We start from the raw sequence: 72089 nt of genomic DNA, 5'->3' as shown, positions 1-72089 counted from the left end.
CCCCTTCTACTTCAAAATATTCATTTGTTGCATTTTTAGTGTAAAGATTTATGTCATACAATCATGAAAGTTTTTTTAGCACCTTATCTCCTCACCTTATAGGTAAGGAATTAATCCTTTCGGTGTGTGTGGTTGTTCCTGCTAATAAGTTTTGCTTATAGAAATTGAACTTTTGACCTTTTAGTCTTTCTAGGGATCTAGTGGAGTTTTACAATACTATTTTAGCTAGTGCTATGATGCTTCTGAATTAGTTTTTTAATTGAAAATATAATACTATAAAGTAATAGTTAGAGTGAATAAAAATATGCTAGCTTAGATTAATAGTTAAGGGAATAAAGATAGGTTAGTGTAAAGATTTATTTTTTACAATTATGGAAGTTTAAGGATGCAATTAATTGTTTTATACCATTCATTTGGATTATTTTTTTGAAAAATTAATAATAATTTAAAATAAATGGTGGATAATACAATAATAATGTAAAAAACTCTTACGCTATTAATGTATATTTCGTTTTCTCATTATTGTTATGATAAACAATGTCATGCATTCTAACCCACATTTGTTTACTTAACTAGCATAATATATGTGTTTGCATGCGTCCTTCATATATTTTTATTAAAGTCAAATTATTACAGTACATGGACATAAAATAATTCATATTGAACAATCTGAAATGAAAAATAGAATAACATGAATATTATTGAATCTCATTATTAAAATAAATATATTATTTATATTAATAGATAAAGGGAAATCATATTCCAACTACCTATGTAGTATAATTTTATGTTTCTCATTTTATCCTTTCTACTAACTTACTTCTATAATCAACTTAATCTCGATTTCCTCTCTTTACTCCATGATAGTTACTATTTCTTAATCTCAGTTTTTTCTATCTAGTCTATGACAATTGTTATTTCGAACTTCATTCTATTCTCTTCCTCTTTCATTACTCTGTAATTGCTTAATTCGATATGAAGATACCACCAATAATACAATATCTACTATTAAATTTGTGATAACAAATCTCACACATTCACTAATGAAGAGAATCTAAAAGATGAAACCAAAGAATAAATAGAAAACAAAAATAACTAGAGGTTCATATTTTATTCTCTCTATTCTTGCTTCAATATTCATGAAGTTAGGGTATTGTTTTATTATATCTAATTCCCTATTCTTAAATTTCTATTAAGTTCATATTAAGTTTTTCTAATATAACTATTTCACTTTCATTCTTTTTCATTAACAATATCACAAACCATGAATTTTAGATAAAACACATATTATCTCTAAAGCTCTATACTCAATATTAAAAAATAGGAATGTGAATTGACATATATGACACTAGTTAATAATAAAACTCATGTACCATTTTTAAGGATCTTACTCATGTTGTAGGCAATCGCAACCAACACTAATACAATGAAGAAAAACTAAACATACAAAAAGTTATTGGATGAAGAAAAAAATTACATGTGAAAAATTAAAATAGAGAAGTTGTAAAGAAGGTAGAAAAAATGTTAACATGAGTTTAGGGATGGAAAACATATTGGCACCCCTAAAATATCTACAAAAGATACATGTGAAGTAACTTATGGGTGAGAGCGGATATCGTGATACCCGTCCCACGGGTACTTGCATATTTTTAAATTTATTTTTTAATTAAATAATTTATATATATTATTATTATTATTATTATTATTATTATTATTTTATAGTTATATATTATCTATTTTTGTATTATTTATAATGAATTTAGTGATTGAAATATATGATAAATTTAACATATACATCAAATTTATTATTCATGTAATAATTATTTTATAGGTGTTAATTATTATAGAATATATAAATATATATTGAAACTTAAAAACTCGTGGTACCCACTACCCATACGGGTACCCATAAATAATGCAGGTATAGGTACGGGAAAACACTACTCTGTATGTTCTACCTGTTGCCATCCCCACAAATTTTTAAGTTTTAATATATATTTATGTAATAATTATTTTATATGTGTTGATTATTATAAAATATATAAATATATATTGAAACTTAAAAACATGTGGGTAACCGTTGGTACCCGTTATCGATGTTGGTACCCGTAAATAATGTAGGTATGGGTACAAGAAAATACTACCCGTGCTCTTTCCACCCCGTTGTCATCCCTAAGTCGTGACAAAAAGTAAAATGAGTGGCTTGATGGAGAAAAAATATTAAGAAAGTCTTTGGTGAAAAACTAAACATGAAGAAGTTGTGAAGAAGGTAGATAAAATATTAACTTGTGAAGGTAAATAAAATATTAAGAGTAAAATGAGTGACCAAAGGGAGAAGAAAATATTAGAAAAGTCTTACCCATGATTTCATGAAAATCCCAACAAATATTTTCAATTAGGAGATATATATAAAAATAAGAGTTCATAACAATAATATATAATTTCTGTAGATTATTGTCATTTTCAAATATTTCAATCTCATAAATGTGAATTGGTCTTTTTAGTATAACAAATATTAGTTACACATTTTAAAACTTAAAATAAAAGGTGTATTAGTTACACATTTGAAGTTTAAGTGCTAAATGCACGTAATAAATTATTTATTAAAATGTTATCAATTTAGATTACTGAGTGTTTTTTACAATTGATACTATAAAAAACAGCCCTTATAAATACATGTGTTACAATATGGAGATATCTATTTTAGTAAAATACTAATCCATTTTATTATAAGATAAGGTAGATTTTAATATCATAGATCAATTTTCTTCATAAATTACACTTTCAATCTCTCTAACCCCTCTTCAAATTTGTTGAGTGTATTATAAATAACGGATAATAGAATAATAATATATAAAATTCACATATTCATAATTAATTTCATATTGAAGTTAATTATGTAATTGTCACCTCTTCCAAATGGACCCCTTCCATGGTCAATTGTGTCAAAAATCATACACATTATAATAAATATAATAATAATCAAAATTTAAAAAATTCAACAAATAAAACACACGCATTGAATTTTATGTGACTGTTTGAAGGCTTCAAAGCCACAGTGTTGGATAATAATTTAAAAAATTCCACTAAAATATATACTTTTAATATACATTACAAACTAAATAAAAAATTGGAGAAATTGAGATAAATAAGTAATAGATAAGAGTATATAAGAAGGTAAAATATAAGAATATGACGAAATCTTAAAACATTAAAAGATTTTAAATAACATAAATATAAAAAAACATGAAACGAAAAGAGTACACCACAATTTTTATATATATATAGATTTATTATACTAGTCAAAAATAATTTTTTTAGAGATTATGCTACAGTGTGGACCAACATTTGCTAACCTAAGTAAACTATTTCAATATGGTTAGAGAATACTAAACTACTACTAAAATAATATTTTAGAGTAATATATATATATATATATACTATGTCATTGTCACTAAATATATTTACACATATTTATTATATCATTCATTTAAATTTTTAAAGAGTTAATAATGAATAAATATAAATGATGAATGTTATAGTAATATTTTATGATACATTTTTTCTGATAATATTTTACATTAATAAGTAATATTATTTTTAGAGTATAATATTTATATACTACAGTTAGTATAAAGATTTAAATAAAGTCAATATATCATTCCTAATTCATTTATTTATTTTTGAAGAATCAATCATAATAAATAATAAATTGACAATATATAAAATTCGTACACTCAATATATTATTTACCGTAATATTTTACTTTAGCAAATAATATTATTTTTATAAGCTATCATTCTTATTTCAATAATAATAAGATTTAAAGATAAATCCTGATTCCTTTAAAATCTTCAAATCCTTGATCCGCGTTTTGAAGTTTCATTTCAAAGTAGCGCTGTTTTCTTCTACTTTTCTTCACTCAGTCTTCTCTTTTCTCCGTTCAACTATTTCTATATCTTATCTTATCGAGTATGAATCTATAACAATTCAATTCACTAATATAATTGTTTCAACTCTTCGATTTCAATATTTCATTGTTCCATTTTCAGATTCAGATTTTCATTTTGCTTCATTTGTTGTTCTAGATCGGGAAAAAAATGGAGGAAGTTGACATTGAAGGTGGTGGAGAAAACGGTTTTCGTGTTCGCAAGTATCTTCCTGTGTTGGCTAACGATGGTGCGGTTCATGAAATTTCTCCAATCGATTCTGGATCTACTGCTTCTGCGTTTCCAGATCAACCTGCTAATCTCAGGTTTCACTAATTTCAGTTGCTATTGGAATTTCAGATCCTGGATTGTTTTTTTTGTTTCAATTGTGATAAACTCTTCAGTGTTTGGAGCAAGTGAAGTAGCATGAGTGTGGTTGTGTTTTTGTTCAGGAATAAGCTAATCACTTGTTAAAAGCTGTTTTAGTTTAAATTTGAGTTAATCTGCTTAATTAGAGTTTAATTTGATGAGCTGGGAGTGGAAATGTTTTTATACTATCAACCAATCATATATTACTAACCAACAAAATGTTGGTCTACCTGTGTAAGACCCTGCTAGATCCCTAGAAAGTCCAAAAAATCAAGTCTTCGATTCCTGAGAGCAATACTTGTTGAAAGGAGAGCCATATACCTCGAAAGAGATTAGTTCAGGGATACCCTTGGTAGTATAAAAGAACAATCATATATTATTGGGAGAGACAGTCTATTTGTGCTTACAAGGGTAAGGCTGTGTACATCCATACTTTGCACTCACATACCTCACTAGGTGGGAGCCTCGTATAGTTACCACCTTTTTTAACCAATCATGTATTATGTACACCGATGTGGTTTCAGAGACTAGTAAATCATAATATTGTGGCCTTAAATGCAGTTGCTACCGAATTCAAAACCCTATTACTATTTGTGAATGTGACTTTTGGGTTAGTTATTGTGAGAGTTAAATATTTTAAATGACGTAGCAGTGCAAAATACATTTGCACTGATAGTAAATCTAAATTAAATCCATTGAATGATGAAGAATGCTTTTATTGTCTCAGAAAAATAAATGTAGGTCCAGGTGTGAATGGGAGTTCTGATGCCAAAGAAGGGAATGCTCCTCATCAACAACAACCTAATGGAACCGAACAAGAATCCAAACTAGAATTATTTGGTTTTGATTCCCTCGTCAACATTCTTGGTCTCAAAAGGTATGAGACTTGTTACTTTGAACTGATGTTACTCCTAAGAAGTTGGGTGTTAGCAGCCTTTAACTTTACGAACCACCGTTGTTCAGTTTTGTGTTCAAACACTGCACCAGTAGTCTTTCACTTGTAATATTTTCTTACAGTGGACTGCTGCATTACATCAATAATAATTGCCAAATTTGATATTAGTTTGGGAAATTTTTCTTGGTTTCCTAATTTTAACAGTTTTTTATTGACATATCATGTCCTTCTCCAGCATGACTGGTGAGCAAGTTGCACCACCATCTAGTCCTAGAGATGGTGAGGATATTCCTATCATTGCTGGGCAGGTATGTTAATATCTTAAATATAAGTTCACTTCATTTCAGCTGCATCCTATTTGTGTCTGTTGACAACAATGACATATTCAAATGTAGTAATTGGTGAATACACTATATGTCTTCATGATTTGAATTTACCAAAATAAGAAATTGGAAAAAAACTCCAACCAGAACAGGTTCTGTTTTTTACGTATTTCTATATTTATTTTGAAAAAAATATTATAAATGATATCTCTGTGAAATAATGGAAAGAGATAAAAAGTGAAGGAAAATACATAAAAAAAAAATAGAGAGAGAAGAGGGAGAATCTGAACTAAAAAAAGTGTAACTGTCACGACTCATGAATAACTGAACCCTAATCAGCTTTTGGTAGATATACAAGAATCTAAAACATGTAGAAACCTGCCAAACTGTATGTTGGCATGCCAGCATCCCACAAGCTAATGTATTGCTACATAGTCTAACATGATGCAAAACTATTGTGAGTATTTAATGGCAGATAGCCAGATACACATAAACACATAATTAGTCATATCAACAAGGAGCAGTAGTTGATAAAAGCAAATCTTGACCATTGGATCATGCATGCATGGTCCAGATTAATATTAATTAAAATTCACATACTCACACACTCATACTACCTTTATAAATAAGTCAATGGTATTATATTTAGTCATAATCACACTAGTATGATTCGGTGCTCATGACTTGCTATGATAATTTTCCAAATTAAACTTATCTTCGTACCTTATATGTGCCCTTACAAACACAAATATATAAACTTGTACAATACGTTTTAGCTTTTATTTTCTATGGGGTTGATGTGTTGTTTGTATAAATGTAATGTATGCTATTATCCAATGATTAGTTGCAATTGATCTCACTCTTCTTTGATGGTTTAATATAAGACTGGTTCTATTTTGTTGTCATTGTGAATCCAAAAAGATCAATGTTGTAAGTTACTGTGATCTGATTTTGGACTTAGGTTTTTTGCCTTGACACAACAAGTTCATTTTATTTTGCAGCCTGATAAAATGGGGACAATGATGGGTGTATTCATTCCTTGTTTACAGAGCATTTTGGGCATCATCTACTACATTCGTTTCTCTTGGTAACTTTTTGATTTTATCTTACGTCAAATGGTAGTCCATTCCAGGATTTCCAGAAACAAATGTTTAAATGTTAGGTTTTCATAATTTGAACACAAGTCTTAACTCTTAAGTATTGAAATATCATAACAACATCTGAATACAACTGAACAACGATTCAGATTTAAGAGATTTCACAAGTCAAACTTCTTTATGTCATACCTATTATGAGCAAATGATCATTCATTGGAAAGCTGTAAGTAACTTTAGGAATAGTTTGAAATTGAGATTCAAATCTTGTGGGATATGATAAAAATAGTGACCAATGTCAGTTTTCAAAATACTTAAATGAATACTTTTTTCAGATATGTTTATTGGGCATTTCTTTATGTATAAGTTAATTGTGAATGTTTAATATCTTATTTGGTTCTGCTCTCTACCAAGGTGTTGTTCTTATTGGTTCGCAAGCTCAAGTTGTGAGCTGAAGTCTCATGGATGATTTTATAATTTATATTTAGTGAGCATATTCATATTATTGTTTCAATATTTTTTATAAACTTCAATTAAATAATATATTTTTATTATGTTCATGAATTTTGTGATTCAATACGATTTAGAAATTAAAAAAGTAGTGTACTGATTCATGCTTTGAATCACAAACCTTGGTTGGTTGTCAGTTGAGTTCATGAGACCAAGTTTCGCTTCTTTGTGGTGGTCTGCTCGCGGTTTTTAGGGTAGGTCTCTCTGAATAGATGCCCAGATTGATTGGCATGCTTTTTTGCATGATTCTTGTTCTTAGTTTTTGTTTCTCCTTGCATTTTTGGCTATTGTTTTTAAGTTCTTGAGGATTTCTTATCTTCAGATTTTTTATTTAATAATAATAATAATAATTCCCAAATAGGCTCAATATAGTAAATCAAATATAGTAGAATAATTATTATAATGATTGTTTTGGCTCCTTCAGTATTTTGCATTTGATTTAACTGGATTACTTTGTCATCATTAACTAATCATAATTTAGATGTTTTATTCTCCATGATTGTATTGTTGTAGGATTGTTGGTATGGCTGGCATAGGAGGGTCATTGTTGCTTGTTGCCTTATGTGGCATTTGTACTTTCCTTACTTCAATATCATTGAGTGCTATTGCAACCAATGGTGCCATGAAGGTACGCACTATATGAATAAGTTGAGCAACAGTTTCTTTGGTATGAATATATTTTTTTTAAAGTCTCATTGTTAAAATCAACTATACCTAAGATAACATGCTATCTTTAATTTTATTTTGGATAATTCCACAAGTTGTTCAAACAAATTAGTATATGTTGAGTGAAAGACATACATAATTAAAGGTAAATCATGAGTCATCCTTGTATGTTTATTGAGAGTTGTTATATTATTTTTATGTTTCTTCATCATTCTCTTTTACTTTATAGTCTGCATCGTTGATTCATAGATATAGTTGTTTTTTTGTGTAGGGTGGGGGGCCATACTATCTCATTGGTCGAGCCCTTGGTCCAGAAGTTGGAGTTAGCATTGGTTTATGCTTCTTCCTTGGCAATGCAGTTGCTGGAGCACTGTAAGTGCATGACATGATTTTCTTAAACAAATATATAAACAACTTTAAAAGGGAGATCAGACTGCAAGGATGATGGATCAAGTTTTGCCACATAGCTTAATGTATACCACACAATGAAGTCTGAGTTCTTTTTCTGTTTCTTTTTTATTCTAGTTACATATTGGGAGCCGTGGAAACATTTTTGAAAGCAGTCCCTGCCGCTGGGATTTTTAAAGGTAATGAGTCTAGTAACATTTTTTTTTGGGAACTGTGGTATTTTATCTTTTACCGTTTTCCCTTTAGGAAAAATTCAAGCATGTTATTTATCAGTTCCATAGGGTTGTTTTGTGCTTTCCATATATATCCTTCCAGAGTCATAAGTAATTAGTCGGCAATAAATTTCACCTCAAGCACCAGAAGTGGACTTGTAATATTATATAAATATATTAAACATACATTTCAAAAGAAAGAAGACAAATTTTCTTTACGTGGTTACTAATTTAGTTCAGTGTCTGTTGTTTTTGACATGTTAAAAAAAGGTTTTAGTAGTTATTGCAGAAGGAAAAAATGACAGGGCAAAGAGGTATCTACATTTTAAGTGAAAAAGATAAATGTGCACAAAGGCCATGAAACTGAGATGCCATTTGTCTTCAAAATTTTCCTTGGGTGGTCTGGTCTTTATTCTACTGAATTCCCATTGATCAAATGAAAAAGGGAGAAAGGAATAGTTATGCTCTACTCAATTCCTTTGACACTACTGTGTACATTTTTCTTATTGTTTTGTTTCTATAGCATCAATTGTTAGTATACTTATGTTTCACTGTTATTGACATTCTGAGTAATATTAAAGCATTATGTTTGACGTGAGCAACTGGTCTTTTGATTATTACTATGTTGCAAGTGCAGGGACGATGACAGCAGTTAATGGAACTGCAGTTGCGCAACCAATACAGAGTCCAAGCTCTCATGATCTGCAAATTTACGGGATTGTTGTGACTATTCTTTTATGCCTTATTGTATTTGGAGGAGTAAGGATGATAAATCGAGTTGCACCTGCTTTTCTAATACCTGTTTTATTCTCATTGGTCTGCATATTTCTGGGGGTTATTTTGGCTAGAAAGGATCATCCTGAAGGTTTGTTATTTGCTCTCTGTTCTCTTTACCCTAGTTATCGTTGTTGACCTGTCCTTCTTCAAACTCTTTGGTTGGTACTTGGTAGAGGATCCATTGCTTTAGCTTCATCCTATGTTTGGTAGAAGATCCATGCTTTAGCTTCATCCTATGCTCAAGCACATGTAGACTATTCTTCCGATACACTCAAAACTGCCAAAACTTGTTGATTGTTAATAACCAGATGCATAAGTTTTGGGCATTTTGCTTTTATAAATTTCTCATTGGGGTAAAAACACTCCAAAATATGATTTTTCTGCAAAAAACAAAAAAAAACTTGTAATTTAGTGTGGTGGATGTTCAAATATTTGGTCTTAATATCATATGCTGCTATATTAAAACAATCTTAGAAGGACATTTCACTTGAATGGTTGCACTCACTTGATTCAAAGTTAAGAGTATTGTATCCACAGAACAACATTGATGATAAATTGTATTTAGACGCCATTGCTTTGTTGTGACTGGTGGAGCTTGTAGGAAAAGGAATAGAAATGGTTAGCGCTCAGATTTGCGCTATTGTAGCTCATCAGAAATAATAATAATAATAATAATAATAATAATAATAATAAGAAAGAACAAATAACATAATAATGAAACTAAAGGCCCCTGCAGACAGGCAAGACATCCATGAGAGAAGGATCTTGAACTGCAACCTTAAATAGAATTAGTATTGTTCTCATACGTAATATAGAAATTGATTTCTTTGCTAAAAAAAGAAAAAAATAACAGAATTTGATAATAAATTTTTAATTTTGTTTTTTGTTGTCAATGATTTGGACTGTTCTGTTGGAATCTGGTACTGATTCTTCAACGAGTTTAAAACAGAACCATCTGAACCTTTTAGGGACACCTTTTAGATCAGAACCTTTTGCCCTGACTTGGCCTTTTAGGGACACTTTGCACTTGAAGCATCTGGTTATGCTGAATTTGTTGCCTCTTTGATACACTTGGCCAGTCATATTTTTGAAATTAGGGGATATAAATCAATCTTATATTGATGTATGTAACTTGTATTAAGAAAATAAATAATGAGGGTCTGGAGGGACTGACTCAAATGATAGCAAAAACTGGGGGTTTTCTTTGATTTGGTGTGGGTGATCAGATAAGAGACTATCATGTTGGTTGGGTGCAAGGCTTGTTGCTAGCCTAAGAATGTAAATAGCAGAAACTGAAGGAGATACAAAACAGAGAAGGAATCTGAAACTTGTGATTCTATATCTTAATTTAAAGGGATTATAAAGGGTTTATATACTAGCAGCTCACAACTGTCAGCTAAGATGCCAGCTCACTAAATAATAACAGGATTAGTTAGTAGAACTAATTCATTTTATAGTAGAACTACCTTATCGGTTTAGTTCTCTTCTCTAATAAATTAGGGGTTTTGGAATTTGATGTCCAGAAATATTGCTTGCGTGTAGGTTATAGTTCTGTGGTCCTTCCCTTTACTGACTTAAGCTTGGCTGCATTAAGTTATTCATTGTATAGTTTAGAACAGAGTAGAGGGTACCAATCGAATGATCAGTGCAACTCATTGTAGCGCTAGGAGGTTTAGTTCCCAAGGGATTCAACCTATTGGTTTCCTTTGTTTTGATGATGGTACTTGTATCAGGTTTCTGGAGAATGTTTATGTGGGAAAGCTTTCTTTCTAGCGACTTTTACTCTCCTCTTTCATGTCTTGACCTCGAGTAATTGCATATTATAGTAGCGGTTAGTTTTTACTCAATTTCAAGGCTCTCATTTTAGATGGAACTTTCATTTTGAAAGGAATTTGACTGTCAGGGATTCTAGTTAGAGCCCCTTTATTGTTTAATGGTGTTCGCTTTGTTTGGAAAACAGTTCCAAATAGGAATCCTTTTTCCTTTTCTGGGCCTGGGTGAAAGAACAAAATTCGATAGAGGATAGAATGAAAAAGTATAATAGATGAGACAGATAAAAAACTCTTCACAGAAATACAAAACTAAGCTGAAGATAAGGGAACTAGGGAAAGGTTAGTCAATAAGATTGGTAAAATTGACTGGTTCTAAATATATACAACTCACGCTGCTTTTACTCTTCATGTTGGGTATTGAAACTTTTTTCTTAAAAAAACAAATTTTCTGATACATGTACAATGGAATGACTTTAGTTTTTCATATATTTTTCTTGGTGTATTTGATTCAGAGGGAGTTACTGGGTTGAGTTTGGAGACAATTAAAGAAAATTGGAGTTCCAATTATCAAAAAACTAATAGTGCTGGAATTCCTGAAACTGATGGCTCTGTGACCTGGGATTTCAAGTAAGATTCTGTCAGATTTTCTCTTTTAGTTATATTTGCATCCCTTCTAATCTACCATTTTGCCTTTCAATGATTGTGCAAGAAGTCTAAATATCTGTTGGCTTTGGGTTTTACTCTGTCAATAAATAATTTGTGGGGGCGAAATCCTTTTACTTGAGACAATTGACCTAAATGCTTTATGAAATGAAAGCAAACATGACAATGACATGAGTTCATCAGGTTGAGTATGATGTTATGAATGAATTAACTAAAAGACCATGCTCTAGATAGTGGTCTGAGATTTTTTTGCCTCCAGGTTTTTCATTGGGAGCCTTTGAAAATGATTTCAATAATAACTTTTTATCCAACCATCTTTAATTCTAGTGTTAGGATTTCTTGAAGTATTGTTAGAGGTTGCTGTATTATGCTAATGTTGTTTAGAAAAGAATATTCCACTTTATAGAGTTAGAATATTTAAGGTTCTAGACCCTCCTATTGTATAAATACCCAACCCCCTGAGGCTACTGTGGTTCAGCTAATTCAGTTACAAATTTTCAGATTCACTTTCACTCGCTCTCTTTGTTTTCTCACATTTTATCTTAGATTCTTACTTTCTCAGATCCTTATAATCCTCAAATGGCATCACAAAACTTGTTTGTTCTAACGTCCGTACACCACATAGGACATAGCTTCTTCAATTTTTTTCTGTTCAATTCAAACATTAGAAAAAAGAGCTTCATCTTTTTCTCTGCTTGATACTATGGAAAATTCACTTGATCCATCTTTGCAATCTTCTCTTCCTTCCTTGAGTCAAATCCTGGAAACAAACTCTTCGTCTGCAAGGATAAAGCTACATACATCTACCATCTCCAGACCCCACTAGGTGGGAGTCTTGTGCACTGGACTGCCTTTTTATGTTTTTCCTTAGGAAGCCCTGCCATGTACTATTTATTTATGTACTTCTGTTATTTGGTTGAAAATTTACATCTTTGGGTTTCGTTGTTTGTGTCTTACGTTAAGTTTTTGTAGATTTTGTAACATATCTTGTTACTCGCCAATCACCATTGTAGTATTCTAGTGTTCTTCCTGGCAATGCCTGTTTTCTTGGACTGTTTAGAGTAGCCTGAGTTTCATAAGGGTTAACACTTCCAAATATGAAATACTAGGCAACGTTTTTGAAATGGACTGAAAATTGGTATTTGTTGTTTAAAATAGTGTAACAATGTTGGAAATGTTAATTTTTATATTTAATACATGTTGCCAAATCAGACTCTGGTTACTTGTCAACAGATTTTGTTAGTGTCTCACATTTCTAGATACTTGTGCACATAAATAATTATTGTTGAGAAAGAGTTGGGGAGAATTTTATCACCTTACACTGGCATCCATATAAATAAAACCATCTCATTCCCATTAGTTCAGGTGCCTAAGGGACCAACTTGTAGAAATTTTGCTTGTTCACAATATTGAAATGATTTTTCAAATTCTGACTAATTCTTTTTCGCCAGTTCATTGGTGGGCCTTTTTTTCCCTGCTGTGACAGGAATAATGGCCGGTTCTAATCGATCATCCTCCCTGAAAGATACTCAGCGATCAATTCCTGTTGGAACATTAGCTGCTACTCTTGTAACTTCAGTTATGTATCTTGTTTCTGTGATTTTGTTTGGTGCTGTTGCCAGCAGACAGAAGCTTTTAACAGACAGGTATTTTTCTTGTCAAAAAGTTCTTTCCTTGATAAAAAAAAAATCTTGAACATGCTGAGAAAACAGAATAGAAGGATCAGGAAGACTCCTAACAGGAAAGAAATAAAAAATTGTATAAGAGAATAGACAATGATGAGCTCAAAAAACCTGTCCCTCCGAATGTGCACTAAAAAACCCATTAAAACACATGGATGCATAATGCCCTTTTAGTCCTCTTTATTTTTTCCTTTGGAGTTTATTTGTTGTGCCACCAACTTCCAGGTTGTTGTCCATGGTATTTTAGTCATACATTCAGTGTTTTTTATTTCTTTTTTTTTGGAGGGGGGTCTGTCCATAGAATAGATAATATCTGAAATACTGATTGAATTTCCATTCACTGGTTTCATTTGGATACGGAGCTTTTATGCAGGCTACTTACAGCTACGATAGCCTGGCCTTTTCCTTCGTTAATTAAAATTGGGATTATTCTTTCAACTATGGGTGCTGCTCTTCAGAGCCTGACTGGTGCCCCAAGTCTGCTCGCTGCAATAGCCAATGATGATATTTTACCTATTCTGAACTACTTTAAAACTACAGATAGCAGTGAGCCCCATGCTGCTACCCTTTTTACCGCTTTTCTATGTGCTGGGTGTGTCGTTATTGGGAATATGGATCTTATCACTCCAACTGTAACTATGTTTTTCCTTCTATGTTATGCTGGTGTCAACTTATCCTGCTTCCTTCTCGATCTTCTCGATGCCCCTAGTTGGCGTCCTCGGTGGAAATTTCACCATTGGAGTCTGTCTCTTCTAGGAGCATTACTTTGCATAGGTATGTTGCCATCCTGTGATTTTTTTTCATCTGTTTACTTTAATGGTTTATTTATATCCCTGTTTATATATGATCTCATGACCTTTCATATTTACCTTTATTTTTCTCTGCTTTCTGCCGTCGGAGCCTGGGGTTAACTACTAGGATGAAAGAAAATCCTGTTATTTAAAAAGGATGGCCCAACGCACGAGACTCAACCTTGGTGGGGTTTGAGGAGGGTAAATATACACAGTCTTGCCTCGTAAACAAAGAGGTTGTTTAGAGTGATGTTTCTTTGATGTTCATAAGGATGCAAACTAATATTCCAATTGATTATCACGTGAAGACTATAGAATGACTGACTATGGTCACAGAATGAGATATTTGGTTGTCAAGTATATCAGCTTTACAAAAAGTCTGTGTGTTCACAGAGGTCAACTAGAGGCTCCTGTCTGGATCATAGGTGTATCAACAAGTCTACAGTATTTCCAGGAAATACTTTCTGTGAAATGACAATATCAGAATAGTATTTGTCCACCTCAGCCTAGAAAATATGAAAATTTTCCAAATCTTGAATCTTAAAATGATTGGAGTCATAGATATAGCATGTAACTTCCAAACTCCATCATGGATCTGAATTGTATCATCCGCATAGACAGCAATGTATTGGGAGCATATCAACATGATGGTATATTAGAATTTAGAAGTGGACCCTGTCCCAAGTATTGGATGGAGAGAGTGAGCTTGATCATCTTCATTAATGGGCTAAGTGAACAACAACATGCATAAGTGGACTTTACACCAGTACACCACATCTTGACGCAAAACCTTAAGGCATTATGCATACAGGTCTTCAACTTTCCCAATTCTATCCAATGCGAGGCTTCTTTATTTCCTAACATGATAAAACAGGAGGATCTGGCTTGCTACTGATAAACTTTCCAAGATTGTTTCAAGCTGTAAAGAGAATGTATAATCCCAATGCTGAACTTGACCCTCGTTGAGCAACAGAGTCTGGTTGTTGGTTCATTTAAAGTTGCTCCTAAAGCTTCACAAATTGCATTTGTAATATCTAGTTGATTTAGTGGTCAACATCGCATACCAGCCAAAAAGAAACGCAGGCATCCTTAGAATATTCTGTCTTCGCTAAAAAATGCCACAGTTTATCATTGGACTGTCTGTTTGGAAGAATTAAGTGTAGAGAATCCATAAAGGCATAAACATAGTTTGCTATTAATCGTTACTTATGCTGCTACAGCTGCTGTTTGTGTGTGTGTGGGTGTATTAGTTCAAATTTGTCATGATCAAAAACCTTGTTTCTGGTGCAGTGATAATGTTCCTGATTTCTTGGCCATTCACTGTCGTGTCTTTGGCCCTTGCAAGCCTTATATATAAGTACGTGAGCATCAAAGGAAAGGCTGGGGACTGGGGAGATGGTTTCAAAAGTGCTTATTTCCAACTAGCACTTCGTAGCCTTCGGTCACTGGGAGGTAAGTACTTTCCAGTTCAATTTTCAAATACAAAAGATAATAACATTTTTTATTTTGGCATCATTGCGTAGTTAATTCATGGGTCTGCTGATGTTCCGTTCTAGCTAGCTCACAGAAGCTTTTATTATAGTTGGTTGACATGATGTGATCTACTGTTTGGAGTCAGGGTTGGGAACTTAACCTGCAAAGATTAATTGAAAAGCTGTTTCTTTTAGAATATTGCAAGTTCATCTCATGTTCTATTTTATCATCTAGAATTCTATAATTCCATTACCATTCAAAATAAGATTCTGAGGATATGTATGATAAAATCGTAAAGCTGTAATTGCTTGGACGTTAGAAGTATCTAAATAAGAATCATGTTTTCAAATAAAGCATTTATTTCCTTATGAGTGTGTTCTTTTATCTGTTTTTGCAAATTTATATTTGCCATTATATTTGTAGCAAGCCAAGTGCACCCAAAGAATTGGTACCCAATTCCACTAATACTTTGCCGACCCTGGGGCAAACTGCCAGACAATGTTGCCTGCCATCCCAAACTTGCCGACTTCGCTAACTGTATGAAGAAGAAAGGTCGAGGAATGTCCATATTTGTCTCTATATTGGATGGGGACTATCATGAATGTGCTGAAGATGCCAAGGCTGCTTGTAAACAACTCAGTACTTACATTGATTACAAGAATTGTGAAGGTGTGGCTGAGATTGTTGTAGCCCCTAATATGTCTGTAGGCTTTCGAGGCATCATTCAGACAATGGGCCTTGGCAATCTCAAGCCAAACATTGTGGTGATGCGTTACCCAGAAATATGGCGTCGGGAGAACTTGACAGAAATTCCTTCCACCTTTGTTAGCATAATTAATGACTGCATTGTTGCAAGCAAGGCAGTAGTTATAGTGAAGGGTCTTGATGAATGGCCTAACGAATACCAGAAACAGTATGGTACAATTGATTTATATTGGATTGTTAGGGATGGTGGTCTAATGCTGCTTCTCTCTCAGCTGCTTCTTACCAAGGAGAGTTTCGAGAGTTGCAAGATTCAGGTATTCTGTATTGCAGAAGATGATGCAGATGCAGAGGCGCTGAAAACAGACGTGAGAAAATTCCTTTATGATCTTCGGATGCATGCAGAAGTCTTTGTCATAACCATGAAATGGGATGCACAAACCGATGGTGGGTCACCACAAGATGAGTCATTGGATGCACTTGCCAGTGCTCAACAGAGAATTGATGATTATTTAACTGGAATGAAAGCTGCAGCAGAGAGAGACGCAACCCCTCTAATGGCGGATGGTAAGGCTGTGGTCGTGAATGAGAAGCAGGTTGAAAAGTTTCTTAACACAACGCTTAAGCTCAATTCGACAATTTTAAAATACTCGAGAATGGCTGCTGTAGTACTGGTAAGTCTTCCTCCACCTCCACTCAACCACCCAGCATATTTCTATATGGAGTATATGGATCTGTTGCTGGAGAATGTACCCAGGATTTTACTTGTAAGAGGGTACCATAGAGATGTTGTAACTCTATTTACATAGTTAACTTTTAGTTATCATGTTTCTCATTTTCTGTTTATATTGTTGTAGTTTACAATGTAGTCTTCGTTCATAGTACCACCCATCAGATTCTATAGAAATATTTGAAATTGTATTCACTTCGGGACTTCATTTGAATTATTTTTTTTCATGAGATGAGAAATGTATGTTGTTCCTTTTACTCATTTTCAAAATCAACGCAGCAGAATAAACGCAATGAACAATTGGAACGTGTGTTATGCCTGTTTTCGCATTGGCGCGACATATTCTGCTTCATAATATCACAAACTTTTTCCGACAGTTTGATTCATCGATAAATATTACTTACCCTTTGTAGTTTGGGATTTTGTTTATTGTTGGAAGTCTACTATCTAAACTTTACTTTTCCATCCTGCTCCTTTGTTGTGCGTTAATGTCAGCAATAGTTGTTTTGGTGGGATATGCTTCTCTTGCATGCTCTTGTTTTGAACTTTCTTAGATTAGGATGTGGACTTTCCATCATTGTAATCATAAGACCACTCAACATAACAGAATCCTCTTAAGGGTAAAGGAGAAGTAAAGGATGTTTATTGAAGATAAAACTCAGAATTGAGTACCCTTTTAGTACCTTAATATTATTTTGACAATTGTGCAATATTCCTCAAGTGGCGTTGACAGAAATTGACACACTTTATTCATTGAAAAAGCAATATCTGGTCTTGAAATAATAACAAACTAAAGATGTAGAGAGATTTTCAACATGATTATATCATTCCTTTGTCAACTTGGCAGTGTGAACCATAGGATAACTAGCATTTTGGCTTCACTCATGTGTGCCCTTTCTAACAAGTCTCTAATATACTTGGATTGAGAGAAATAGAGAGCTATTAGGTAGCTTTTGGACTTTTATTCCAAGAAAATAATTAAGGTGTCCTAGTTGTTTTAGTGCAAATGCAAAACTAAATTTGTTGATGACTTCCTGAATCTTAAGTAATGAAGAGCTAATAATAATGACCTCATCAACATAGACAAGGAAAAAGAGGTGCAAGTGGAGGTAGGTTTTGTGAACATAGAATTATCACACCTAATAGAAATGGACCCAAAGGAGACTAAAGTTTCCTTAAGTTTCTCAAACCACTGGCTTACGGCTAAGCCCATAGATTACCTTATGAAGTTTCCACACTAGACTTTTGTGTGGATGTTGAAAACCAATGGGTTGGAGTATGTGAACTTCTTCATTTAGATATGTAAGTTAAGTTTTTGTTTTGAAATACTAGATTTGAACCTAGTTTGCTAGGACGAGCAAAAATAGGAGGGGAATGAGTTGAAGGATTAGAAAAGGAAAAAGTGATAATTGGAGAATGGTTAGAGTGAACACTGACAGATGAATCAATGGGGTGAGTGGATGAGGAAAAAAGAGATGAACCCAATGACAATATGACATATTAAGATTATGAGAAACATCAATAATGGGAGAATTTTTGTTAGAGTGTTGTGAGGTTATTGGATTAGAGGACTCTTTAAAATGCTCAAGACTAGAGGAAACAAGAGTAGGAGAATGAAGAATTTCCTAAGGATTGAGGAAGAGACCCAAGATAATGGACTAGTGATGGATGAACTATGTACAAAGGAAAAAGAGTATTAGTTGAAGATAACATCTTTAGAGATAATGATTTTTCCATCCTTTATTAGAGGTAGAGTAACCTAAGATAGTGCATTCAACTAACCCATAGGTGCCCAAATACCATGTAAAGAAAGTAGTTAACAAATGAAAGAGAGAGAAATAAGATAGTTATGAATGAAGTGATAACCAAATTATTATTTTTCTATCATTGAATCAAATCAAGTTTAATATAGGTAGTCCAATCTATTCTAACACAACTAACAACACTTCCTCTACCTATATAACCACCCAAACAGTTATTATGAAACCAAAAATATCATTATAGCCTGCTCAACTAATTTTCCATGGAATTACCATAGATGCAATGTTGATAATAAGCAACATAAGTGAAAAATACATTCAGTTACTATGACTAAAGACAAGGCAAGTGATTTTCGAACTGAGTTTCAACAATTTTTAATAAGTCAGCAACACATAATTTGCCTATTTTCAACCTTAGTAAAATATAACCCAACCCCATGGTTGACTTAAAAAGTTAAAAATCACCAGCAAACCATACAAGTAATGATGTTATCCCTTCATACAGATAACTATACAAGAAACTTGGAGGCCATGATATAATTACAGGACTCCATGAGTAGCATGTCTGCATGCCACCTATGATCTTACCAACAATCCTGCATGTCACAGCTTAGGTCAGGAAACCACGACATTGTGCACATCTCTCCACAGACCACAGCTCGTTGCATCGCCAACGGATCATGTTCTAAGCCGCCACTGACCAAGAAGATATGTGAACACTTGCTCTTGCCATGAATAGTTTGAAAGGCAGAGCATGGATAGTGGCAACTGGCAAAATACAAGGTTGTGACATGGTGATAAATGACGGATGTCGGACCGACTTTATTATCAAATATTTGTCATGCTGCGGGGAAGCAGATGGCATAAAATATATGCCTTTCATATTTAATGAAGTACCATTCACCTTCTTCTGCTATAGTAGAGTCCACTGCCAGTATAATAATTATGATGTCGTTGCCGTGATCCACCACCCCTGCCACTGGTACCATCCAAAGTGTGTCCGCGGCCACTCACCCTGCTACCTCCACTTTGCAGCCAGTTAGTTGGCTGGGTCCCTAATCCATTAAGCTCTTCCTCTTCTCTATCATTGTACTCCAAAACACGCCTCTTAATGTCCTCTTTCTCTTGAAGCTCAGCTGCTTCTTTCTGTTTTGTACTCTGCACCAGTGAGGAATTCTGTGGGATGAACATCTGCTTTGTTTGTTGCTTGTTCCCACGCTTCACGAGAACTCTCACCTGAACCTCTTTGTTTTCACCACTCTCATCATCCAATGCCTCATCACCACTTTCCACACTAATTCCTCTCCCATGATGATCCTTGGTGGATCCCTCAAGTATATTCATTGGAATCATCATATTCAGTGTAGGACGGCCACGTAGATCCCGGCTTCGCTCTTCCATACTCTCCTGCGTCAATCATGAAGCCAAGTATTATGAAAATGTACAGATCTTAAACCAGGAGAATGCTGACCTCTCTTCCTAAGTTGACTCTTACCTTACAATGATAGACCATTGAAATTTAAGGATTGGATGGAAAAGACAAAAGGAGATATTGGTAATTATGATGTTATGACCCAAAAAAAACCTGACCTAACACTGCCATTTATACTAATATCATTCTAGGACAAGTGCGTCCCTGGGATGAAGGAAAAGAGATAACAGAAACTAAAAATTGAGACTACTATTAATATGATGTCGTGATCATATGTTGAGCTGATTACAAAAGACAACCCTTACAGACCTATTTATACTAAAAGGTAGAATCATAGGAACAAATCATAAAATATAAATAGGAAATAAATCATAAGAGATCTTCTTTTACACACTAAAAGATTATAAGATATAAAAATTATTATGTTTTTCTTCTTCTAACAAAGACTAGAAAAAATAGAATTTCATCATATCAGCCCCGAGAATACTTAACAATGTTCTCAAATAAATAAACATATAATAAATCATGTAAACCCTTGCCTTTACTAAAGCCTTGAGCTCCTGATCAAACTTAGCTTCCTCGAGAGGGTCCACCTCTGTCATCTTGTGTCTTACATGGACTTCATCTTCATCATCAGAAGCAGGTACAAGCCCATTATCACCATCATCATCTTCATCCTCGGTCTCACAACCATCATCATGATTCTCCTCATCCAAATCTTCGTCATCATGAACCTCTACATCGACTGCATCACTCTGTGAATCAGTGTCACTATCATTAGCATCACCTCGTACTCCATTTTCTTCTGCACCATTATCAATGCTCTGTCCATCACCTACCACATTTTTGGAACTGGCCCTACTTGGAGGTTTCTCAGCGTCAGAATGTTTTTCACTGCTGACCTTATCCACGGAAACTATATGATCATGTTCCTCAAGTTCTACTAGAGCTGCATTCACTTCCTCAATAGATGTGTATCGAACCATATTAGGGCGCAAGTCCGCAAACATATCCTATATGCAACAAATAATGAACTAAATGAATATATATAATAATGAGAAAGTTAACTTTAAACATCAGCAGGTGGATTTTGTCTCGGTTTTTAAAATCTGTTACTGACAAGTAAATTCTAAAAGAAAGGCTACAATTATATAAATAAAAACTAGCACATTTCCAAGACAGATATAACATGCAAATTTTATTTCATTCCAAATGTAAATATATATATAGGGTTTTGCTAACATGAGTACAGCCTTATTTTAGGAGTAGGTTAGCAATGAGCATCAAGATATTTGGACAAAAACACCCTTCATGTTTTGTTGAAATAAGCTTTAATGGTAAGGACATTTTCATAATTTGACTTCATGAAAACTTAAAAAATAATAATAAATCATAAATTTCTCCCTCCCCTCTTTCCCAACCCCCTCAATCATTCATTCCTCTCTATTCCTATCTATTAGAGTAGTTCAATTAGTAGTTCAGTTTTAACTACTTTATGTAATTGCATTGTAACTATCTCCCTTTTAATGTATATGGCCCCTATGCTTGTCCAGATACATTAAACCTTTTCTTTTCTATGCTCTTTAAATACTGAGCATGTACCCTTTGAATATTAATTTTTCAATACATTTTATATTCATAAAACAGATTACACTATCTCTCTTCTTGTCTTTTTCTCTCTCTCTCTCACCGAAGGGTTCCTTCTTCTTCATCCTCGTCTTCACTGATTCTTCTTCCTCTCATCATCAAATCCTAATATGGTATCTAGAGCTTATAGATCCTGAAGATCAATGGATTCTTTTCCGTCGGCGTCACCTTCTCTCCTCCTCGACCTTCAACGGTGGTTCCTCCGGTGACAGTTACTTTTTCTCACAATGTTTCATCAAAACTTTCGGAGAAAAATTATTTCATCTGGAAACAACAGGTAGAAGTCGTCCTAGCTTCACATCGGCTTGAACGATTTGTGGTGAATCCGCAGATTCCGCTTCGTTTTCTCTCAGAAGAAGATCGTGATCTTCAACGATTGAATCCAGCTTTTCTGCAATGGGAAGAACAAGACCAGCACCTGGTCTCATGGTTGCTTCAGTCCCTTTCTGAATCCGTTCAATCTCGAGTGCTAGGGCTCAAGCATGCGTGGCAGATTTGGGATGAAGTTCATACGTTCTTTGATTCCTTAATTCGTGCTCGAAGCCAACTTCTTCTCTCTGAACTTCGCACAATTAAGAAAGGTACTCAGAATGTTACTGAGTTCGTATCTCGCATAAAGGCATTAATTCACTCTCTTGCTGCGGTTGGTGAGGTTATTTCCGGCCGTGAACAGGTTCGTTTAGTTCTTGAAGGTCTTCCTTCCGAATATGAATCTTTCGTTACTACGATCAATAATAGAACTGAATCTTGCTCTTTTATTCAACTTGAGTCTCTTTTAATGGCTCATGAGACCTATTTGGAGAGGATTCATCCTAGGTATTCTCAACTAATGTTGCTAGTTCCTCTCTCAAGTATCAATTCTCTAAAGTTGGACATCAACAGTTTCAGAATCAACACTATCAGGCAGCAATTGGTTTTCCTTCACAAGTGGTGTTAGATACTCCTGCTGGGTATTAGTATATTGTTGCTGAGTACTAATCTGGGGCACCGCATATAGGTAGAGGACGTGGCAATTATTCTGGACGTGGCAGGGGCTATCGTTCTGGACGTGGTCGAATTACTATTCGTTGTCAACTGTGTAACAAATCTGGTCATGAGGCCTTACAATGCTGGTACCGGTTTGATTTGGTAATGCAGTTACAGGTTCCTGCTTCTCCGGTTCAGTATGCTCAGTATGCATCCCCGACTCAGGTTATGCGTCCTGCGTATGGAAGTAATGTTCCCTCTCATTTTCAGCAAACTCTATGGAAATAATGTCCTTCCCGTGTTACATCTGGGACATCTTCAGCCTTCTGTTTTAGGGCCGACTCCTATGTCACCTGCTCAGTCTCATTGTGATTCTTTTCATCCTGCACAAGGGCAGCCTAGCCCTCTCCGTCATTCGGTTGGTATTGACCCAATAGCTTACAATTCTCAGTTGTGGTATCATGATTCTGGAGCTACACATCACATTACTGTTGATTCGTCAAATTTGATGCACTCTACTGGCCTATCTGGATCTGACAACATTTTTATGGGTAATGGTTCTAGTGCACCTATTACAGGTATTGGTACGACCGAGTTTCAATCACCTCACAACCCCTCACATGTTCTTACACTTAAAAATTTACTTCTGGTTCCTTCTATAACCAAGAACATTGTTAGTGTTAGTCAATTTGCCAAGGACAACTCTATGTATTTTGAATTTCATTCTCATTATTGTTGTGTTAAATCTCAGGTTGATGGTACCTTACTTCTAGAGGGCACTCTCGGTCCTGAAGGGTTATATGTCTTCACCGATCTCCGGCTACCAGTCTCACTGTCATCCTCGGTTTCTAGCAGTAATAGTTCTAATATCCAGCCGTGTTGTAATTTTTCTGTTTCTCCTACATGTACAAACTCTAGGGATGATACTTTGTATTTGTTATGGCATTCTCGGTTAGGTCATCCAAATAAAGAAGTTGTGCAGTCTATTTTGAAACACTGTAAATTTCCCCTCATAAATAAAAACAATACTGTTTTTTGTAGCGCTTGTGCTTTAGGTAAATCGCATCGTTTACCTTCAAGACCTTCACACACGGTTTATTCCACTCCTTTTGAGTTGGTGTTTATAGATCTTTGGGGACCTTCTTCGGTTGCATCTGTTTCGAGGTTCAAATACTATATGTCCATTGTTGACTCTTGCACTAGATACACTTGATTTTTTCTTCTCAAACAAAAGTTTGAAGCTCTTAGTATTTTTAAGCAATTCCATACTATGATTGAAGTTCAGTTTAAGGGAGTCTTAAAATCTGTCCAGACTGATTGGGGTGGGGAGTTTCGTCCTTTTTCTTCCCTTTTGAAAACTCTTGGTATTCATCATAGAATTATTTGTCCTCACACTCATTATCAAAATGGGGTAGTCGAAAGGAAACATAGGCATATTGTAGAAATGGGGTTGACTTTGCTTGCCCAATCCTCTCTTCCTTTACAGTATTGGGAGTATGCTTTTGACACCGCTGTTTATCTTATAAATAGAATTCCCAGTCAGTCTATCAAGGGTGACGTTCCTTATACTTATCTTTACAAATCCCCTCCTGACTACACATTCCTAAAAATCTTTGGTTATGCCTGTTTTCCTTGTTTAAGACCTTATACAAAACATAAGCTGCAATATAGGTCTGAAGAGTGTACTTTTCTAGGGTATTCTTCACATCACAAAGCGTATAAATGTCTTTCTTCTAAGGGTAGAATGTATGTTTCTCGTGATGTTATTTTCAACTAGGGCAAGTTTTCTTTCATTGTTTCTCCCATTCCCACATCCGACTGCCAACCTAGTAGTAGTGTGTGTATCCCTCTCTCAGTGGTGTCTCCACCCTCGTCTCTAAATACCTTACCTCTTTCCTCTACTTCGGCCACTACCCAACCTGTTACGTCCTCAACTACTCCCTCTCACCGGTCTCTCAATTCATCCTCTTCTCTGTGTGTGTCTCCACCTTCGCTGGTTACTGGTCCTAGTCAGGTGTTGCCTCTTAATACTCACCCAATGCTTACAAGATCAAAAATTGTTCACTCTAGGACTGTATCTTCTCCTAGTGCTCTTATTGCCTATGTTGAACCCAAAACAGCAAAGATTGCCTTGTCCTTTCCTGAGTGGAGAAATGCTATGGAAGCAGAATTTGATGCTTTAATGAAAAATGATACTTGGAATTTGGTTCCTTTACCTGAGAATAGAGAAGCTATTGGGTACAAATGGGTGTTCAAGGTAAAAGAAAATTTTGACGACACCATTAATAAATACAAAGCACGGTTGGTTGCTAAAGGGTTTCATCAAAAACCTGGTTTTGACTACAATGAGACATTCTCTTCTGTTGTAAGACCAGTCTCTGTAAGGGTTGTGTTGACCTTAGCTCTTACCTATGGATGGGATGTTCAACAAATTGAGGTCAATAATGCTTTCCTTAATAGAGTTCTTGAGGAGGTAGTTTATATGCAACAATCAGAGGGGTTCAAGTCCTCAGACAACACTTTAGTCTGAAAGTTGAACAGGACTATCTATGGTCTCAAACAAGCTCCCAGGGCCTGGTTTGATAAACTAGCAGGAACTCTCTTATCCTTTGGTTTTCGAAAGTGCAGATGTGATCACTCTCTTTTCTCTTAACTACTTCTACACATAAATTGTTTGTCTTGTGCTATGTTGATGACATCATAATCACAAGAACTTCTTCCGCTTTGATTAAGCAACTCATTGAAAAGATGAATCTTGCCTTTGCCCTCAAAGATCTTGGTGCTTTGGATTATTTTTTGGGTATTGAAATTCAAAAACTTCCGAATGGGTCTCTTCTTCTTACTCAGCCCAAATACATTAAAGACTTGTTACAAAAATTCCATATGGATAATCTGAAGAGTCTTCCTACTCCTATGGTTGGAGGGTGCAAGCTTACTAGACATGGGAGCAATTTCTTAGAGGATGGAAAATTGTACCGGTCTCTTGCTGGGGCCTTACAATACATCACTATTACTCGACCAGAAATTTCCTACAGTATCAGTAAGGTGTGTCAGTTTCTTTCCCAACCTCAAGAGGAACAAGCTTTAAAAAGAATTTTACGGTACCTCCAAGGAACAATTACTCATAGTCTATTATTAAAACCGGCATCTCCTCATCATCCTCTTTCTCTCTACACTTACTGTGATACATATTGGGCATCTGATCCTGATGACCGCAAGTCTACTTCTGGGGCATGTGTTTATCTTGGCCCTAATTTGGTTTCATGGTGGTCAAAGAAACAAGAATGGGTTGCTCGGTCCACAGCTGAAGCAGAATATCACAGTTTGACTCTTGCTGCTAGTGAGATGATCTGGATCCAAAGTCTTCTTCAGGAATTGCAATTCAAAACCTCTGTTCCAGTTGCCTATTTTGATAATATGAGCACTGTCTTACTCTCCAGAAATCCGGTTCTTCACTCCAGAACCAAACATATTGAGCTTGATCTTTTTTGGGTTAGAGAAAGGGTTATTAGCAAGCAGTTACTTGTTGAGCATGTTTCCTCCAAGCATCAAGTTGCAGATATTCTCACTAAACCTCTCTCTACCTCCAGATTTCTTCTTCTCCGATATAAGCTTCATGTGACTGATCTATGTACTGCTCAACGTGGTCATGATGGCTCCAAATTTAGGGGGGAATATTAGAGTAGTTCAGTTTTAACTATTTTATGTAACTGCATTGTAACTATCTCCCTTTTAATATATATGGCCCCTATGCCTGTCCAGATACATTAAACCTTTTCTTTTCTATGCTCTTGAAATACTGAGCCTGTGCCCTTTGAATATTAACTTTTCAATACATTTTATATTCATAAAACAGATTACACTATCTCTCTTCTTCTCATTTCTATTTCTTCCTTCGTCTTTTTCTCTCTCTCTCACACACCGAAGGGATTCCTTCTTCTTCACCCTCGTTTTCACTGATTCTTCTTCCTCTCATCATCAAATCCTAATACTATCAGACCCATTTTCCCCTCTCCACTTGAAAAAACCCTTTCAATTATTCCCTAGTTAACCATAAGGGTGCCTTCAAATTTCAACATATACTTTTAGGCTTTTAGCAAAGCAACAAAATCATAATGGCCCCAGCTCATAGGGTCAAAATCATGATTTTCATTGTTCGTTGAGACAGGTAGAGAAAAAGGTGGTTGCGGACGATGGGACTGAACAAGAATGACAGTGGTTGGTATCTGGCGTCAATGCCGTCAATGGGGCAGGAGCCATAATGGATCTTAGACGATGGTCATGATTGGCACCGTAAACAGTGTCATAATTGGCAGCATAAATGGTGGTTGAAACTGAGTTGGGAGGAAATGGCGGTTTCACACAAGGAAAGCTGGCAGCCAAGTAGCAGCAAAAATGGTGGGTCTCATAGGAACCAAAGAGGAATGAGATCGATTGACAATGAGTTTGGGGTGAAGGGGGAGAGAGAAATTTGTGATTTTTTTTTAAATTTTCGGAAAATCAATTTATTAAAATGCCCTTGTCACTAAAACACTTCAAAGCATTAATGGTGTTTTTGTCCAAATATTTTGATGCACAATGCTAACCTACTCAATCTAAAATAATGCTTTACTCATATTAGCAAAACTCATGTATGTGTGTGTGTAAATATATATTTTCAGCTGGAGATTGTTAAATTAGATAATTCAGTACGACAATCATATAAAGAAACATTATTTTATATTGACACTCAATTCCACCATCTAAAGGCATAACAAAGCAGGCCGGTCACTCAGGTATAAACAACAATAAAAAAACAAAATATCTTCTGAAGAAGTGTAAAACCAAATGATAAAGGAAAATATATTCAAATATGGCACATCAAAATTCTATATATCCAAATGTTATATTAAATGCAATACCATTATACCAAAGACATGATATGTCGCACAAAAAAGGCCAGTAAAAAAATTAAAAATCTATGATTAGAATCCAAAACTTAATACTTAAGTAAACACAAAATAGCATAGCTAATCCAATTCATTAAATGCATAAACACAGTTATCATTCTAATATTTTAAGCAACACATAATGCATCAACAGAAAGGATGCTTGTCTGACCTGCAAGTCAAATTCGACGTCCAGGGGCAATGCACCTTTGCTTAAAATATACCTCTGGAAGTGTATAAGGAACCGATCAAGTTTCCTCTTAGAAGAGCCTCGGTCAAAGTAATGCCCACAAGTTTCAAGAAGGGTAGCAATCAACCGTATACGAAAAAAATCTTCAGGTGGATCCAGTGCATCTTGCTGACAGGATGAAAGAATGAAATCCATAATGTTATAAGGCTTTCATTTAAAAACACAAATAAATAATTTAATGAATCAACAAAAACAATTCAAAGGTATCTGTGTTCAAGTCCTGTACAACACATCCATGTGATCAACTACTTAATTTTTTAAATAATAATGAAGTCAAGGAAGCACCAAAGATGATGGATAATGGTAAGGCATATGATAGAACACATGTTTAAGTTTCAGTGAAATCTCCCTTTTACACTTTTATCCTCCCTTAAACAGATAAAGTTCCTATTTTGCCATCTTAAACACATCAGTTTTCTCTTTTGCCCTCACTTAAACATATCTAATCCCTATCCACTGGCATTTTTGGGGTTGGCCACTCCTAGTCCTCTCTTCTATATGGAATAACTCCTATGATAAAAAATCATTCATGTGCCTCCATCTAACAGCTTAAGCTTTTAGGAGAGATGGTTCATGACAAGATTGAAGAAACTGTGAGCAGACAAATCATTAACAAAGACCTTACCCTAAATGGTTCAATTGAAAGTTTTAGCTTCTGAAATAGCCCAATAGGAACCTTTGATTTATATAGCCGACTAGTGGAATGATTTTCTGTTGATTATTGGTTGTTGAACAGTGAAGAAAACATAAAATATAACTGGATGTCATCCTCTAACCTTTTTATATCGTTTCCATTTTATCAAAATGAGAATAAATACTTGTATAAAAAATGAGAATAAATACTAAACCCTCATTCATTTCCTTGATGTTACATTCATTTTCATCATCCCATGCTAATATACATAACATAAAGATTAAATAGGCAAATAAGGCTTGCAAAAAATTCATCGTAATGATAGAGTACAAGAAATATAATTTTCATAATGATTATGGAAAAGGGAAAGCTTGAAAGAAACTCAAAGCATCCAAGATATTTTGGTGTCAAAAGAGTAGGCATGCCTAGCTTAAAGGAAATGTGTTTCTAGCAACAAGGCCAATTGTAAAAGATAAATTCCTTCCTCTCCTAGTATAAAAGTAACTACTATATAATTAATACCTCTGGTGTCCCGTGACCATATATAAGAATGAGATATAGTGTCTCAAAAATAACAGATGAGTCTACATGTTCATAGTTGTAAAGCTCCCCTAAGAACCGCATGTAGGCAATGCGTCTTTGCTGCATCCCATAGTCATTTAATTCTAGCCCAAGTCTAATCTCCTCCAAAACCTGAAATTCATATTCTGAAGTCACATTTCAACCCCAAAACGAAATCATTTTGAGATAAAACTGCCCATAAGGGATCCACCTGCAAAGTTTTCCTTCACGCTACTATTTATTGTAGAACTCGCAATAGCAAATTTAAAATTTGAATCGTTAAAAAATGAAATGTTGGTTATTATTTAAGATGTTAAATTAAGTGTGCAATAACACTCTTTAGTATGAAAAAATAGTATAATAAAATATGCTCTGGGGGTACAAAAATGAGGTAATTAATAAATAGGCATCCCTCAAAAATCCAGATGGGTTTATTGCATGATGAAGACACAACAACCAAGAAATCAGTAGCATACAAAAGGTACCAACCTCATCAACAATAGCTACTGCAAACTCATCATGATAGCGACTTAACCCAGCAGCAAGAGAAGCAAGCAGGTGGATCTGACCATATTTCCCTTTGTGGACCTTCATGAAGCATTTCAAAAGATATGGTTCACATTCACTCCATGGTAATTTACGAAGTTGCCTCAGCACATGCTCGATGGTAGACTTATCGAGATCAGAGAAAAGTAATTTTCTGATATACTGCAACAAAGATATTGATAAAATGTTAAGCTTAGATATTGAAAGTTAGTAAGAAAAGAAAAAGAACTTGAAATAAAGGTTACACCTGATGCAATGGAGGACGAACTTTAGCTACTCGTGCAGATCTTTCCGGTGGCTTGCAAAGATAGTATGCATTCTCCACTGAAGTACTGTGTCTGGGATCCAAGTTTTTCACATTTTTCAAGCGCATTAGTATTTCCAACATGTTAGCCATACGTATAGTAGTTTCTGGAGACCGATATAGAAAACGGCCACATGTTTCAAGAAGATTGCAAGCTACATCAATGTTGTGATGAGTAAAATCATCTAAACAGGCCTGGAAGGACAATAAAACATCAATCAAGGACTGCATTTTCTATACCAAGATGTCAAACTTACATAAACTCATTCTATTTGCACATCTCAACAAACAGAATCTAGGGTGCAACGCGTATGGAGTTTCACAAAGCAATCAATTGAAAATAATTTAGTCTAATACCCAGATCACTTGGTCAGTTATGAGTGGGTATATTGTCTCCTTGAGAATTGGATTTCTTATCCCTTGCACTTGGGAGGGCGTATTTCAGGATCTTATTCAAGAAAGTATACTACAGAAAATCCAAAATCACTTTCCTATCATTTTATCATCCTGCAAGGTTAAGTACAGCCCCACCTCCTTTCACTTTGAATAAATGTAGGTTAGCTATTCATTCAATTCACTCTTTTGCCAAAGATGTCAGTAAAAAAAATCAAGAGTTGCTACAGAATGTTTTCGGAGACATTAATTAAAGTATGGAAAGAGTAGAGACTATGAAAATAATTGACATCTTAGATAAGTTCAGGAATGGAGAGCGCCCCTTTCCATGGTACAAACATCTACGAGATCTATGTTGACTGTTGAGAGAAGAATTAGAAGAAGTGTCTCTTAGAGGACAAACTACTTGGCAGAAAAAATATAGGCTCCAATTGAAAACAATAGAGATGCTAACTCTTAAACTACTTCATAGAGTTGCTACAAGCAAAAGGAGAAAGTCCCATCAAGAAGTTGGCACAAAGCTAGGTTGAAAAAAGGGAAGTGAGTGTTGACAAAATTAGCTGTTTGTCTTTACACCAATGTACACCGAAGAAGAATGTTGTGGACCAGTTATTGAGGAGATTGGACAGGTGTCCTAACTCGCAAAATAAACTTGAAAGAAAATAGGGTTATAGTCATAGACTTGTAGGGAATGAGGTAAAAGGGAGAACATGTGATAATGGCCTAAATGTTGTTAAGGCTGAGCCTAAACACCAATTAGGGGGGACAAGCATGTAATGAAGGAGGATGAAATGTTAGTTAGAAAAGAAAGAAAACAGATCTTAGATCTGATAACTAAAGAGCATTCATGACAGGGAGGGATAATCTGAATTGGCCTTTTTTCCTTGCTGGGAGCATCTTGCTCTTACATTACCTGTGTTTACTTCCATTTACTATGTTAATAGTCTTCTTCTAGATAGGAACCGAATCCTATCAGAAAACTTAGGATGAATTTAGATTTTCTGATTTGGAGGATATGTTACCCTTTGTAAAGGTTCCATCTCAAAACCAATTACCAACGAGAGAAGTAGCCCAACAGGTATTTAAACCATGCCTAAGAGAACGAGGCAGGCCATAAGAGACTTACTTCCCAACACCCCCTCCTAATAGTTGTATTTTTGTCTTTTCTCTCAAAAAAATTCTCCCTGCGATTCGTGAAATGATAAAAGGAGAGTTTAACATTTAGAAAGCTAAGCATCAAAATAAAAACGGGATTCATGATGAGATGAACCCTTTCAGCATCATAAGAGTGGCTCCAAAACATAAGTTGGAAAATTAAGAAAATTGTCATTATAATTAAAAACTCTTAGTCGTGTTTTATAATAGTCTATTATACCTTCAAACAAATGAAAACAAAGCTAGCAGGGGCAATTTTGAACTTGCAAAGTTCTCCAATGAACCTGATATTCCTTATCTTAGTCTCAATGTTCATCTGGTCCTGTTACGACATTCCAAGAAAGTAATTACCTAACTATAAATCTGATGACAAATTAACCCTACTCAATAAAAAAATTAACATTAAATTAACCTTTTTATTTATTAAGAAGTTGAACTCCTCCTCCAACATCTGCAAGAGAAATGTAGAGATATCCTTCATGCAAGTTGAGAGTGTGGCAACCATGCGTGAGTAATATGGTAGAAGCTCCAGAGATGTCCTCGGTACATTGAACAAAGCCCTCACAAGTTTTTTCCGATTTGATTTTGAATTTAGATAACAGAATTCTACCTAATATTTGTATTTAAAAAGGCAATAATAGTTAATAGTAATGAAGGGGGAACAATAAAATCTAAGAAAATGATGAGTAATGAAGCTCAATAAGATATCCTCACAGTCAATTGATCTATAAGGTCCCGGCTCACACAACCCGGAAGCCTCTGCAGTAAAGCATCCAAATTTGTCCCTTCAAGACTTTTGAGTTTATCTTTTTCATGTTCCCCCTTTTTGTCATTATCTTTTTCTTTTTCCTTCTCTTTGTCCAATTCTTTAGACTTTTCTTTTTCTTCCTTATCCTTCACTCTTTCTGTGCTTTCTCCCTCTGGCAAAGCATTAGACTCTGTGGAGACCTCTCCACTTTCATAGGTGGCTAGTTGACCTTTGTCTGATTCAGGTACAATTTCCTTGATAATCATAAATTTTGAGGTCAGTGAACAATTGCAACAGGTTTGCTAGGATTAGTGTGGTTGTATATGAAGAAACTTCATATCATTAATTAATGAAGAATTATGACATGGTAACGGAAGTAGCCGTGATAGTTTTTTCATAGAAAAAGTATTTTAGTATACAGAAAAGACAAGTGCAGTACACAATTATGCAGACAATAAGATATGCTCAAAAACATGGAAAACAGATACAAGAATATGAAACAATAATTTATCAACATAAAATGACATGAATGAACAAAAGAATGTATCAACTATCAATGATGATTCTAACATCTTTTCTTTTATGTTCACCCGTCCATCGTGATATCCGCATAAATTATGTTTATGGTTTTGTTGGTTCTTAACTTCCCAAATCCCAGCATTCAGTTAGATACTGTTGTGTCTCTTAAAAGGTGAAATTATTTAATTGCTAGGGTGGTCCCATTTACATAATAGTGATATATAATTCTATTACAAAAGTTCAATAGATATGCAACATTTGAAATAGTTGTCAAGAATTACACTACACTTAGTTAGAGTATAGAGAGGTTATCTTGCGTTCTTGACTCAATAGAAATTCAGCAATCAAAGTGAAACTTGAAGCAACAAACAGGTGCACCTAATAGGTTTTTTGGTACTAAACAATGCAAACAAATGGTTCAACAAGCCAGAACTTTAACTACTGAAAATCCAAAATTCATATTTGAAACAGTTATTACAGTGTATAAAAAATCATTTATTTAATGCACCACACATGAAATAAAATCTCAAAAGATTAAAACAATAATGTTGGATCATAAGGTTTAGATCAGAAAATTCAGTTAAGGGAAAAAGCAATGAAGGTAGCATTTGTTGTGCGAACAGAACACAAGATATGAGATGTTCTGTTCTCTTTGGTTTCCATCCCTTCAGTAGAACAAAATGTTCCACTTTTTAACCTAATGTCATGTTCAGGTCTATTTACAAAATACAACAAACATGGAATAGAACTTGTATGTTTTGCTCCATCATTCTCTGACTCCCACCAACTGAGTATCCTAAGTGCAAGAGCTCGTAGGCAATCTAATGTAGGAAAAGTTTGAACATGGAAAAACCAGCCAATACTTAAAATAATGGAAAGAAACCACATTATACACTTATTTTATTTTTATTTTATAAGACAATTAATTAAGATTAAGTATAAGGGTTACTTCACCCATGTACAAAAGAGTTCACATATCAACACTCCGAAACACTTACCCAACACACATCTAACAATCACCCTATGTGCAGTAGGTTAGATTAGAAGACAAATATTTGGCTGTACTAGCATTCAGATAAAGACATGATAGTTCTATCAAGATAGACCTTTACCCTGATCAAATAACCCTTCCCTTGTCACTTTCTTGTCCCCAAATATCAGACCATCTCTACCTAACCAGATGGACCAGAAGAAGTTAACCATATTATGTTCCAGTAGTTTCTAACATTTTTCCACTTTAGCATACCAAGTTATACACTGATAGTGAAACATAAAAACAAAAACTAACTCTACCATCATCCATCAAGTGTTTAAAGAACAACTAGTTTGGTATCAAAGCATCATGGGTGATTCTTAGCAGAGACAGGGGATCCTGAAGGTATAAGAAATATCAATTTCAAAGCACTCTTGGATTAGGACAGAATATTGAAGTAAGGGAAACAAATAACAAGAAGATTCTGATTATGGATTAAAAAACTATCACAGGCATGATTCCTTACAGTTGGTTGGTCTTGACTCTTCGCAGATTGCTCACTGATTTTTAGCTCTGTTTCTCCCAAAAGCACAGCGGGAACGAAAGCTCTGCAAAAAAAGAAAAGGTTGGATAAGTGTCATCTAAAATAAAAAATAATGGTAAAAGAAATCAAGAAAACTTTTAAACCATGGATTAATCATTTAAATGTTGAAAAAAGAAGTAACATAGGGATCAAGGACAAGTGAATGAAATTACTTATAGAAGATTCGTTAATAACTGAAGAGGTTGATGGTCCTGCTAACACTTCATCATTTTATAGCAGGACTAACCACTCAAGTACTATTACACTATTCCCGTTAAAAATCCCAAGAATATATACCCATTAATGTAAAATACTTCCTTTGTGTCTTAGATAAACAAACCTAAGATCAGGTAAACATTCATAGAAAGCCCTTGTATCTTCATCATCCCATATAGGTTCAGCGACAGGAGAATCTTTCCCAGCACCAGAAGAAGTAGCCTCCTCACCACTAGTAACCCTTGTTGTGTGGCCATCCTCGGGCATCACAGGAGGCTGCATATCAAGCGCTTCTGCTAATCTGTAAGCAACAATCATAATAAGAGGATAGAAGAATTAAAGGGAATTATTAGACACGATTAAAGTAACATTCTACTAATGGATGATTTGATTTTCGATCCCTAATAGAAAGAAATGGCAGGTTGATCATCCGAGCTAGTGAAGCACTGCTAATCAAACAAAGACCATACAAATTTTTCCTTTATATTGATTTGGGGACTCTAGGCCAAGAGATGTAACCAGTTGTTGGAGGGTGCAGCCTACCTCGGACAGGACACAATATTAACCCAACATATAGTAACCTGGTATCATCTATGTATGTAACTAACAGAGTTCTCACCCATAAAACTATCCTAAACAATAGATAATCATATCTAGATTTGCCTCAAATGTTCTTGGCTATCTATCTCTAGCTAAAACCCTGCATGCATAACTTACGCCATTGATAGGCCAAAATATGCATGTGCAGGCTGCAGCCATACATGTAAACCTTAACCAAGGGTTCATATTTTTGAAAGATTATATTAAGTCAACATACACCAAGAACATCCACTGAACAAGCAAATAAGAAATACTTCAAACCAAATAAGAAACTTACGATGAGACATTACGGTATAACTGGTCATACGATTTACGAAGCTTTTCATATGAAGTGATATTTTCATCACTGAGCTCTCCTTTTGCATTAAGAATTTTAGAATTTTCATGCTCCATTAGTCGAAGTGACTGTCAAGAAATAAAATCCATCAATAATAAAAAGGGCAAAACTATTGGCACACAGGATTTAATAGAATAAAACCAAGAAGGTGAATACAAACAAAATAATGTTCACAAAAGCAGAAACTCTTACAGAATGCTCAGCCTGAAGTAGTTCAGCTGCAGTATCATAAAATGAATAACATGCTTTCCGTATAACTTTCTTTTGATCTGTCGTGATGTTAAGACCTTTAAAAAACTGTATCAGCATGTTAGTTCAGAAACATATAGAAGTAGCCAATAATATAATACAAATGAAGGGTAGAGCTGAACTTGCATTCTTGATTTAAAATAGAGACTGATTAAGTCAATGAAAACCAGGAAAGGCGGATTGGAAGCAGAAGAGAAAAAACAGTAATAGATAGTGCCAATAATCTTATCAACGAAGAATAATGAAGAGAAATACCTCCTCATGAATTTCTGGCCCAGTAACAGAAAGTCCTATAAAAATTCTCCCTTGCCGAGCAAAGCTAGAAAGTAGGGTCAAACTTGTTTGTGTAGCATCCCGATCTTTTAGCTGTTCTGCACTGGTAAGATCCTTTATGGTATTAATGAAAATGCCACCATCTTCAATAACTCCAACAAAATAAAGTTCCAACAGAAGTTTCAGACTACTGCGCTTCTTCATTGCCTTCAAGTTTTTATCTGCATCTGGTTCATCACCAGGTTTTCCAGGAGAGAAGACTTTGAGAAGCCCTTGAATCAGGCTTGGCACAAAGTCCTTGTACCTTTGATGAAGCAAAGAGCAGATCTTCCCAAAAAGAAGCAAGTGATAGTCATATATATCAGGAGTCAAGTAAAGGTAATATATGCACCGAATAAATGCTAGAAAAACCTTGCAATGCCGCGAAGAATTAAAAATTCAATCTATGTGCTCAACTATGAAATTAACCATTTTTCTTTGTAGGAATGAAGAATTTATTAAGAAAAAAACAAGTATACAGAAGTAGAACAAGAACGAACAAAATAAAATGTAATGGCAAGCCCAAAAATGCAGAATGTTGAAATGGAAATACAAGAGAAACAAAAATGACTACTTGGATACCAATGACTTGAGAAAATACAATGTGCTTACTTACACACGTTATGCAAGTGTATAGATAGTCTTGGTTATAAAATTAGGTTAGGGCTATGAGTCATTCTGTGTTCGTGTGCTTCGGATTGTATTAGGCATACCACACCAACACTAGTGCTTGACCTAGTAATTACTGTGAATAGAAGGGGTAGGTTAGTGTTTTGTATGCTATCTACACCATATCAATCAAATAATATTCAAAGACCCCTTTCTCTCTGTTCATTCTTCCATGATATAATTTCTAATATAAAAATTTAATTGTGTACATAATTAGATCTTTATCAGACCTGTTGGTTTGGTTTCTTTTCACCCTCACTTTTACACCCACACAACAAACTAATACTAAAGAAATATTTTCTGGTGTGTAAAAAATAGGAAGAAAACTGTAAAGCACATACCTGAACTGCTGCTTGTATATCTGAACTTCTAAGCTTGGCATCACATATAGATGCCACAGCTTCACTGACAAATTTGCTTAAGTTGACACCTCGTAACTCGTCCATCAGTGCATCACGCTGCTCTTCATTAATCTGCTTCAGTTTCTTGATAACTGCAGTGTTGCGCTTAATGCTAGAATCCAGAGTCCTTAAAAATCCTGCGTCTGCATAAAAAGTGCAGATTTATCATTATTTGTGCAACAACTATTTGTAACAATACAATGCACGTACAAGACAATCCACCAAATACATAAAAGGGTTTTATGCACATTGTTGTTGCAACAAAAACAATCAAGTTTTTTTCCCACTAGGTGGGATCAACTACATGTATTAAACAACACCAGTGTGCTGAATGAAAGAAAAAAAACAGAGACCAATTAAGAACAAGGTCTTTTTGTCATTTATCGTTATTGTTAACAAGGGCAAAAAAACAGTTTCAAAATTGAAATTTTGAATTGCCAATTATCCTTTCACCAAAAAACTATCAACTACCTAGTTGTTCTACTCCATACTGGGAAACATGCTCAGGAATTGCAATATAATTTTTCGACGCATATTAAACCTCTACATAGCAAGTAACGGCCACATATCAAAGCAACAGTGATGAAGTTCGAACTACAACCATAAAGTCTGAATAATAAAACTTCATCCCATGGGAATTCAGTCCTAAAACAAATCTTCTAAGGAATTATCCACTGTGCATCATATCTTGAAAGTTACCCTTCATACAGAAACTAACAATAAAGCACACCATGACAGTAGACACCATACTTCTTTCATGGATATTAAAGCTCACAAACCAGATAAATCTCATCTCGGCCATTTTTATTTTCTTATGCATTGATAATAAGCAATCAGAAGAACAGCACACCATTTCACTTGTAGACAACCCAGCTTTATAATTCTTTAATTCTTATACTCCAGAACTTATTAGCAGATAGTCTTCATTCAACCCATGATGTAAAGGACTAAACTAACTAGGAAAGCTTCAAGCATCAGGTGGAGGCCTAGGGATGGCTTTTTTAATCTCTTCATTTGCTCACTCATGCAAGAGCCTTTGGAATTTGTATTTGAAGCATGGATAATACATGAGCCCACCTTATCTTGAGCGGAAAATGAAATTTAATTTATCTTATGAAGAATCTTCCACCAACATTAAAACTCACAATGCAGAAAAATCCCATCCCCACCACATCTCCTTATGCGTTGATGGTAAACAATCAGAAGAACACCACACCACTTGTAGCCTAACCAGTTTTAAAACTTCTAAATTGGGATACTAAATAACTCATTTTCAGATGATATTTATCATCCAAAACATGATAAATTGAAGCAATACATGCTGCCATCAAAATGTATCCAGAACTCCAGGAATAGTTGTCCAAGGTAAATGCTAGAAACCATGATAAGAATGAAAAGAAGATCAATCTGGCACCAATTATCATTCTCATTGATGTTTCCAAGCAAATTCATGGAATAAGAAATAACATTTCTTTACACCAGTTTAAAATAGAATTTATCTTGAAGTCTCTCAGTTAGTTTGGGGAGGGGGTCACAAAGGAGGTCTATGACTTAGTGTCTAGGATTCAATTCAGTCCTGCAATCAAGTAGGCTCCTAACAGACATGGTACACTTGAGCAAGAGCTCTTGCATGAGTCAGCACACTATGGCAATTTGAAGAATTTTATGCATTCGTATTGCCAGCACAAAACTAATCAGCATATATTAAAAAAAAGAACAAAAGAAACAATGACTAACCAGGCCTCTCGGGGTTCAAATTGCTTTGACGTAAAGCCATCTTAGCCTCAATTGATTTTTTTATTTCCTCGAGGCGAGCAACAGCTTCCTGCATATCATTAGAAATGATACAAGTAAGCAAGTTTTTACGAAAGAATCATCCAATAACTATAAGTATATTATACAATTTCCGTTTACCATCCAAAGCAACAACACCCCTATCATAAGCTACATAGTCCATCCATCCACAAATAAGCATAGATACTAATTTTTTTAACCAATTCATAGTAACCCTCCAAGTAGCAGCATAATTTTTTCACTTAACAGTTAATACTAATAAGAACAGAAAATGGTGCAGCTAACATGAGTACAATAGTTAAACAACCTAAGCCTTACAAAACATACATTTTTCGTAGAGGAAACCAATAAAAATAAAAGTGCAACCAAACCAATGTACTAATTACTAAAGTAAAATATAATGGGCCATTAAGGGTCCGTTTGTTAAGACTTAACAAAAAAAGTAATTCTGCAAAGTAATTAGCTGAAAAATAGCTTCTAAAAATAGTTGAATTTCAGCTCCTTTTTTTGCAGCTTCTGCTTAGAAAAAAGCTAAGCAAATGTACAAGGTTGGAAGTGATTTTTCTTATTGAAATAATCACTTTTACTTTGGAAAAAAACTTAAACAAGCATGCTCTAAGATTCACATTAAATGATTACAACCTCGTCATCTTGTTTGCTAGTACTTTGGCCTTCGATGCGGCATTCATCCTCGTGATGATCCATATTCGTATCTTGTGTTCACACACCTACACATTGAGAAATCGAATAACACTGAATATTCAACAACAACAAATAAAGATGCACTAGGGTTCAAACTTCACTCATTCCTTTATTTCTTCATTTTTTAACCCGTGATGGAAAGTAGAAATGAAAATTAAGAGAGAAACGGTGCGTGACAATGGAATTAATGAAAATTGAAGAGGGAACAGGAAATTACGAGAGTGAAGAAACGAAGGAATCGTGAATGGAAGTCGAAACGGTGTCGTTGGAGTGAGGATGAAGGTTTGGTTATTATGAGATGAAATTGGATATTTGGTGTAGGGTATATAGTGAGAAATGAGAAACTATATAAACTTCAAACATTTATAATAGGGGTGGATTTTTCAATTTAGGGTTTTTTCTTATAATAACAAATATACTTCAAACATTACAATGAAAGGTTGGTCTATTGGTGTAATTTCTTACTCTATTCTCAAGGTTAGGGAGCGACACTTACTAGTAGAGACAATCATGAAAAATATTAGTTTTTTATCTAAAGAGGTGAGTGATATCTTCGGTAATACAAAAAATATATACTTTAGACATTAGTTTTGTACCGTAAAGGTAAACCTTGTTAGATGATCAAATAAATCAAAAGATCAAATGTTCGATTCATATGAAATTTGTTAAGAGAAATAATCACACCTTAAAAAATGATTAGATTTTTATCCAAAATGAAGGATACGTCTTAATTATATTAAAAAAGAATTCTCCGAGCTCTAAGCAACAATTTTGTATTATTGAGTTCAAAAATGAATAAAAAAATCTACAAACATCTCTTCATTAGTTTTTTTTAAAGGGTGAGCACTTTCTTAGATACTCTAAATATTTATAGTGAAAAAATATAATTGATTGTTCAAAATATATTATAAATGAATGATAAATAATGTATTGATTTTGTATAATTTTTTATGTTAACAATATATAAATATTACACTTATATTTATAATTCATGTTAAGTTATTTATTTCATTATCAACTAGTTTTGAGATAAAATCTTATCATTCAATTGGTCGTGGATTAATAAATGATAACTTGGTTTAGAAAGATTTGAAGTATGAATCTAGAGAAATACATAAGCAATCTTATTGAAGATGCTTTGGATCATGGTTCCTCTCATAGTATGATCACCATTTGGCACATATTCTTTGTCCCTAATAGGATGAATTCATCTTATCATCCATTTTAATTAAATTTTGTGACAATTTTGGTCAAAAAAATCTAGCAAGATTGTAGGACATAATAAAGGTGTTGAGTTAAGGGGAACTCATCTTATGTCTAAAAATATGTATCGCTATTATATGTATTTTTTATTTTTTCACTGGTGAGAAAGATAAAACATGAATTAAATATATATTAACTTTACATTTTCTGACTAGTAAGAAACAAAATGTACATGAAGTGATACATATTTTGGGAGAAAAGATTTGGCTCATGAGTTAAATGCACATCTTCATGTGGTTATGTATTTCTACCTTGGGGAGTATCTTGAGATTTTTTATTCATCTTCCTAGAGTTCTTAAAAGTTCATATAACTTTTTTTTTTTGGTAAAGGTAAAGAGAAGCTTTCACTCAAGAAAAAATGAGTTCAGCTCGACTCGTCAAGGATTGACTCGAGTTGAGTTTTAATTTGAGTTCAATATCGAACTATTTTTTCAGCTCAAATTCAACTCAATTTATGTTCAAGGACTTTTAAACGGTTTAACGAGTTGTTGATTACATATATATACACCAAGTTGAAGTTTGTGAATGTATAACTATAACTACTAATTGAAGTTCATTTAAGAAGGATTCTTTATGTGTGCATGTATTGATAAAAGTGACTTAAGTTATAAATGTTTTTAATGCTAGAAATGGAAATAATTAATATTTTCACCCAACTTTATTTGAACAATCAAAATTATAGGATAATCCCATATTATTTTTTAAATAATCTTATGACTATTAACTAAATTTTAATCTTAATCATCCATATATAGTTGTATATATGATTTACTATTCTCACAATTTTTATGAATGTGATATCTATGAACATGCAATGTAAATATTTATATATAATCATTACATCATTTACTTTTCATTTGGATTACTTTTTTGAGTAATCAACGATTATTGAAAATTAACGGTGGATGAAGCAATATCAATATAAAAAAAACTCTTACACTATGAGTATATACATTTTTTTCTCTTTTTATATTAAAATTGTTCTCATATGAGTCACTATGTGTATATATAATCGAGTCATCTCATGAACCTAACAAGTCGATATGTATTTCACTTAAGTTTAGTTCGTTTATTTATCGGGTTCCATTTCAACTCATTTGATTTGTGAATCAAGTTTATTAAGTTAAATAACAAACCAAGTTTCGAACAAATGTGAAATTAGTTCAGCTTAGTGCGGGTCATATTTGTAGCTTTAATTAAATATGTTCTCTTTAAGTCTTCTAGACTATGCAATGTTCTCAACTATTCTTGTTGGCATTTGTGATGATATATAGAAGCAATGTCTTAGTTCTATTTTGGGATATCTTTTTCTAGCATAAAATATCATTTGGTAGCTTGTAAGGACTTGTGGAAACCTAAAGTGGACGAAGTCTTGGGTTTAAGTCACCTGGATTTAGGGATGACAAAAAATCCGTACCCATGGGTACCTGCGGGTAAAACCCGTACGGGCACGGTACGGGTCACAAACGGGTACCCAGATGTATTATAAATGGGTTTTTAAAAATACCAGTAGTACATATGGGCAGGTACGGGTATTACGGTACCCGTACCAGCGGGTACCTGTTATTTATATGATTAATATATTATATTTAATTAAAATAAAAATACATTATTCTAACATTTATTACACTATGTACATTTTTTTTCCTTTACTTTGTTTACATATTTTATTGAGTTTGATGATGAAACACCCTCCAAATATTATTACATGTGTATAAACACACATATTTTATAAAGAAAATATATACTTTTTGTTAAAGAAATGAGAACACAAAATCACACAAATAGAAAACACCAATAAATTTAGCATTTTTGTCAAATATTCAATCAAAATATACAAAAATAGTTAAGTTTCATCTTATTTGAACATACTAGAAGTAAAAATTTAAAAACTTATTTATAATAGAGGAAACTCACGGGTACTCAATGTACCCGCGGGTACCCAGAAATACCCGCACACGGGTACCCATACGGGTACGGACGGCTATGAGTATTACTCTTCTATTTTGAAACAGGTAACGTATAGCTACTACCCGTGCCTGCTGACATCCCTACTTAGATTATTAAATGAGGTCATGACATATATAGAAAACATAGGCATAAGACCTTCAATTATTGGGGCCCAAAAATCTAATGATTATTTCAAATGTATATTAAAATTGTCTTTATTAAAAAAACTAGCGTGTTGACAGCTTGTATTATTTGCAATGTGTAGTTTGTATATTATAAATGATAAATATAGTACCTAGTGTCAAATATTTGTAATTTGTAATTGAACTTATTATATTGGTGTAATGTTCAACTTTTTTAAATACATTTGCAAAATAAGAAGATAACGAGGGTAAAGTAAGAAAATAATATTATATGGTTTCTTTGTACAAATAAGAAGATAATAAAAACAAATTAGAGAATCACAAATTACACCATAATATGGTGATTATTTTGTATTTTTCCTTTATTAAGTAATATAGATTACATATATAGATTTACATTCAAATTGAAACATCCACATCTAGAACCATTTTCCTCTATGCAATTGAATTATCCTTAAGAATATATATGAAAGAGATTAATACATTATATTTACAAAAATTAAGTATAACACAAATAAATAAATATATATATATATATCAAAAAAATTACACATAACTCATAAGCCATTACATGTCCATAGTACTTTTTTGAAATTAAAAATAATATTAATATGAATTCAACATATATATATATACTTGTTGATATATAATATATATTATTTTTTCTAAAAAATCAATAATGGTCGAGAATAAATGATGGATTAATAATATTTGAGTCAAAATATATTATTTTTCATTATAGTTTTCTCACAACTATTTTCCAAGTGCCTTCGTCCAACACTTCCATCCTCAGCCAACCGCCGCCGCTTCCGCCACCGGTTCGGCCTCCACTTCGAACCCGTCGTTGTAGTCACCGGAGAGTGTGGCAAAAACGCCACGCTTATCACTGCTCTGGTTAGTAGTGTATTCCCTTCCATACTCAGCTATGTAATTCTTTTATATTACATTGTTACACCTACACTGTGCTTCATTTTCGTGCCTTAAACTTAACTGCTAGATTTTTATTCTGCTTCCTGAACATGTTTTTCTTCGTTTTCTCTATTGGCTTATTCACATTATGTTACGTGTTTCAACGACTTCAGAGTCATTTTGCATTTTAGGTGTTCGATTAAAGGTTCATATGAATGTCATCAATGTGTACTATTTTCCGTTGTTCTTTTATAAATTTTCTTTACCATTGTCTTCAGTGGCATTTTAAATTATTATTATCAGTATGGTAATCTATGCGACTCGAAAGAGATATTAGTATTTGAATGTCGACTCGAAAGAGATTAGTATTTGAATGTCGATGACTGAAGGGCACATATACTCTTAGAAAAAAAATTGATCTTTTGACACAAATTTGGATTTTGGAGCACAGATAGTGATGACAAGTTCAGAAGCTTTTATGGGAAGGTACAAGAGTCACTATAAAAATGTGTGTGTGGGGTTGAGTATCACCAGCCATCTACTTGTGACTCTTCACCCGCAACCCTTCAAGAACCGTGACTCCATTTTGGTCCATATGTTCTCCATCTTTCTTTCTTGTATTTATTATCTCCTTCACTTAGAGTTTGATATCTCATTCCAATTAGCTCCATAATTAGATAGACTTTTATATTCTATGGGTATTATTAAGAATGAGAATGTAGTTTTAGAGGTTGGTGGATGAAAACATTGTTAGGCAGTGTTTGGCACACATATGAAACAAGACGGGATATTGAAGAATACATTATTAATAGATTGGTTCCATTTTGTTTACTTTGTTCCACTTTTTAATCATAATATTTATATAAATGCACCAAACATAGAATATAGCTCATATGTTGGGCAGACCGCAGAGTATCATAAACGTGTATATGCAAGGGGAAGGTGATATCTCTGAGTAACAGTGAGTGTGCTTCAATGTATCACAAATGCGTATATGCAAAATATCTTCATTCCTCACTAAATCAGTAAAAAATCTGACATAAGATGTGAAGGACTAAGAAGTAAGAATTGAATCAGATGCTATGTGATTGAGTAATAATGACATGTCAGTTTCTTTATTTGCTTAGCCTATTGTCTATACCAGTTCCAAAGTTTAAGTGGGTGGGGGGTGGGGATAAGGTTAGGGATAGTAAAAGGGACTGAAGAATTTCTCTATGCTGGGCTGCCTAGTTGGCATTTTTATTGGATGTTTTATTCTTTTTCAGAGATCGTTTGTGCAAGAGGATCTGGCCATGTCAGTTGCCCTGATGATGGTAAGCCAAAAAATGGAGGCTTTTAGATTATGATGTGGAAGTATGATAACATAGCTCAATGCTAGATTGTAAATGTTGTATTGGATGAGTGAGTATACTAGACAAGATAGTATTATGAATGAATGTGTAAAATGAGAAACTAGGCTAAGAGAGAGAGAGAGAGACAAGGAGAGAGAGAGAGAGACAAGGAGAGTGAGAGAGAAACTGAAACTAAGCTTTATTTCTTATTCAATTGAATGAATATTACAATGATTGAACACCTCTATATACAGAGGTTTAGAAAACTTGCTAGAGAAGCTACTATAGGAGGTGACATGCACTACAATCTACCTCATATTAACTAACTAACTGTTAGTGATAATCATCATAGTCACCTGATACATGGTTCTTTGTGGTACAAATGTGGGTATGTTATGCTGTACATTACCCTGCCAAATATTGGTACGCTAGGGTTATATTCAATAGGGTTTCTATAGCTTTCTGCATAATCGATTCTAGTGCGGCTTCTTATAGGTTTGAATCAATTTTTGTTTCACCATAGGAGAAATACACAAAGATAAAATTCTTTCTTGTTAGTTGTAACTCATTCATGTAAGTGATTGTACATTACCAAATATTCTTCTTTTCTTTTACTTAAATTGTAGGTAAAAATCCGGTTCGTTCCTTGAAGAGAACCAATCCGCAAAAGAACCACAAATTGGTACGAGAGAACCAATTTCCGGTTCTCTACCAAAATGAGAGAATCGTGTTTCAATGGTGATAATTGTCACTTTCCTAAGTGTATTCATTATTCTCTGATTCTGAATGCATTAGAGAGAAAGTTGGTTATTTCTTATTGTAGAAAAGATGTAGAATGTACCTTAAGTGGTTTGGGTATGCGTGGAGAAGACTGTTAGAAGTTTTGATGAGTAGGGTATATCAAATGGAGGTTAATCCAATTTCTAGAGGCATAGGGAGGCCAAGAAAAACTAAATGTGAAACAATTAGTAAATAATTAAAAATGAGTGCTTTGTCAATGGACATGATTTATGATAGAGCATTACGACGTTGTTCGATCTATGTAGCTGACCCCACCTAGTTGGACTAAAGCTTGGTTGTTGCTAGTCCCAACGTGACATCAACAGGGATATCTCATTCTTATACACTCTAAAACATTATCATGTATTTGTATACATGTTGCCAATTCTTGATACCTTGTTAATTGTTGTTCATTTGTTTCTATGATATATTTTGTGTATTTGTAGGATGTAGTGTAGGTGCTTATTTAGGAAGTTGATGACATTCCTGGTATTAAAGATTTGACCATTGTCTTCGGTTTGAAGATTGGTGTAAAGCCTTACAGATTTGAGACTTTGTTCAATGCTGGAATATCGGGACAAAAATGTTCAAGACAAATCTATGCTCCATATGTAAAACCCTCTCATATATTGCAGTTTCAAGGTCGAAATTCATCCACACAAACTTCAATAATGTCATGCCAATATTACATTTTTCACCCTCAAATTCCCAGGAGGCCCTTGCAACCAAATTGGAATCTGTTTTCCGTGCTTGTTCAGATGATGCTTCTGTTTCAGTGCTTCAACAAGTCAGAGAGATTCATGCTCATGCCATTGTTGATGGAATTAGTGATAATAACACACTGAGTTCAAAGATTTTGGGTACGTATGTTCTCTGTGGTAGCATTAAGGATGCTACAAACCTGTTTTTCAGGCTCCAATTGTGTTATAGTCTTCCCTGGAATTGGATGATAAGAGGGTTTACCATGAAGGGGCAGTTTGATTTTGCCTTGTTGTTTTACTTCAAGATGTTGGGTAGTGGGGTTTCCCCTGACAAATACACATTTCCTTATGTGATTAAAGCTTGTGGTGGTTTGAATAATGTGCCATTGTGTAAGACAGTTCATGATATGATTCGATCAATGGGGTTTCATGTGGATTTGTTTGTTGGTAGTGCTTTGATCAAGTTATATGCAGATAATGGCTATGTTCATCTTGCGAGATGCGTGTTCGATGAATTACCTCAAAGAGACACCATTTTGTGGAATGTCATGCTCAATGGTTATGTGAAAAGTGGAGATTTTAACAATGCTATAGGAACTTTTCAAGAAATGAGGAAATCTCATAGTGAGACTAATTCAGTAACGTTTACTTGTATTTTGGCTACATGTGCTACAAGTGGAATACTTTCTGTTGGTATTCAGCTCCACGGTCTTGTTATTGGTAGTGGGTTTGAGTTTGATTCACAGGTAGCAAACACACTACTTGCCATGTATTCAAAATGCGGGGACCTTTTTTATGCTCGTAAGTTGTTTAATACAATGCCACAGATTGATACAGTGACTTGGAATGGGTTGATTGCTGGATATGTACAAAATGGGTTTACAGATGAGGCCGTACCTTTGTTTAAAGAAATGATCTCCACTGGTGTGAAACCTGATTCGATCACTTTTGCAAGTTTCCTACCTTCTATCGTTGAATCTGGGAGTATCAAACGTGGTAAGGAAATTCACAGTTATATAGTGCGACACAGGCTTCCTTTTGATGTCTATTTGAAGAGTGCTCTTATTGACATATACTTAAAGGGTGGGGATGTGGACATGGCATTGAAGATTTTCCAGCAGAATGCGTCGGTTGATGTTGCAGTTTGCACGGCTATGATCTCAGGCTATGTACTTAATGGGCTGAATATTGATGCTATAACTGTTCTTAGGTGGCTAATTCAAGAAGGAATGACACCTAATCGCCTGACCATGGCTAGTGTTCTGCCAGCTTGTGCTGCTTTGGCATCTCTGAAATTAGGGAAGGAGTTGCATTGTTACATTCTAAAAAAACAACTTGATAGTTTGTGTCATATTGGGTCTGCCATCACAGATATGTATGCAAAATGTGGAAGGCTGGATCTTGCTTATCAATTTTTCAGAAGAATGTCAGAAAGAGATAGTGTATGTTGGAACTCAATGATTGCAAGCTTCTCACAGCATGGGAAACCAGAAATGGCTATTGATCTATTTCGTCAAATGGGAGTGAGTGGAATCAAATTTGGTTCTGTGAGCATATCATCTGCTCTCTCTGCTTGTGCAAATTTTCCATCACTCTATTATGGGAAAGAGTTGCATGGCTTTGTGATACGAAATTCATTTACTTATGACACTTTTGTTGCAAGTGCACTGATAGACATGTATTCTAAATGTGGAAAACTAGCTCTGGCTCGGTGTGTGTTTGACACAATGGATTTGAAGAGTGAAGTTTCATGGAATAGTATCATTACTGCATATGGAAACCATGGTTGCCCAAAAGAATGCCTTGATCTATTCCATGGGATGTTAGAAGATGAAATTCATCCTGATCATGTTACTTTTCTTGTTATACTATCTGCTTGTGGCCATGCAGGACTAGTTGATGAGGGCATATACTACTTCCGTTGCATGACTGAGAAGTATGGGATCTGTGCTAGGATGGAACACTATGCATGCATGGTAGATTTGTATGGTCGTGCTGGTCATATGCATGAGGCATTTGATACTATAAAAAACATGCCATTCACTCCAGATGCAGGTGTTTGGGGGACACTGCTTGGATCTTGTCGTGTTCATGGCTATGTGGAGTTGGCTAAACTAGCTTCAAAGCATCTTCTCGAATTAGACCCACAAAATTCAGGATACTATGTATTGCTTTCAAATATACATGCTGATGCTGGGGAGTGGGAAAGTGTTCTTAAGATACGAAGTGATATGAAGGAAAGAGGAGTTCAGAAGATACGTGGGTGCAGTGGGATTGATGTCAATGGTGGCACCCATACGTTTTCTGCTGATGATGGAAGTCACCCACAATCTGTTGAGATCTATTTGACTCTGAATAGTCTTCTTCTTGAGTTGAGAAAACAGGGTTATGTCCCCCAACCTTACCTTCCACTGCATCCACAAATCATGAGCAAGAATTCAATGGAGAAAAGTTGATAATAGGTTTCTTTCACACTTTCAGTATCAGCTTGAGCAAATATTTGTTGATGCAACCATATTATCATAGCAAAACTTTAAACAGAACTAACTGGTACACTTTTAATCACCACTAATGCTTATAATTATTTAATAGGAAACAACAAGGTTGCTTGCCTTGTGACTTGGAGGTCACAAGTTCAAATCCTGGAAACAATTTCTTTGCTTGGTAAGACTTACACACATGCTTTCCAAAGACCCCACTAGGTGAGAGCCTCGTGTACTTGTCCGCCCTTTTTTATTCATCATGATATGAATTTTGTTGCATTATTCTGTAATTCAATTCCAGTTCTAATACTACTTAAGTGTGACAACTACTAAGAATTTCCCTCATTTGATTTATTAGCTACATCTATTTGCTAGATCATGTCGGCCCTTCTCGCAACTTCTACATTCCTGCTGGTTTTTAGTTCCCACCTTGTGAGCCGGGAGGGGGTTCCCTTACTAGGGCATAGGGGAGGGGGTGCATGTCTCCAGTCTTACCAACATTAACTATTTCTTGCCCCTTTTTTAATTTATATTTATTTTTATTTTTAGGTAAACTTATGCACTCTACGTCTCTATCTAGTATATCTACCTTTACCATTTCATTGTCATATACTTCTACTATAAGACAACAAAAAGCAAATTCATTGGAAAGAAAGTAGGGGTAACTTATTTAGGAAAATATGATAGAGTCTTGCCTTAAGTTGTTTGACCATGCGAGTGGTCGAAATGGTGGATAGCTCAAAAGCTAGAGGTAATGGAAGACAAAGAAAAACTATACGCGAAACCAAAAAAAGAGACTTGGATTTAAATGTCCTTTCCAAGGACATGGTCTTCGACAGAATATAATGATGTTGTTTGATCCTCGTTCCTGACCCCACCAAGGACATGGACTTAATTGTTGTTCCTGACACACTTTAATTTTTACTAGGAACTTAGGTTTTTATTTCAACCCCATGAGTCTGTGACCCAAGTACTTGCATGGACAGGAGTTGGTTACATTAGAATCATCCATGCTTTTAAGGAGAAGCAAAAGTAAGATATGGTAGACGTTAGACCAGTCGGTTTAGTACCATATACAAAATAGAGTAATATTTTTCTTTAAGTTGAACTGCTTTCTCTTATATGCCGATAAGTATTTCTATTTGCTTATTGTGTTTTCTTTAATTCTCTATATTGGATAGTGGCTAGGAATATATCTTATGCCAAGGATTTGAAAACTGGACTAATCATTGAACTCACTAAAGGATTGGTTCATGGTTCAATAGTCCAACTGTGGTAAAATACATATATGTTGTATGTGTGTAATGTATTAGTAAAACAAATTGTAAAAGATAATTCAAAAAAGGGTTTGTTTAACTAAGAATGTGATTGATTATTTAAACAAAAATTCAGCCTTAAAAAAATATGTTAGCCTATTAATAACATAAGTATTGAATGCTTTCCATTTACTCTGTTGACAGGTTGAATGACTACAAGGAAGCAGGAAGGCTTGGATTTTTTTTGGAAAAAGGTGGTAAAAACAGTAACCTGTCTGCTTTTCAGATGCTCATTATGGCATTCTATGTTGGTTACTTAGGAAAGTTTCCATCTCCTTCTAAAAGTTCCCTTAATTGAATTACAATAATTATTACTCCCTTCCATTTCATATTTTTTTGATGTTTTAACATTTTCAATACCTCCCATACCGCAGCAGAAACACAATCAAAGCTTCCACCTTTACACTCTCATCCTCAATCAAACTTACAAACAGAACAACCAAAACCCATTCACTCATCACCTATAAACTTCAAGCTTCCATTGCCATTTCATTATAATCTCTCTAACAAAAAAAGAGCCAAATCATCTTTCAACCCCCTTAGTACCCTTCATTTCTCACCGTCATCTCTCCTCTGCATCCAACAGAGAAGCCGCCAGAGTTCAAGCAGCAGAACATCACGTCAGCAATCACATACCGCCGCCTCGCTGCAATTCCGAACATCGGTGAAGCTTCCAGCGAGCCCACTGACAAAACCACTCTTTGCCACCATCACGGCTTCTGTGGAGTTCGCTGAACTGCCATCTGCATTACTGCCTCTGTTCACCCCCTTCATTGATCTCTGCGAGCACACAGGTCCAAGGTCAAACGTTCTGTATCTGATATGTTTTGACTCCTCCTCGTCACCTTGTTTTTTTATAAATAATATATGTTTTAATTGCTGTTGGACTTGTGTCATATTTGTTTTAGTTTTATTTCGATTCCCTCTTGTGTTTTATATTACTTAGTTTGATTCATTTTTTATGTAGTTTCTGAAGTAAAAAGTAGTGAATTTGGCTTTATTAGGTTTTGATCTTGTTTTTGGTTCCCAGGTTTGGAGTCTTTTTAATAAGCTTTTCTTTTTTGCATATTAAAAATAAATAATAGAGAGTCATAAAAATATATGAGATGAAGAGGATAGCTTTATGATTTAAGTTGTTTGTTTTATGTCCTTCATCTTGAGTTTGGCTTGATAAAGCATTTGAGCCTACGTCATTTGTATTTTATGCTATATCCTATGATGCTTTGATCCATTTATGTATTGGGACATATTTGGATATTCAGGGATCAATACCGAGAATATCCTTACTTCAGCAGGAAATCCTGATAAAGAAAGGATCTCGTTGCAAGAAAGTAAGAGCAGAAATGATGAGAGTAGAGAGAGAAATTGATACTGTAATGATATATATTCATTACTTCTATTGTGTGCCTTCTATATAGGCAAATACAATGATGATCCACGTGAATTATTCTAACAAAATAGCACTACAGCTGCCACCTCATTAGTTCTAGAAGGTTTAAAAAGTAAAATAACAAAAATACTCTTTAATAGCAAAGTTACTAGCTGAAAACTGAAATTGCTATTACAATACCCGTCCCTTCAATAGCACCCTTGACCTCAAGGGTGAAAATTTGGAAACTTTTGAAGTAAATCATAATAGAACTCCCATGTGGCTAGCTCTTTAGGTTGGTTTTTCCACTGCACCAAAACCTTAGTAGCAGCAAGTCTTCTTCGTTTCACCATTTTTCGGTATAAAATAGCTTCAGGTTCCTTTAAAGGAATAGCCAAGTCTTGTATTGCAGCAAGGTATGCAGAGGAATGGTATTTGGATCACGACAGAGTTTTAATTGAGATGCATGAAATACATTATGTATGTCAGCTAAAGCAGGAAGATTAAGTTGATAGGCTACAACACCAATTCGATCAATTACCTTGTAAGGTCCATAGAATTTAGGTAACAGCTTGTGATGTGTTTGATTACGAATGGAGAATTGTCTGTAAGGTTGGAGCTTAAGATAAACAAAATCATCAATAGCAAATTTTTTGTCACTCCTGTGTTTATTAGCTTGCTGTGACATCTTGTTTTGAGCCCTCAATAAATGGAATTTCAGGAGCTGAATAACAGCCTCTCTTGCACTCAGAGTCCTCTCCGCAGCTACAGTAACAACCTCTCCTGGAAGATAAGGAAGATGGATTGGAGGGGGTTGGCCATAAACCACCTCAAAGGGGTAGTGTGAATGGAAGAATGATAATTTGTATTATACCACCACTCTGCTAGAGAAAGCCACTTGGACCATGTGGAAGGTTTGTCATTACACATACACCTAAGGTTGTTTCAAGGCACTTGTTAACAACCTCTATTTGGCCGTCTGATTGTGGATGATATGCAGTGGATTTGTTGAGTGCAACTCCTTGTAATTGGAAAAGCTCATTCCAAACCTTGCTAATAAAAATGGGGTCTATGTCACTAGTAATTGTGTTAGGCATGCCATGTAGCTTAAATATGTTATCAAGGAATAGTCGAGCCACATCAAGTGCTGTGTAGGGATGAGAGAAGGCTAGGAAATGTGCATACTTGCTAATCTATCGACTACCACAAGAATGACTTGTTTACTTGAAGACGTAGGCAATCCCTCAGTAAAGTCCATACTGATAGCATCCCATATTCTATCATGAATGGGTAAAGGTTGGAGTAATCCTGGATAAGCAGCAAGGTTGGGCTTACACCTTTGGCATACATCACAAGTTCTAACATAATGCTGGATGTCTTTACTCATTCCCTTCCAATAAAAGGGACTTGATTCTGAAGTGACATCTCTTCCAGAATGTCCTCCATATGGAGAATCATGCAACCATTGCAGAATTACTTTCTGTAGTTCGGAATTTAGACCAACCACTAGCTTTCCTTTTCTTCTCAATTCTGCCTTGTGCCAAGTAAATTTTGGGTGTGAGTAGCTGTTCTGCTGCAGTTCACAAATCAACCTTTGGAGAGCAGTATCTTCAGTCCAAGAAGCTTTAATTTTATCTAATAGGCCTTCCTGGGCAATATTTAACATCAACGACAACAATTCAGCTCCAGCTTTTCTGGATAAAGCATCTGTAGCTACATTCTCAATTCCTTCTTTGTAATGTATTTCGAAATCAATGCCCATGAGTTTAGACATCCATACTTGTTGAAACGGGGTGTTTAACCTCTGTTCAAGCATAAAATTGATGCTTTTCTGGTCGGTCTTAATTATAAAAGGTTTGTGTGCTAAATAAGTACTCCATTTCTGGACAGCATAGACAATTGCCAAAAGTTCTCTCTCATAAATGGACATGGCTTGCTGTTTTGGTCCCAACGCCTTGCTAATGTAAGCTACTGGATGTTTTTCTTGCATAAGACAACACCGATACCTGTTCCATATGCGTCCGCCTCCACTATAAAAGTTTTGGTGAAATTCGGTAGAGCAAGTACAGGGGCTATTGTGAGGGCTGTCTTTAATTCTTGAAAGGCAACAGAGGCAGTGGGGGACCATATAAAACCATCGTTGCGCATCAAATTAGTTAAAGGTTTGCCTATCTCACCAAAGTTCTTGACAAACCTTTGGTAATAGCCCGCAAGACCTAGGAATCCTCTCAATTGTTTGATAGTAGTAGGTATAGGCCAATTGGCAACAACTTGGATTTTTGTGGGATCAGTGAATACTCCATCTTTTGTTATGACATGACCAAGGTTATTCCTGTGAGTGTTGTTGTGGTCATTGTTGCTCGAGGACCCATTATTAGAATACTGCTGTGATTGAGCCCGCAAGATATTGTGAATCTCCTCCATTCCTTTATTCACGCTGAGATTTAGCTCCTCTAGTCGAGCACTGACTTCTTCGTGTTTTTTCTCCAGATCGGCAATGGTGAGCTCTTTTGGTGAAGCAGATGCCATTTCTCACAGCACCAGGTCAATGCTCTTGATACCAATTGGGAGAGATTTGGATATTCAGGGATCAATACCGAGAATATCCTTACTTCAACAGGAAATCCCGATAAAGAAAGGATCTCGTTGCAAGAAAGTAAGAACAGAAATGATGAAAGTAGAAAGAGAAATTGATACTGTAATGATATATATTCATTCCTTCTGTTGTGTGCCTTCTATATAGGCAAATGCAATGATGACCCACGTGAATTATTCTAACATAATAGCACTACAACTGCCACCTCATTAGTTCTAGAAGGTTTAAAAAGTAAAATAACAAAAATATTCTTTAATAGCAAAGTTATTAGCTGAAAACCGAAATTGCTATTACAGCTTTGATCCATGTTATGTATATGTTATGTTTGACTCAATGTTTGTAGTTGGAACATATTTGTAATCAAAATATTTTCTAAAACAAAAAAAAGTTATTCCTAAACCCCGAAAGGCTGAGGAAATGCCAACTATACATGTTTGGGGTCTCTTTGTAGATTTGTGCTATATTTTACTCTCTTCCCCAAATCATTAAAATTATAAAAAAAAATGCCACGAGTTGAAACCTATTTTATTTCCTAAGTTCAGAGAAGGTTGGGGAAAATGCCTTACCTATATGTATTTGGGCCCTCTTTGTAGACCTCTTCTATACTTGATCTGCTTCCCAAAAATTCAGAAAATTCATAAGAATCATTCTACCAATCTTCTTCTAAAAGAACTACATAGCCTTAATTTCCCTACTGCAATCAGGGATACAAAGAAGCAGGTTACTTCCATGTCGTACATTACAACAACAACAACAACCAAGCCTTTGTCCCACTAAAAAATAAAATTATGTTTTGTTTCCTTTTGAAGTATTAAAAGTAATAGTTAAATGCTAAAACTAATGTTTTGAATGAATTCCATATCGTGAATCTAGGTCTCTTTTTATAATGGATGGTGTGAAGTGTCTAACATGTTTCCCATTCATAAAGCACTCCTGAACCTTAAAGTCCTTAGCTTACATTTGTCATTATCTTTTAAATTTGGGTTTTCATGTTTTCCCGTTAAAAAACATCGATGACAATTCTTTCCTTTTTCTCATTGCACCCTCAAACAGTGTAGCAACATTCATTCTTGTACTTTACAATCTTGTATCCATTGTTGGAATATTTTTATTTTGTAGATATCAAAAGAGTACATAGTTTTGGAAGAAAGCCCTTTGGTTCATTTCTGCAGTAATTTTCTTTCAGGCTGTGGTGGAACCTATTAGAGAATAGTACTAGTTAGAGCTAAGAATTAGCTTCTGTTGTTTTGTTAGGAAGTTAGTTAGGATAGCTGTTAGTTATGTGTTACCAGCTATCATAGGCTTTGGCACCATTAGCTTTGGCCTATATATATATGAATGAGCCATCCGTTGTAATCTCAATTAATTCTATATAGAAAAAGATTGAGATTGGATTCTCTCTTGTTTTCTTGTTTCTTACTACTTCAATTTCCAAGTTTTACATGATATCAATACCGCCATGGATAACACCTATGATTCCGATCCTCATGTTCACCATTCTCCACTGCACACAGCTTCTGTTGCTCTACTTTAAGTGGTTTCTCCACTGCTGAGTCTTCCAACTCCGATCACGAAACTTACAGAGAAGAATTGCCTAACATGGCATCAGTTCATGTTAGCTGTTCTCAAATCAAATAGAACTCTTAGGTTTATTCAATCATCAGAGGTACCTTAACGATTTCCCAGTGAAACTAATAGGATTCAACATCGTGTTAATCTTGGCTTCTCTAGCTGGGAAGAACAAGATCAACCGATGTTCTCGTGGTTGTTAAACTCCGTCTCTGAATCGCATCAACCTCATGTGGTTGGATGCACTTGTTTGTGGCAGTTATGAGACGAACTTCATGCTTTTTGTAATTCTTGTACTAAAGCAAAGAGTCACCAGCTTTGAACAATTTCTCAAGGTTCCAATTCAATTTCAGAATTTCTTTCACAAATCAAGGTCTAAACTGATTCTCAATTGGCTCTTCAATCTCTCTCTCTTGTTGAACATATCGATTACATCTTGGATGGTCTCAATGAGGATTTTCAACCAGCGGTCACTATGGTTGAGACTTCAGAATCAAGTTGATCCACCATCCATAAATAATTTGGAACAGTTTCTGTTCACTTTTGAGCCCAGACTACTAAAGAATCGAAACAAATCCATCTCTGATGCTCTATCAGCTAATGTAGCAGCAACACCATGTCTTTCACAGTCTCACAATCTGTTTCCACATTGGCTAGCTTTGCTCCTATGCCTTCACAGTTCAAATCGCCTCTGCTTAGTTATAAAAGTTTCTGAAATGTCCTAGTTCTTGTGAAAGTTCAATTTTTAGGATAAGGATTCTGGCATGTTATACTAATCGATCAGGAACATTCATAACTTTTTTGAAAATTTGCTCATATTAGATACTTCTCTGATGTTACTTCTCAATGATTAAACTCACATTGCTCAGCTTCCATCCACTGTTCATTGGCTAAATGTAACTTTCCATGAGCTATCTTATATGTAATTTTCCATCTACCAATTCCAGTGAAGAATGCAGAGCCTGCAACATATGAATATGAGCTCTATGCTATCTCTACAACACTCTGATAGTATATTATTAGCATTTGAAATCCCATAGTCCATGTTTTCAGCTCATTTTGTCCAATGATAAGTACATGCATGGTCATTCATTTCATACTCAGGGGGCTACCTCATGCCAATTGTTCTAATTATGTTTTGTGTTGGGTCTAGGAAGGTCAAATCTAATTATTATAGGACAAATTATTTCTTTATTTGTATGCATTGTTCTAGTTTTCTTAAACTTAACACGTTCGATATGAATTTTATAACATTGGATCCTAAACAAGGTCTTGATGCACATAGAGCATTGTAAAAATTGAAGTGATTCTCTACCCAAAATGAATTTGAAGTGACTACGTACTATAAATTGTTTGTTAGAAGTAAAAATGCAGAGGACAGAGAAGTTTTGCTTTACATTACATTACATATATCAGTATAAGGGGAAAAGTGACCCAATTGAAAGTGGTTTTGTTTGAGATGAAAATCTTGATGTTGCAGTTTCACAACAAAGAGAAACATACTGATAAAAAATATATAGCCATTGGTGATCATTTAAATACTTATTATTATTTCATAAGTAAATATTGTATTATCAATTCAATCCTTTTTCTGATTTCATAAGGATTCTAGCAATCCATCTTCATCAACTACACATTGGAACTAAAATGCTAGCTATCCTAAAATCTTATCCAATGAAAACCATTTTCTAGTACCCATAATTCAATACACATAGTTTACTATATAAATCTTCAAAACTAACATAAAACTAAAATTGAGTTTTTTCTCTATCAGTATTTCTCTGAGCCAGAATTTCTCTTCTTCCAGAACTTAAACTGCACAGATCTTTGTTCCAACATCTTCTCTACTTCTTCCATTGGCACACCCTTGGTCTCTGGTACAAAAATAATGACAAAGAAAATGGCTACAACAGCAACTATTCCAAACATCATGAACGTCCATGCTGTCCCAATAGCTTCTGTCAATGATAAGAAGGATTGGGAAACAATGAGATTGGATACCCATACAGCTGTTGATGCTATTCCTCCACAAACTCCTCTATACCTCAAGGGATAGATTTCTGAGTTGATAACCCATGGAACAGTTCCCATCCCTGGTGAGAAGAAAATGATGTAGAGAGAAAGGCCAATTAGGGCAGCCCAACCATATTTGCTAGGACATCCTCTTGTGTACCATGACCTGTGATCATTGCCACACATGTCCTTTGTAGTATCATCTGAGATCAAACATGCCCCAGGTAAGAGCTGCAAATTTTAATTCAGTGTCAGCAACATACCAGAGTAAACTATAACATCAGATGTCTCGGGAACCATCTTTCCTAAAAGCTTAAGTCATTTGTATTTTTTGGTATAACTAAGGGTATAGGGTAAGGAACTAATCCCTTTCAGAGTGTGTGGCTGCCCCTCCTAACAAGTGTCACTATTAGGAATCGAACCTTTAACCTTTTGGTCTATCTGAGGATGTAGTGGGGCCTTACACTGCCAGACCAATGCCTTTTTGGTAGTTGAAGACACACAAATAATTTTTATAAAACTTCTAGAATGACCCTTTTGATTTCAAGCTTGGACAATGCACATGCCTGTTTCTAGTCCAACTTTTATTTAGAAGAATCAAGGTAGAAATGATCAAACCAATGAACTTGGTCATAAATGCTCTCATATAATGTCAAGATTCACAAATAGTCTCATCCAAAAGCTTAAACTTTGAGGTGATGATACATGAATGATTTTGTTACATTTCTAATAAGGGAGATGGTAATATCATGGTATATGTAGAGTTACCATAAGGAATATGAAATATGAGGTTGTTAAAATGGAAAATGAAAGAATTGTTTTATACCTTATCACTAGCAGCAGCACAAAAACCACAAGATGATGAAGACTTCAGGCATTTCATACAATCCCATCCACCAGGGTTCACAGCTGCTTTGAACTCAGGGCATGTGTTATTGAAATGTAAGGTTTCGATGGAACTAACCACAGGAGAATGAGTTTCGCTCTCGTGAAAAGCAACGGTTAGGACAGCAAGGGAAACCACAACACCAACCAAACTGATCAGAGCAAGTTTTTTCCTACCAGTCTTGTCAATGAAGTATATGCTCAAAATTGAACCAAATGCATTGAGCCCTGATGTGATGAGTGAAAGAAGCAGTGCTGTCCTATTAGATGCAAAACCAGCTAACTGAACAATGCTGGGACTGTAATACATGACAGTGTTGATGCCTACAAATTGTTGGAAGATTTGGAGGCCTACACCTGCATATAAACCTCTTCTTACAGATGTTGTTTTCAGAAGTTTGATGATGCTGATCTTCTCTGATGATTCTGAGTCCTTAACTTCAATATCAACTGATTCTTTTAAAGCTTGGATTTCACCATCAACATCCTCAGGTGAGTAAATCTTCTTTAGAATTGCTTTTCCTTCTTCCTCCTTGCCCTGTTATATTATGGAAAATAAAAAGGGAACAAGTAAAATAATGAATATTTAGTACTTTTAAAACATGAAAATGTTGTTAAGAATGTTTACTAATGATAATGATTGATGAACTAACCTTTCGGTATAGCCAACGAGGTGATTCTGGGAGTGACAACATTAGTACAATTTGTATCAGAGCTGGTGCTGCTGCTACTCCTAACATCCACCTCCATGTTCCTGGTACCTGAATGAACAATTAACCACAAATTACTTTAGCACATTACCAAACAAGGTGTAGAATTCATCAGAACAAAATAACAGTAGAAAAAGTTCAAAATCTGTCTCATTTTAAATGAAACTTCTGTATACATGAGTTTTTTGGTATAACAAAGGGTATCTGCTCACCATATGGGTAATGAATTAATCCACTTTGGGATGTATGGCTATCCCTCTCAATACGTATTGCTCCCAGGAATCGAACTCTTAACCTTTTGGTCTATCCAGTGATCTAATGGGCCCTCTCCCAATTGACCCGTGCCTTGTTGGTTATACATATATGAGTTCAATAGTATGCTATGTAAATGTAAAGATTTTTATATGGTCTGTACATCATCTATCATTCATGATTAACACATGAATGATAAATAATGTGTTTGTGATATAAAAAACTCTTACATTATAGTATACTCTCTTGTTGGTATTTTATCGCCCAATATTAACTCCTATATAACATTGCATATCTTTTAGTCTAGCAGTAAAACTTTCCACTTACACCTAAAGAAGTTTTTTATAGGCTAAAAAGTACTACACTACTCTACTAGAAAAATCACAATGTCCTCATAGGCTCATATTATCATACAACCAAATTAATAAAAAAAAGAAGACTAAACTACCATTTAAGTATCTAAATTTTTGTAAGTAGACTTGGAAACAAATATAGAAAAAATGAGAAACAAATTCTGACCTTAGTGAAAGCCAAGTTGATGAGGTAAGAAAGGAACTGTCCCCCAGTTATAAGAAAACTGTTGAGACTCACAAGGGCTCCTCTCACTCTAGTTGGGGAAGTTTCTGAAATGTACAATGGTGATGCCATTGAAGCCATTCCAACACCAAGGCCAACAAAAACTCTACCAACAAGAAGAATAGGTGGATTTTTAGCAGCAGCCATAATAACAGACCCTATTAAAAAGAGGGTATCTGCAATAATAATTGCTACTTTTCTTCCAAATCTGTCATTAATCCATCCACCAACCCCAGCTCCTATGATTGCTCCAGCAAGTGCCACACTCACTATGGCTTCCTGAGATTTTTGTTTAACATGGTTCACAATATGTACATTAAACTTAGATCAGCATGATTTTGTTACAGGATATCTATATACTGACAATGTAGAGATTTATACATAGTCAGTGCATCATTCATCATTTATCATCCATTTGGAATACTTCTTTTGAAGAGTACAATGATGATTAAAAATGAATAGTGGATGATACATTGATAATGTAAAAAACTTTAAACAGTCCGTGTATGCGTCGTTTTCTCATTTTTAAATCTGAATACCCAATTTGACCCTTATAATTTCTGTGAATATAAATTTGATCCATGAAAAAATAAAAGTCTAGATCGGTATTCAAATATGGCAAATGTGAGTCAAAATAGTTCCTATTAGGGGTCATAAAAATCAATAATTTGGTTTACATTTGATATTTTTCGGGACCATTTTGGATTTTTTAATTCTCTATGGACAAAATTGTAAGCAATTTTTTTGAGGAATCAAAATAATTTTTCACTAGTTTTAATTCTCATCCAATGAGGGATTATAATTATATCCTATAGTTTGCTTTCTACCTCATGTTCATCTAGTTTATATATATTTTACTTAACTTCAATTGATTAACACAGTATTGCATAATAAACTTGATATCATGAACATATCTCATACATGAAATTGACATTGAATAACCAGATGGGGAATAAGAAAAAAAATGACTTTTGGTACCAAATTTTGATACCATATAAATTATTATTCTTTTAGCTCTTATATTTTCTTTTGATTTTTGAGTAGGTCCATTCAATTAATGTTTGTAATTAAATCCTTAAGGTTTTAAAAATGTTTAAATAGGCTCCGATACATTTTTTTAAATATTGTAATTAAGTCTTGCTAACAAGGATCCATTTATAACCTTTTCTGAAATATAGGACTTAATTAATTAAAAAATATTAAACTATAGAAACCCTTTTAAAAATTAAGTAAAACTATAAAGTTCAAAAGACTAATTTATAATTATTAAATTATGGAATCATGTCAGAAATGAAGTGTCTCATGTTATGAAAAATAATAGTCGTGTTTTTAGTTTTTACCATAGTTGCTAACAAAGATCTATTAAAAAAAATTCTGAAATATAGGACTTAATTAATTAAAAAAATTAAACTATAGAAACCTTTTTAAAAAATCAGTAAAATTGTAAGGTTAAAATGACTTATTTAACTAGTTATAATTTGTGGTCTCAAGTAACAATTGTAATGTCTCATGTTATAAAAAAAAAAGTGTTATTCGTAGTTTAAAAAAATGGAGTTTTTGAAGCATGTCAATAAAGGTTTAGTCCTTAAAGTAACGTGTATGAAAAAGAGTTTAGTGTTGATATTATAATTCCTTCCATTATTTACTCACCTCAAAAAAAGAAGAAAGTGAATTGCTTTTTATGATTGATATGTTTGTGGCTAGTTACACTTGTCGATGTTCAATCTTGTTTTGTGGATACCACACCAATTCGAATGTGAGTTCAAATCAACTATGGTGATCGGTATGGGACCCGATATATTGTCCCACAAAGTATGTTACTTCATGTATTATTGTTTAACTTCGATAATTTAGTATTTTTCTGACCAATTACATTACATAACATATGAAGTATCATATTTTGTAAGATAGAAAATGTGATCTCGATTATAGTTAGTACTGAAATTTTAGGGAAACAAGAGATTTGATAAAAAAATTATTCAAAAATAAATTTAAATTGGATTCATTAAACATTTATTTATGTTATGAGTAATGCTATATTCTCATACTAAATTCACCTAATAATTCTTCTACTTACTTACGAAAGAATAACACATGTAATATGTAAATCAATCATTAATAAATAATATATCACCTCATAACATATATCACTTTTTATGAGTACGAGGATTAGTAAAATAATTTTATAGGAGAATATATCATTTTCTTGTTTCATCGTTATGTCGATTTGGAAGAAGTACCACTAAATATGAAGCTGACGGTTGTGTAGGCATGACATGATTGGGACACTTGTGTGAGGATATCTTTTATACCAAACAAAGAAAAAAACGTGTTGGGAATATGACCATATATATGTATTGAAAATTAAAAATAGTAAAATGTAAGATTATCCAACAATATTATATGGATCTCATTCCGTGAAAACATATCATGTGATATGTGTTATTTGAAACCAAAGAATATATGCACCGATCATGATGCATAAGTTTTATATATTATTTATTATTTATATTTAATTATTATTGACTTTTGAAAATAAATAGTGAATAATGTATTTATTGTGTTTAAATTTTTATACTTAGATATTATGTTTATTTGAAAATTGGTGAAACCATTTTTTTAATAAAAAAAGTTGAATCATGAGACATAAATGTACTGAATATTATGAAATTGTAAATCTACATATATAATTTAAATTATTACACTAAACTTAATGCAAGTCTTGTGTTGTTCAATTGCAGTATATTGGAGTGGTGTTATTTGTGAAAGAAAAATGAACATAAAAAAGCATGTATTTGTTTGATTCTTCAACATATATAAGTAAGATAGAGAGAGTTGCATTATTATTACCTGAAGCCAAGTTTTGTTATCTACTGCTTTGAAGTCATCTCTTATATAAAGAAGAGCACCAGATATAACTCCTGCATTTATAATCAACACTTATAATATGTACTTATAATATTATCAAAATCAAAGTTTCTAAACAAAATGAATGTTCATCAAATATTTTTCTAATAGCATTACCATCAACAACAACAAAAAAAACATCAATATAATACTTCATTTTCTTCTGAAGATACTATTAAAAATTAAAATACTAGTATGTCCAGAGTCGGCCAAATTTTTATTTTATGCAATTAAATGTTCAATGTTTATATATTTTATTTTGTATAATTAGAATATATTTTTTGTATTTGATGTATTTAATATTATAATTTTTTATTGGATATACTTTAAGTTATAAATTTATTTTTTATCCTTATATCCAATTTAAGATGAGAGATGTAGTTTAAACTTGCAATTAATGATTTGGTGGTGCTTAACTATGACCATATGATTTTTTTTGTAGAAATTAAAATATCTTAAGAGCAAAATAGGAAAGTAGAAATTACATTATGATAATAGTTACATCATGTTTTGTTTTTATATATAGCATTAGCGTGTTGACAGACATTACGTGTCTGCTTACCCACGCTCTTATTTCTAAATGAAATATTTAATTTTTACATATTTCTTTTTAGAATTATATCACATAATTTTGCAATTGAGTTTACATGATATTATAATTTTCGTGATAAAAAATATGAAAATGAATTATGATATTATTAAAAATTTTATTGGTGGTTTGATATTTATGGTGTATGTAACTTCCATTAATATTTTTTTATTATGTGAGAAAATATTGTAATTTTAGTTAATTAGAAAGGCAAAATAGATAAGAGAAAATCACACTTTATAAATAGTTATAAGAATTTTTGGCAAAGTACACAAACCAATAATTTCAATCACATATTCACTGTTCACTTGAATAAACTAATTTAATTTTAAACCAACAATTATAAATATAACATATAATATATTTAAACTAAAAAACATTAAAAAGGAAAAATACAATCGTTTTAAGTTTTTTATAAATTACACTTCATGTTATATTTATTTGATATTTGTTATTATTATTATTTTTCTTTGCTAGTTCCTCTGAAAATCCAATTAAAAATTAACATATGATCAGAGCCAAAAAAAAGAAAGAAGCAAAGTTAACATATGATACAGAAGTACAATAGAGTTTAGAATGGTTCATCAAAAAACAGAAATATAGAAAAATAAAGTTTAGAAAAAGCATATTTTTCCATTTCAGGTTTAGAAGTTAGAAAAGAAGAGGAAAAAGAAGAAGCTCAAAGAAAACACTGGGAAATTACAATTGTGGCCTTAATATTACAGTTTCGAGAAAAGACCAACTTAACCGCGACTGTAACTGCAATTTAAAACACTGCATAGACGTTTCGTTACGTACTTACCGGTGTCATAACCAAAGAGAAGGCCACCAATTCCAGCAGAGAAAGCAAGGCGAAGAACATAAGGATTCTTCCATGACAGAGACAAACATTCTCTGAAAGCAGACATATCAGCTTCTGGTACACCTCCTTCCATGGTTGTGTTCTTCTCTTGATGAAGAACAGACACAAGGAGAGAAAAGGGTATAGTGAAAATTAAAACTATAAGGTTTTAAACGTTGTTTGTTGTTGCTATAGCAAAAAAGTGTGTTGAGTTAGGCACAAAAGAGGCACAACATGTGTAGTGTATTTATAATTGGAGCAAAACATGGTATGTCAACTTTTGAAACTAATAATGGACTTCCATTTTATTTATTCATTCTTTACTTTTTTTTAAAGAGGGATCCAATGGAATGCACGAGAGTTCAACTTAGTGAGTTTAAGGATGATAGATGCATGCAATCTTACTCTCACAAGTGGAGAGAATGTTTCTAAAATCTGAACTTGTGACTTCATGATTACTAACCAACAACCTTACCATAATATAAAAGATAACATATAACCAATTTGCTACACACTATCAATAAAAGTTAGAATCATTTTCATTAATGGAGAGACAAATGTTTCAAAAAACAAATGAAAATATAACTTTCAATGACATATTTATCCTTTTAATTACACAATGAAACTACATTTTTATCATTAAAAACAAAGAAAGAAATATACACCCGTCTCTCCTGTAACGGAGAGAATCCTTGTTCTATAAATATGAGATGGTTGAGGTGGTACATGGTGCTTCCTCTTTAAGTAAAGATCAAGGTTTGAATCTTAGGTATGGTAAAAAAAAGCTAGGAGAAAGCTAACCCCACAGCATAATTGTGTTAAAAAAAGATACATGTGGCTAGGAGAATCTTTTTTCACACACTAGATACTAAATTGGCCTAAAAACACAAAATGGGAAATGCCCAAAATTTTAGGATCAATGCCTAACTATTGGTAACTTCTTTATAACTCACAAGTCACAACCTTTTGGTCGTTAGTAATAATTTCTAATAGTGATTGATAGTTATGTGAATTTTGGCAAACCAAGCACATGGTTTTTGGTTTGGGACCATATAACATCTTGCATATATAACAAAGTTTATTTGGTGTAATAGTGTAACTAGGAAGTGAGATTATGTAGACTTCTTATTTCAAATCACCATTTGAGGAATGCATTTTTTATATCCATTATATTAAGAGTATATTATTTGTGTAGCTACAATAGCATGAAAAGTGTGCACTAAAGTGATGCTAGCTACTAGAACATAAGATTCCTCCTAATTAATACTATGTTTCTTAGTACAACCCTAGATAAGTGGCAACCATATGTGCTCTATATAGAACCATCAATGTGATCCTTGACCTTGTATAACACTTTACATTCCACAAGTCTCTAATTAGAAGGGAATCAACAAGGTCCTTGAGTGTTGGAGCCTTTTGAAGCCTCTAATAGTTCATGCATGCTAATAAAGATATGTGGAAGCTTCTTGGTAGAGTTTGATTCATGAAAATAGAATTGACTATAGCTATTTGACAACTAATGTAGAACTAAGATAGTGGCCAACTCTTGATCTAGTGGAAAATTTAGCCTTTAAAGTTTTCAATGTACTCAATCATCTTGAACACATGATAGTCAAAAGTAGGGGTGAGCATGGGTCGAGTTAAAATTTGTCCTTACCCGATTCTAAATGTTGGGCGGTCGAAAGGGCTTCCAAATATTGTATGTATTCATGATACCTTTTATAACTCAAAAAAATTATTATATATTATCAAAATTCTCATTATACCTTTTATAACTCAAAATTCTCATTATTTTCTTGCTCTTTAATTTATAATATGTTATCAAAAATAATAATTATACATTTCATAGCTCCTGCTTATACTTATATCCCTCCTTTGCAACCATCTTCAAAAGAGTAATGTTATAAAGATTTAGTGTGCATACCTTGAGAAGTATATCATGGCTGAATTGGTATGCATTATTTAAGAGTTTACTATGTGATGGAATTGTTGATGGCTGTTCTTCTGTCCATACTGAATCACAATCAAAATTAGACACAAAATGTCTTGATCGCTCTCCTTTATAATCTTTTTATCCTATATTTTCTCTCGATTCTTCTTCATATTCTTGGGACACATATTGCTCATATTTCATCATATTTTCTCTTGTTATTCTTGAGCAAAAATTGCTTATATTTCATTATATTCTTTGACCAAGAAACTAATATAATATTCTTTAACATTGTTATTCTTCAATAAATATTGTTCATATTTCATTATATTATATATTTATCTCATTCTTTGGCTAAAAAACCAAGATGATACTTTTGAGCATTGTTATTCTTGAACAAGTACTATTCATATTTCATCATTTTTTTAAATTTCTCTCATTCTTTGTCCAAGAAACCAAGATGATATTATTAAGCAATAATATCAATTGATCTCGTTTAATCTTCTTTTTATTGTGTTGGTTCTTGATGAACAACACTATTACTTTTTAATTTCAATTCATTTCCTTCTAAGAATTCTTTTATTCTTCTATTAATTCTCTTAGCACAACCTTGCTACTTTTATGCCCTATATTTTGAAGAATTCTTCCACCTCTTTAATATTTTTCTTATTCAATAGTCTTCTTTGGCTATCATTCTTTGCAATCCTTAAGTTGCAAGAGCATTGATTTCAATTAGTGAACAAAGACCTTCTTGCTGCATATGCAAACTAGACAAAGAGACAAATACAAAGACATGCAGACTTTCGGTCAAAGACTTTGTAGCCTTCTTCATTCAATTATCTTTTGTCCAAGCTAAGACTTGTAAATATCTACTCTCTCCAACTTGGGCTAGTAATTAGTTTAAACTCATTTACCTTTTGCATAATTTCCATGATTAAAACATGTGTAAAATATATTAGTTAGTTAGGAGTTATTTAGAGTTAAATTTCTTATATTTTATAATAAAAGCTTGAACTAATTTCTTTGTAACTCATTCAATTATACTCATTCAATGAATGAAATTCTCATTCTTTTTTTGCTCTTTGATTTCTAATAGATAGTTGGATTAATAATATTTATTTTGATTCATCATATGGATCATCACTCAAATTTGTTGCCTTTGTCTCTATCTAATAGAATTACACAAAGTAATATAAAAAAATTGTTTATGTTTTTATAATTTTTTCCAATTAAATGACATATTTTGATTGATCCGAATTACAGATGGAGACAAAAGATCTTCATTCTCTTATTTAACCCATACATTCGGACGTAAGACTTTATCTCACTCACACTTATATCTAACACCCCGAGCCATCAAAATAAGAGTTTATTCCCCTTAAGCGGAATCCTTTTTCGAGTATCTAGAGATGCTATCAAGAGCTAACCCAACTCAACTTAGCTACTAGTCATTGTCTCTCTTCACCTGAAGTCCAGGGCAATCGAACTCACCTAGCTACTTGCCCATAGTGCTATTCTTAGTCTACCTAGAAACAAACCATTAATGCTCTTCTTTGTACTTTAATTGTCCATGTTCAATATCTCCAAAGTAACACCACTTCTTATATCTAGGAGTCCAATAATCAGGGATATTTGTAATCAATGAGTAAAAGGACAACCACAATAAGTGAATATCACGCCACAATAAATATCATAAAACTTTAAGACATTAGGTTCGTGAATTTACCATTAGAAATTACATCTTAACATAAAACTTTAAGGGATTAGGTTAATGAATTCTTTCACTTATATAATTCACTTTACTTATTTCTCCTTGATGTGATACTTTTTCTAATTGAGTATGATACTAATTTTTTAATCACGAGGTTATAAATAATTGGAGTGATCTTTATCTAATAAGTAAAAGTAGAATCACAATAAGCAAATCAAATATCATATCTTAATTTAAAACTTTATTATATTAAATTCACAAGTTCACTCAATTATATAATCCTTTCTACACACATTATCTCACTCTTACTTATTATTAACAAATAACTAAGTTCTATTAGTCACTCTGGCGTTGAATAATATTCATCCATAAAATTCAACTGCAAATGTTTGGTACAATGATTAGGCATAAATTAAAGTAAAATGATATATAAAATATAGCGTATGAGATGACAAGTGTTCGATCTTAGCCCTTTTGTTTGTCAGAGTGAAATTTTTAAATCCTATAGTCTACTTTGAAAAACAATTTTCTAGTTAAGCTGATGTCATTGATGAGTTTAAATTCAACTTTTCTTACCAATACTTAAAAGAAGTGATTAGTTTTTTGTTAGCATTATATTTACCAGCATATTTTCTATCACACAAAATATATCATTCTATATATTATTGAATATTAAAATTTTAATTTAAATATATTTTTTTTAATCAATCATAAGAAATAATATATAGATTGACATATTTTTTAGGACATTAAACTCACACCTCAATGAATAAAATTGTTTTGGCTTATAAAAAATGTTATTATATAAATTCTTCAGTGTTTTCTTTTTATCAATTTCTTAACGTTGATGAAGGTTAGGTTTGAGCCCGTTCTTTATATATTGATTGACAATAGGTGTACGTGCTCCTTTAATTTATGTATCTTTCTCTTCTAGCATATGAATTGAATTTTTATCATGGATCACTTAGATCATAAATAAATCACACACTAAAATTTTGACAAAGTACTATATTATATGAATTAGAATTGTTTGATAAAACTAATTAATAAGTTATCTTTTATATATAAAATGACATAAGTCGATTGCTAGTTTATAAATCTTATGGTTATAGAAGGTTTTGGAGGTCTAGTTCGACAAGCTAGGGCTGTGGGGTTATTTAAGGGTTATAAAATTGATAGATTGGGGTGGAAGTATGTGATCTTCAATTTGCGGATGATACAATTCTAGTATGCAAGCCTACGATCCAAAACTTGTGGTGTGTAAAGATTATTCTGAGATGTTTTGAATTAGATTCGGGGTTGAAGATAAATGCACAGAAAAGCTCATTGTTTGTTATTGCAGTGCCTAATTCCTTTACTTGAGCAATAGCAAATTTCCTAGCTTGCAAAATTGGGACTATTCCTTTTCTTTGCCTTGGGATTCCGGTTGGGGCAAATCCAAGGAGGATAACAACTTGGCAAAGCATAATTGACATGGTTTCAAGAAGACTTGCATCTTAGAAGTGTAAACACATATCTTTTGGAGGTTGATTGGTTCTTCTAAATTTTGTTCTTTCCAACATTCCTACATATTTATTATCTCTCTACAAAGCCCCAAAAAATGTTTTGACTAAGCTTGCTAGTTTGCAAAGGAAATTTCTTTGGGGGAACAAGAGAGGTGGCAAAGGTATTGTGTGGGTTTCTTGGTTGGAGGTTTGCAAGCCTAAATCCCTTGGTGGATTGGGAGTTAGAGACTTATCTACTTTCAATGATTCTTTGTTAGGAAAGTGGAGATGGCGTAGACTTCATGAGAAAGATGTTTTTTGGGTCAAGGTGATTGAATCTAAATATGGAGGTGAGGTTGTTCCTGCAGCCTCTAATACAGACTCCAGGTGGTGGAAAGATTTTTGTAAAATTGGTTCCGTTCATGGGGATCATAGGGGTTGGTTTGATGAGAATGTTTGGAGGGTCTTAGGAGACGATACTCAAACTCTTTTCTGGTTGGATATTTGGGTGGGGAATCAGAGTTTAAAAGATGTCTTTCCTAGACTTTTCTCTTTAGCTTTGAATGAAAGGGCAACTTTGGATGAGTTTGGTGTTTGGAATAAAGATGTATGGTCGTGGGAGGTTAAATGGAGACGTAGTTTGTTTGAAAAAAAAGAAATAATGGTTAAGAACTTGTATGATTTGATTCATCCACACTCTTGTCAGAAGGACGTTATGGATAGGTGGAAATGGAGCCTAGATTGCATCTGGGCATTTGTTGTCAAACCAGCTTATCTCATCCAAGTGGATAATGGTCCTTCTAAAATCTCTTACTTTGTTTGAAAATTCATTAGATGTAGACTCCCCTCAAAGGTAGAATATTTAAAAGACAAATTATTCATAGGGTCGAAGATGTGAAGTATGCCATTTGCTTGTATCATGATGAATCTATTGAATATCTTTTTTTTGTCTTGTGATTTGCTGCTTCTGTTTGGAAATGATTCTACTCTTGGCTTCAGGTTTCCTCATCCATACCAAGCTCATTATTAGATTATTAGAATTTGCACGAGTTAATGTTTACTAATGCAAAAGGTTCCCAGTTGTGTGGAAAATGTTTTGGTTTGCTGTTGTGTGGTCTATTTGGATAATGATGAATGATTTAATCTTCTCAGCAAAGGCAATTAGTTAAGTGCATATTCTGGATTTGATCCAAGCTAGAAGGACTTGGTTTTTGACTAAGATAGCTCCACCATCTTTAGTTTTTGTTAATTAGTGTAATGATCTTAAAGCTTGTATTATTTTAGCTACTAAAAAGATCAATGTTTGATCTTTCTTTATATTGGGTTAGCACCCTTTGTGCTGATTTTATAATACACTTTGTTTATCAAAAAAAAAAAAGTTTATAAATCTTAAGTCGCCTTAGGTAATCTACCAAATATGACTTTATAAGGTTTTAGTTTAGTGAAATAAACCTCATTTTATAAATATTAGCATGTAACTTATTTTGGATCAAATAAGTTTGTTAAACTAACTTATAAGTTACTTAGTTGTATTAACCAGTATATTTCATACGTTTCAAAATAATTTTCTATGTCGATAATAAAAAGTCGTTTCAAATTATATGTTCACTTATAATTCCAAGAGAATATTAAATAATTTTTCCCACAAATTTTATACTTAATGATGAAGGATAAAAATAAAGTTTAAAGTTAAAATTAAAAATAAACCAATTTTTTTTTTAAATTTAACAAAATTAATTATGCTTCTTAATATGTCTAAGTGAATTATTATTTATCGCCAACTATCATTTATCATAAAGCATCATACTAATAAGGTGTTAGTTTATTAATCTAAGACTCTATTAGATTCTAAAAAGACAAAAAAAGTTAAGAATTTAATTCCTAAAAATAATATTTATTAAAAGGATACAATCACATACCTTAAAAGAAATTAATTTATTATCCATAAAATAAGAAGACACACTTTTAATATAACAAAAACATCAAATATTTGTCAGTTGCTCCCTTCATTGGTCCACGAAGGACCAATAAACGAAGAAGGGTTTCTGGAAAAGTCTAAGTGAGAGGCATGATTAGTATATGAAATTTGTTTATTATATATATACA

General features: G+C 33.8%; 5 protein-coding genes across 22 annotated transcripts in view; 3 read left to right on the top strand and 2 right to left on the bottom strand.

Annotated features, from left to right (window-relative positions):
• Positions 1-2, top strand: part of LOC109326769 (BTB/POZ domain-containing protein At1g30440-like) — a 5088-nt gene extending 5086 nt beyond the window's left edge. The window contains exon 4 of the mRNA XM_019559572.1: positions 1-2. This exon is cut by the window's left edge and continues 763 nt beyond it. The gene's annotated coding sequence lies outside the window, so the exon portion shown is untranslated.
• LOC109326809 (cation-chloride cotransporter 1-like) lies at positions 3880-17253 on the top strand. Of its 2 annotated transcripts, none has more exons than XM_019559651.1 (14): positions 3880-3892; positions 4089-4255; positions 5026-5175; positions 5429-5501; positions 6518-6603; positions 7634-7748; positions 8058-8158; positions 8312-8373; positions 9044-9271; positions 11468-11582; positions 13070-13264; positions 13674-14074; positions 15382-15543; positions 15988-17253. In XM_019559651.1, the coding sequence occupies exons 2-14, from the start codon at positions 4101-4103 to the stop codon at positions 17073-17075; spliced, it is 2931 nt and encodes a 976-aa protein (XP_019415196.1). In that variant the 5' UTR covers positions 3880-3892; positions 4089-4100; the 3' UTR covers positions 17076-17253. The 2 variants fall into 2 exon arrangements, with proteins under 2 accessions (XP_019415196.1, XP_019415195.1); XM_019559650.1 differs by having other exon boundaries at positions 3886-3972.
• LOC109326803 (regulator of nonsense transcripts UPF2-like) lies at positions 19006-40001 on the bottom strand. Of its 15 annotated transcripts, none has more exons than XM_019559630.1 (20): positions 39893-40001; positions 39616-39701; positions 38917-39004; positions 37120-37322; positions 36053-36397; positions 35741-35845; positions 35489-35616; positions 34736-34912; positions 34339-34420; positions 32287-32574; positions 31985-32182; positions 31793-31894; positions 29968-30219; positions 29664-29882; positions 29136-29306; positions 27902-28087; positions 20880-21201; positions 20728-20849; positions 19785-20163; positions 19006-19474 (listed from the first exon to the last, which is right to left on the bottom strand). In XM_019559630.1, the coding sequence occupies exons 2-20, from the start codon at positions 39676-39678 to the stop codon at positions 19341-19343; spliced, it is 3564 nt and encodes a 1187-aa protein (XP_019415175.1). In that variant the 5' UTR covers positions 39679-39701; positions 39893-40001; the 3' UTR covers positions 19006-19340. The 15 variants fall into 15 exon arrangements, with proteins under 15 accessions (XP_019415175.1, XP_019415173.1, XP_019415174.1 ...); XM_019559638.1 differs by lacking the exon at positions 19006-19474 and adding an exon at positions 20613-20624 and having other exon boundaries at positions 19753-19849; positions 20728-20756; positions 20817-21201; XM_019559639.1 differs by lacking the exon at positions 19006-19474 and adding an exon at positions 20613-20621 and having other exon boundaries at positions 19753-19849; positions 20728-20756; positions 20817-21201.
• On the top strand, positions 43836-51582 carry LOC109327219 (pentatricopeptide repeat-containing protein At4g21300). Of its 3 annotated transcripts, none has more exons than XM_019560295.1 (3): positions 43836-43925; positions 46498-49302; positions 50696-51206. In XM_019560295.1, exon 2 carries the CDS (start codon positions 46635-46637, stop codon positions 49206-49208), a length of 2574 nt encoding a protein of 857 aa, XP_019415840.1. In that variant the 5' UTR covers positions 43836-43925; positions 46498-46634; the 3' UTR covers positions 49209-49302; positions 50696-51206. The 3 variants fall into 3 exon arrangements, with proteins under 3 accessions (XP_019415840.1, XP_019415841.1, XP_019415839.1); XM_019560296.1 differs by lacking the exon at positions 43836-43925 and having other exon boundaries at positions 46117-49302; positions 50696-50748; positions 51138-51582; XM_019560294.1 differs by lacking the exon at positions 43836-43925 and having other exon boundaries at positions 46117-49302.
• LOC109327020 (probable inositol transporter 2) lies at positions 57674-65052 on the bottom strand. Its single transcript, XM_019559987.1, has 7 exons — positions 65021-65052; positions 64820-64956; positions 63372-63442; positions 60465-60800; positions 59637-59744; positions 58925-59521; positions 57674-58329 (listed from the first exon to the last, which is right to left on the bottom strand). Exons 2-7 carry the CDS (start codon positions 64950-64952, stop codon positions 57856-57858), a joined length of 1719 nt encoding a protein of 572 aa, XP_019415532.1. The 5' UTR covers positions 64953-64956; positions 65021-65052; the 3' UTR covers positions 57674-57855.

This window comes from Lupinus angustifolius, chromosome LG14 (assembly GCF_001865875.1).
Source record: "Lupinus angustifolius cultivar Tanjil chromosome LG14, LupAngTanjil_v1.0, whole genome shotgun sequence".
Lineage (NCBI taxonomy): Eukaryota > Viridiplantae > Streptophyta > Magnoliopsida > Fabales > Fabaceae > Lupinus > Lupinus angustifolius.
The sequence above is the reverse complement of the archived record's forward strand: the minus strand, read 5'-3'. Positions and strand labels throughout refer to the sequence as shown.

What these genes read in the sequence shown, in the direction of transcription:
- LOC109326809 (XM_019559651.1), top strand. Translation starts at nt 4,101, where the DNA reads ATGGAGGAAGTTGACATTGAAGGTGGTGGAGAAAACGGTTTTCGTGTT. An exon ending in TTCCTATCATTGCTGGGCAG is followed by an intron (nt 5,502 to 6,517) that starts GTATGTTAATAT and finishes TTTATTTTGCAG; the next exon opens with CCTGATAAAATGGGGACAAT. An exon ending in TCTGTGACCTGGGATTTCAA is followed by an intron (nt 11,583 to 13,069) that starts GTAAGATTCTGT and finishes CTTTTTCGCCAG; the next exon opens with TTCATTGGTGGGCCTTTTTT.
- LOC109326803 (XM_019559626.1), bottom strand. Translation starts at nt 39,678, where the DNA reads ATGGATCATCACGAGGATGAATGCCGCATCGAAGGCCAAAGTACTAGC. An exon ending in AGAGTCAAGACCAACCAACT is followed by an intron (nt 32,575 to 34,338) that starts GTAAGGAATCAT and finishes ATGATTATCAAG; the next exon opens with GAAATTGTACCTGAATCAGA. An exon ending in ACGTCGAATTTGACTTGCAG is followed by an intron (nt 21,202 to 27,901) that starts GTCAGACAAGCA and finishes TGTTGCATATAG; the next exon opens with GATATGTTTGCGGACTTGCG.
- LOC109327219 (XM_019560296.1), top strand. Translation starts at nt 46,635, where the DNA reads ATGTTCAAGACAAATCTATGCTCCATATGTAAAACCCTCTCATATATT.
- LOC109327020 (XM_019559987.1), bottom strand. Translation starts at nt 64,952, where the DNA reads ATGGAAGGAGGTGTACCAGAAGCTGATATGTCTGCTTTCAGAGAATGT. An exon ending in TCAACTTGGCTTTCACTAAG is followed by an intron (nt 59,745 to 60,464) that starts GTCAGAATTTGT and finishes TTGTTCATTCAG; the next exon opens with GTACCAGGAACATGGAGGTG. An exon ending in CTCGTTGGCTATACCGAAAG is followed by an intron (nt 59,522 to 59,636) that starts GTTAGTTCATCA and finishes ATAATATAACAG; the next exon opens with GGCAAGGAGGAAGAAGGAAA.